Source organism: Musca vetustissima, unplaced genomic scaffold (assembly GCF_032173495.1).
Source record: "Musca vetustissima isolate MV318-11 ecotype Yass unplaced genomic scaffold, APGP_CSIRO_Mvet_v1 utg8326, whole genome shotgun sequence".
NCBI classification, from domain to species: Eukaryota; Metazoa; Arthropoda; class Insecta; order Diptera; family Muscidae; genus Musca; species Musca vetustissima.
Genome location: NW_026876651.1, coordinates 7,804 through 79,666, shown reverse-complemented (window position 1 = coordinate 79,666; position 71,863 = coordinate 7,804). Strand labels below are relative to the sequence as shown.

The window sequence follows — 71,863 nt, the reverse complement described above, 5'->3', positions numbered from 1 at the left end:
CATAAAATACTCGGGGAGTTTTGTTCGCGATGGCAAATCATTGGCTTTGTTGTACAGATTTTTTGCGTATTCTAGGTCTAAGTTTATGATTAAAACTAATTCATAAAATAAAAAATAAAACACAAAGGTATCTCCAATCGGAGATAATAGAATTACAAATATAATTTTTTTTTTTAGATCCAAAAAATGCTTAAACGGAATTAAAAAAAAACAGAATCCCAACAAAGAAGGGAATGTGTTGTGGATCAATGCATTACGGTACAACCAATTCCACAAATTTTCTGTGCCGCCATATTTTAAAAATGTGGCAAACACACCTTGCCGGCGAACAATTCCGATACCACTGTGATCCACAGGGCCAACACAAACAGGATATAAGATATACCAATCTTATAAGTATTCGGTAATTGATATGCCTGACCACCAATTTCTTCAATATGAAAGCCAAGAGGAAATACCACTGCGGCCAGACAAAACAATACCATTGCTGTAAATCCTACCCAACGGGCATAGGGTATAACATTACGATCCCATGTACTCGATGCCAGCAGGATAACCGTTGTGGTAATACAAATACAGCCAATAAAAATGCATACCAATGCAATTAGCCATTCGGGTTGTAGTTCGGGTGTGTAGCAAACTTGTGGCCGATTGTAGAGGGTCATACAGGTCCACATGAGACCCAAACGTATGTCACCTGGAAGAAAGGAGGGTTTAAATTTGAATTTAATATACTGAATAGGGGCTTTTACTCACCCGCCTCTTCCGTCACAATCCAATCGGGCATGGCCAAACTAACAATGGCAAAGACATCTGCGGCCATAAATAATGTGGCACTAATTGTGGTTAATTTGTCCATTTTTTAAACTGAAAAAAGTGAAAATTGGGGAAACAAATAAAAAATCGATGAAGGGTTTTATTCTCTGAATAAATAAATTTCAAATTAAAAAATATTTTTTGAAGTCTCCATAAGGCGTCGATTTGAAGAAAGGTATTTTTGACGTCTCCATAAGGCGTGGATTTAAAAATGTTTTTTTTGAAGTCTCCATAAGACGTGGATTTTAAAACAGATATTTTTTGGACGTCTCAATAATGCGTGGATTTAAAAAAAGGTATTTTTTGAAGTCTCCATAAGGAGTGGATTTAAAAAAATTAATTTTTGAGGTTTCCATAAGGCGTGGATTTAAAAAAGGTATTTTTTGAAGTCTCCAGAAGGCGTGGATTTAAAAAAAGGTATTTTTTTAGTCTCCATAAGGCGTGGATTTAAAAAAGGGTATTTTTTGAAGTCTCCATAAGGCGTGGATTTAAAAGAAGGTATTTTTTGAAGTCTCCATAAGGCGTGGATTTAAAAAAAGGTATTTTTTGAAGTCTCCATAAGGCGTGGATTTAAAAGAAGGTATTTTTTGAAGTCTCCATAAGGCGTGGATTTAAAAAAATGTATTTTTTGAAGTCTCCATAAGATGTGGATTAAAAAAAATTTTTTTAAAGTCTCCATAAGGCGTGGATTGAAAACAAATATTTTTTGAGACTCCATAAGGCGTGGATTTAAAAAAAGGTATTTTTTGAAGTCTCCATAAGGCGTGGATTTAAAAAAGGGATTTTTTTTAAGTCTCCATAAGGCGTGGATTTTTTTAAAAAATATATTTTTAAGTTTCACAACATTGGGCTTGACAATCGCATAGGAATCTCTAAACTCCAATTGCTTAGAAACAAGTATTTCTAAGGTTCCGGCCACAATCGGCAGTCTGTGGGGCAAACGAAGTGGCGGTTCCATCACAACCCAGTTTTCAGCTTTTGACTGAGTCAGAAATTTATCACTATTTTTACATCAATTTCTTTTTATGCCACTGTTAAATTTTCATATAATTGCTGTGTATCTCCATCCCACTTGCATAGGAATATTTTATTTTCATAAAATTTGGGTCATCACCATCTAATGTACAGATTTTTCAATTCTTCCGGACACTAACAAACAACTTCACTTTTTCAATCAAGATCATTCCCGATTCAATCCAATATTTGCTTTATATTCACTGAATTCCGCAGTCCAAAGCAAAGGAATCTTGTGTGACTACCCCGATGGGGGACCCAAACAACTGGAGAAACCATATATTTTACTCTTTGAGGCATTTACCGACCTATTTTTCCACTTTCTATTAAATTGAAATGTTTGATATTTAATAATATATTAATTTTCGATATAAATTGAATATTTACTTGTGTTTTTTCCAAATAAATTCCAATATAAACAACTTTTCTTTTCCAGCTTCACCCACAATACACAAACTCCAGCAATTTAGGGATCTACAGATCGAGTTTTGACCAAAAGCACATAATGCTTCTTCTTGCTGAAATTATTAATTAATAACTTTAAGGCATTTTGAAACAACTTTATAAATATATTTATGTTCAGGAAGAATCAGAGGGCATATTATAATGTATATTGTTCCCCTTAACCCTCCCTGTTGCTTGCACAGTCATGTTTTCTACAAGTTTCTTTAATATGTCAAGTGAATTGATAGCCCGTTGTATTGTTTAGGGATCTATAAATCGATTAATTTACTTTGATGTGTTCTAAGCCTAATGGAAATGATGTAACGCCGTCAAACATTGTTAATAGGTGAGTGGTAGCAATTCACCGCGAATTGATAACACATTTGATTGTGTTTTGTCAATTTAAGAAAAATGGACATGTTTGGCGCCTAAAAATATGCAACAAAGCGATTGGAATGTTAAAAAGGCTATATATATGTATGGATTAATGGGAAAGAGGGCTATTTACAGGAGAAATGCTTATAGGCAAATTTTGGTTATCTATAAATCTATTAATATACATTAGTACATTACTTTGATGTGTGTTCTAAGCCTAATAGAAATGACGCAACGGCGTTAACGTTGTTTATTGGTATTGCCAAGTTAAAGAAAAATTGGCGCCTAAAAGTATGCAACAACTCGAATGGAATAGGGAAAAAATCTAAAAATTGGTCTGTTCCCGTACTGCAAGAATCTACTACTTATTACTACGATAACATGGAAAAAAGGGCTATTTACAGCTGAAAAAGCTTATAGGCAAATTTTGAACATCGTCCCATAGGTTATTACTGAAATATGTGGGCCTTAAGGCCCTTTCAAACTTAAATCTAACAGCATTACCTCATGCTAGAGAGGGTATTTAAAGTTGAACCCAACCAAACTTAGCCACCATTTCATTATTTGCATTTAAATGCCATTAATTGAAAACAAAAAAACAATCTCGTTTAACGTTGTACGTTTTGCACTTGTTTTCTTGTTCTTCTTTATTTATTGATAATGCATATTTTTGTTAAAATTGTTATAATATATTTATTTGTTGTTGTTGTTCTTTTTTTTTAATTTTTCAAATTAAAAAAACCGATAATTTTTGAAATAAATTACAATAAAGAGAGAGAGGGGCGTTGAAGAGTAGTAGAACGATAGACAATGGATCGAGTTGTTATAGTTGATGTTGTTGGAGTTTCATTTTTTTCTATATATAACTTAAGGCGTTTGTTGTAAAAGTAGAGGGAGGAGGGAAGGGTTTTTGGTGGTAGGTGTTTTTGAGATGTTGAGAATTAGATCTAGAAGTTAATGGGTTTGCCAAAGGCAGCGGCAACATTGGCCTCACGCAAAGCTTCGGCGCAGGTCTAGAGGAAGAAAAAGAAGAAGCAAAGAAGTTAATAAAAATGATACTAAAAAATTTTAAAGTTTATGACTTACAGGATGGGCATGACAGACACGGGCAACATCTTCAGCGGAGGCACCATATTCCATGGCCAAGACAGCTTCGTTGATAAGTTCGCCGGCAGACTGGAAGAAATATTTAAAAAAAAATCAATTAAGTTCCTTTCAAAAAAACAATTCCATTTTTTTTACTCACGGGACCAATAATGTGTGTGCCCAGCACACGATCTGTGGCCTTATCGGCCAACACCTTCACAAAACCATCAGTTTCATTGTTGGTCTTGGCACGCGAATTGGCCAAGAAGGGGAATTTGCCAACCTTGTATTCAACACCCTCCTGTTTCAAAGCTTCCTCGGATTTGCCAACCCACGCAACTTCAGGATGTGTATAGACAACAGATGGCACACAATTGTAATCGATGTGAACATGGCCACCCAACATACCCTCTACACAAATGATACCCTCATCTTCAGCCTTATGGGCCAACATGGGACCATGAATACAATCACCAATGGCATAAATGTTAGGCACTGTGGTCTGGAAATGATCGTTGACAGGAATGCGGCCTCTATCATCCTTGACAATGCCAACATTCTCCAAACCCAAACCTTCAGTGTATGGACGACGACCGACGGACACCAACAAGGCATCACAACGGATCTCTTCCTTTTCGCCAGTCTTGGCATTTTCCACCAACACGGTGACAATGTTGCCATCACGGGTGGCGGACAACACCTTGGTACCGGTCTTGAATTGCAAACCCTGTTTGGCCAAGACCTTTTGGAAAGTTTTCGAAACCTCACCATCAATGCCGACACCACCAATCGTGTCCATGAATTCAACAGCAATCACTTCGGCGCCCAAACGAGACCACACCGAACCCAATTCCAAACCGATGACACCAGCACCAATGACAATCATCTTTTCGGGTACCTGTTTCAAGGCCAAGGCACCAGTGGACGAGACAATAACCTCCTCATCGATTTCAATGCCGGGGAATGGTGTCACTTCCGAACCGGTGGCAATCATGATATTTTTGGTTTGCACAGTCTCGACAGAACCATCATCTTTTTTCACTTGGACTTCGGTGGGTGAGGTAATGGTACCGAAACCAGTCAACTGGGTGACTTTGTTCTTTTTGAACAATTGGGCAATGCCACCGGTCAAAGCCTTAACGGCATTGCTCTTTTGGGTCATCAACTTATCCAAATCCAAGGAGACGTTACCGCAAACGATGCCGCGATTATCCAAATCACCCGAATGGGCCATGTGATAATAGTGGGAGTTGTTCAACAGCGCTTTGGAGGGAATGCAACCAACATTGAGGCAGGTACCACCCAAAGTGGGATTCTTTTCCACACTGACAGTCTGTGGAGAAACAAGATGAACATACAGATATATTTCTGATAGGTATGGGTGGAAATTTCGGGTTTACTTACCTTCATACCCATTTGGGCAGCTTTGATGGCAGCAACATAACCACCGGGACCCGAACCGATGACAACCAAATCAGCTTCATGTGTGGTGGAATAAAAGCGACCATTCAAGGCACCCAAAATGGCGCCATTGGTGCGCAATGGAGTCTGAAAAAACGAAGAGGAGGGTAGATATTAGTAAAAATTCCCACAAAAAAAAATATTTTTCGAAGTTGGTTTGTATACGGAATTAGTCAGATATTTATAGAGGCCAATTGTTTGGATAGAGACCTCAGGCCTGTTTAGAGGCGAATTAGTTTTGTCTGTATAGAGACCTTAGGTCTTTATAGAAACCAATTCGTTTGTATAGAGACCTCAGGTCTTTATATAGGTCAATTGGTCTGTATAGAGACCTCAGGCCTTTATAGAGGCCAATTCGTCTGTATAGCGACCTCAGGTCTATATCGAGGCCAATTGGTATAGAGACCTGAAGTCTTTATAGGGGCGAATTGATCTGTATAGAGACCTCAAGTCTTTCTAGAGGCCAATTGGTCGGTATAGACACCTCAAGTCTTTATGGCGGACAATTGGTCAGTACATGGACATCAGGTCTTTATAGCACCCAATTGGTCCGTCTGGGGACTTCAGACCTTTTATATGCCTATCGGTCTGTATGGAGTGCTCAGGACTTTATAGCGGCCAAATGGTCTGTATATAGACCAGAGGGGCTTGTAAAGCCCATGTTGGCTGAATTGAGACTATAAGTCCACATTGATAATTTTCTGCGAGGAGATATTTTTGCCTCTGAGAAACCGAAATCCCAAATCGCAGCCACACGTCTGAAGGAAAATCCCACGAGAACCCTAAAAATACCTAAAATTAGTCGAAACCCTTAAATTGGCCTAGGAGATTTTATATCCTTCTGCGATACAAAAATTAACAAATTACTGTCGCTTCGGTTCGAGGAACACTTATATGGGGGCTATGTAAAAATATGGACCTACATAGTTTATTTTCTGTCAAGAGGTTTTGAACCTCTGAGATACCGAAATGTCACATCGCAGCCACATTTCTGTGGGAGAGGTTGGACCCTAATATTGTCACTCAGACAAATGATGGACGTACTCAAAACATTTTTGAAAATATGTTTTTTAATACTCTGCGTTACTATAATTGACAAATTACAGACACTTCGTTTCGAAAAATGCAGCTGAGAACTTCAAAATACCTAAAACGAGGTGGAACACTTATATGGGGCCTACAGCAAAACAGTACCTTTTCTATTAATAGGTTTTTAAAGCTCTAAGACATCGAAATGTCAAATCGCATCCGCATTTCTGTAGGAAAATCCAGCCGGAACGTTCAAAATACTTAAAGAGAGGTTGGACCCTAAAAATTGAACTGGAAGAAAAGATGGAAAATTAGGTTTTTTAACACTTCGCGATACTAAAATGTCCAATTACAGTCTCTTCGGCTCGAAAAACACATCTGGAATCTCTAAAATAGCTAAAATGAGGCGGAACACTTATATGGGGCCAACACCAAAACTTGGACCTACATAGTCCTTTTTCTGTTGAGAGATTTTTAAATCTCTGAGATACCGAAATGTTCAATCACAGCCACACGTCGGTATGAAAATGCCATAAGAACCTTAAAAATACCTAAAAAAGCGAAAAAAGGGGCTATGTCAAAAGATGGACATACACAGAACATTTTCGGACAGATTTTGTATCCCTCTGCGATACAAAAATTGACATATTACCGCCACTTCGGCTCGAAAAATGCAGCTAAAATGAGATGGGACACTTATATGGGCCCTTACCAAAAAATGGACCTATATAGTATTTTCTGTCAAGAGGTTTTTGAAATTCTGAGAAACGATATGTCAAATTCCTGCCACACTTGCTGAACCCCTAAAAATACCTATAGCGTCGGTGAACCTATGCAGAACATTTTCGAAAAGAGGGGTTTGTGAGGTTCGCACCAAGGCAATTACTTGCACGAAATTCTATGCGATCGCGTTCCCCAAAAATGTTCTACAAAAGAAAAAAAGTAATTAAAAAACTACTTTACAATATTCCGTATCTATGGCAATTTAACCTACATTAACCCCTCTATTGTAATCAAAAGATTATTTGAAATTCAAATCATAAAAATCGTAATCAGAAACAAAAAGTTGTCTGCAAAACCAGCTGATCATCAGTCTACCATATGAATTATGAAACTCTTCTCTTTCTCTCTCTTTCATGTTAATGCTGTTGGTTGTCAGGCATTGGGCATGATTTGTGTTGTTGCTGTGGCGCGTAGAGATAACGTCGTATCTTTGCAAATATGATTGTCATATTTAACAAACGACGATTGTGATAAGAAAATCATGATTTGTTACGAATTTTTTTTGTAGTGGCTTTTTCATCATGCAGAGAACATTCCATTATCACTATAACAAAACTAATCTTGCACTATGTTGTCCATGTGTGTGTGTGTGTTAAATAATAATCCATTATGACCCCCCAGTGAGTGTTATACGCTGCTCATTATCTGGCCGCTAAAGTATAATCATACGATAAGTCGAAGGGGAGCTGAATGCAACAATCCAATTTCCAACAACAACAGGTCCATTCCAATACATTTGGATGAATCAGGGATTTCCCTTTGCAAAAAAAAAAAACTTCCCAGCAAAGACTTGACATTTAACGGCAACTCTGATTTGCATTAGAAAGTCTCTCTCTCTCCCAACACTCCTCTCTCTTGCTCTTCTTTCACTTTTTCCTTTTGTAACGAAGGGGGGGTCACTTAGATAAATGCCCTTCGGCCAAATTATGATTGTGCAAAATAAATCAAATTTTACAACACTTTCTTTGCCATCATGACAAATTTTTTTCTCGAACATGTCACAACATGCTGTTTAATTACTTTGCATTGCTGTCATAACACTTTTCTTTCTTTTTCGGCCAACATTCACACACATTCATTCACACAATTGCATAATCACACTGGCGGCTGACAGGTTTAGTCTTCGGCTTTTTTCCATTGACACTTCACTTTAATTTCCTTTTTTGTACTTTTTTCTCACCTTAAGGGCACCAACCAAAACATTACGAATGGTGCACTGCATTTTCTATTGTATTTTTTTCTTATTTAATTCCAATTAAAATCGGCAAAAAAAATATAACTAGTCTCGGTTTTTTTTCTTTCTTTCTTTTCGCGGCGCTACCGTCGTCGTTCGTCCACCTAGAACGTAGTCAATGCTAGTCTGTTGTAGACGGCGTCAACTGACAACCGTCAGATAAATCGCAAAGAGGGAGAGAGATATAAACAGGTGTACATAAGAGCGTAGTAGTTGGAGGAGAGTTGTATTTCTTTGGCGGGAATACCGGTTACTAAATGGGTGTTTTATTGCAGTTTTTAATGTTTTAGAAGATGATTTAATAAAAAATTTAATATTTAGTGGTTGATTTATGATAAAATTAAAAAATAGGTTAACATAATGGTATGTTTACATTACAGGAAGTTATTAGGAGGGAGCAGAGGGTCTTAAACGACATTTACACTAGAATTTTTTAGCGCATTAACCTACACTATGAGGATTTATTTTGGCAAGGAAGTCTTTCTACCTAGTGAGATAACAAAATACCAAATCACAGCTGATTGCAATAACAAATGCGACCATAAGCCTGAAAATATCCCATTTTGGGGAGGGGACTGTTATACGTATATGAATAATTCTTCGTAGGGAGATTTTCTACTCAAGGAGAATTCAAAATATAAAATTACAGACATACTTAACGTACTCAAAAGCTTAAAAAATACAAAATATTGGGGGTACCGTAAATACAAAATATTGAGGGTTACCACCAGCTGATGGTTCACGCAGAAGGGGGAAAGCCACGAATAAGATGGAAAGATCAAGTCGAAGACAACATTGACGAAAATGGTCCTTCAAATTGGAAAAGCTGCGCAAAAGACCGATGCGCCTAGAAATCTTTTTTAAGCTCGGCTTATGGAAAGAAAGTTCCGTCACAAGCCAGCTAAGTAAGTAAGTATCTGACATCTCTTCGACGGGATATATATTTAACTTAAAATATTTTTTTAAATTATTTTAATACATATTATAATATTAATATTTAATAAAATGGCTTTAATTTAACTTTGATATTTTTAATTTTTATCATTTATTTTGATTATTTATTTATTTGTAATTAATTTTCTGCTTTTATTTATTCCATTAAGCTACTCTGTCGCTCATCTCGCTGTCTTCCATTATCTTTTGTCCCTTGTAAACGTGCCATAAATCACTTGCTTTAATTTATCTCAGCAAATTATTTGACATCTCTTCAATGGGATATATGTAAAATGAATTATATATAATTTTATTTAATTATTAATTAATTAAATTATAAACTATTATGCTTTTATCATTAATTTATTTTAATTTTTATTTATAATTCATTCCCTCCTTTTATTTATTCCATTAAACCAATATGTCACCCATCTCTCTGTCTCCTTCTCGTTCCCTTTCTCATTTGTCACTCTCTCCCAATCATATGTGCAAGTAGTGTGGGTACTTATGAACTTAACATCACCGTTACTACCGCCGGCATACAACTGTGTGTGCCTGCGTTAAAAATGACATTTCGCCATATGCAGGGCTAGGGATATATAGTCGAGAGTAATTAATCGATTAGTCGATAGTCGATCTACATATCCCTAATACAGGGCAGCCAATATGTAGCACCACCACCACCAACAAAATAGATAATGCTAAAAAGTAAAAAGTCGTCGGAGATCACGGCAGAAATTTGTTAACGAATGTTGGAAGAAACAAAAAAACTCAACCATAAAACATAAACAAAACAATTCCAGCAACGGGAAATAACGAAAACAAATGGCCCGCGTGTAATAGCAACAATTGTGTGGCTTACAAACAAACCGTTTTCGAATTTCGTAACAATTCTGGCCAAATTGTTGTGTGTGGTGTGGAGAAAACACAGTTTTTGTCGTGTCTGCCCGAGAAGATACGTATAACAAAAAACCCATTAAAAACGCAAGTGAAGGCTACACAAAAAAAAATTGAAACGAAACGCGAAGCAAAAAAAAACTTAAGGCAGTGGTTTGCTTGGAATCGGTGCGGGGGGAAGAGAAGACAACAGGGAACACCAAATGAACAACACCACCACCATTATTGCTACGTTGTTGTAAAAACTCGCTTTAATTTGTTGTTTTAGTTTCTTTTTTTTGTTAAAAATATTGAATTTTATTTCTTGTTCATTGATTTTCGGGCAAAACCAAACGTGCACAAAAAGAAGCCCACAACAGGGCAGATTTTTAAAAACCGACCCCCTTAAAAAGGGGTTCCAGCCACAGAAAAAAAAATATTAATAAAAAAACCCCCAACAACAACAAAAAAGTCAAACGACAGACACACACACACCCAAGGGACCATCATCATGATGAACAATTACAGCAACATGATGATGGGCGAACAGTTTCGCAAAATGGACTCAAACTATTCGCCCAAATCATCACCACATGGTGGCCGATCACCGGTTGTCTCACGCCAGGATTCATCGGGCACCCTCAAGGCCACAATATCGCTGGGCAAGACACCAACGATAATCCAAACGGGACCATTCTATTCGATGAAGGAGCCACCGGGGAAGGGTGAACTGACGGGCGATAAAGATCTCATGACTGAATATGGTTTACATCATACACTAACAAAATTTAAGGATAAAAAAGTCAAAGAGTCCCTGTCGTCGTTTTTGCCGAATCTGCCCGGAATCTATGATGGCATGAATAATTTGGTAAGCCAATACAACATTTTTATTCTCTAAAAATCGTCTTATTAATAATTTATAAATATCTTTTCTTTGCTGACCTTGAAGAAGAAGAAAAAAAAATGAAAATGAATTTCTGGAAAATGATGGGTACATACACCTGTCACATAGAGAGAACAGAGTCAGACACAGTGATAAGAACAAAGGGCATGTGGAAGAGGTAGTAGAAGTGTGGGGACAGGCATTTTATGCAGCACGTGAATTTCGTGAATTTTTGTTCAGGATATTGTGAAATTATTTGCCAATGGAAATGTGGGTTTGCTACCCACTGAGAACCCAGAATATCAAATTACAGCAAAATCGATTAAAAACCTGGCCGAAATCTTAAAATATTGAATATTTTGAGGTAACGTTATATGGGGGCTACCCTAAAAATTGGACCAATATTAAAAATTTTTGGTACTAAGATTTACCACCGCATGAGAACCCATAATATTAAATTACAGTCAAATTGGTTAAAAAACGTGTTTAAAATCTGCAAATTTCGAATATTTTGAGGTAATCCTAAAAAGTGGACCAAAGCTCATAATTTTTGATAGTAAGATTTGCTGCCCTATGAGAACCCAGAATAGCAAATTACAAATCGATTAAAAAATCTGGCTGAAATCTTAAAATTTTGAATATTTTGTGGGTCCAATTTTTATAATTTTTGGTAGAAAGATTTACCACCCCATGATAACCCATAATACTAAATTACAGTCAAATCGGCCGAAAAAACATACCCGAAACCCCTACAAACGAACATTTGGGAGCAACGTTTTAAGCGGGCTACCCTAAAAAGTCGACTAATATTTTTCATTTTTGGTAGGATGGTTTGATACGGTATGAGAACCCAAAATATTAATTTACAGCCAAATCGGTTGAAAAAACATAACCGAAACCCCTACAAACGAACATTTGGGAGCAACGTTATGTGGGGGCTACCCTAAAAATTGGACCAATATTGATAATTTTTGGTACTAAGATTTACCATCGCATGAGAACCCATAATACTAAATTACAGCCAAATCGGTTAATAAACGAATCCGAAATCTCCAAATTCGGAATATTTGAGGGTCATATTATATGGGGGCTACCGTAAAAAGTGGACCAATTTTTATATATTTTTTTTTTTTTTGTAGGACGGTTTGCCTCTCTATGAGAACCCATAATACAAAATTACAGCCAATTCGATTGAATAACTTGCTCAAAATTCGGAATATTTGGGGGCAATGTTATATGGGGGCTATCTTAAAAGAGTCGACTAATATTTTTCATTTTTTGTAGGATGGTTTGCTAATCTATGAGAAATCAAAATATCAAATTACAGTGAAATCGGTTAAAACAACCTCCCGAAATCGCTTAATTCGGGAAATTTTTGGGCAACGTTGTGTGGGGAGTACCCTAAAAAGTAGACCAATTTCCATAATTTTTGCTAGGAACGTTTGCTACCCATTGAGCATCCAGAATATCAAATTTAAGCCAATTCGGTTAAAAAACGTATTCAAAATCTGCAGATTTCGTATATTTTGAGGTAACGTTATATGGGGGCTACCCTATAAAGTGGACCAATATTTATAATATTTTGTTGCAAGACAAGACAAGACAGAATACTAAATTACATCCAATTCGGTGGAATAACATGCCCAAAATCTTCAAATTTGGAATATTTAAGGACAATGTTATATGGGAGCTATACCGAAACATGGACCAATATTTATAATTTTTTGTAGAAAGACTTGCTACTCAATGAGAATCAAGAATATAAAATTACAGCCAAATCGGTTAAAAACATAGCCGAAATCTCAAAAATCGGAATATTTGAGGGCAACGTTGTATGGGGAGTACCCAAAAAAGTGGACCAATTTTCATAATTTTTTGTAGGAAGGTTTGCTGCCCATTGAGCATCCAGATGATCAAATTACAGCCAAATAGATTAAAAAATGTGGCCGAAATCTCCAAATTCGGAAAATTTTTAGGTAACGTTGTGCGGGGGGTACCCTAAAAAGTGGACAAATGTGGATAATTTTTGGTACGAAGTTTCTACACCCAATGAGAACCCAGAATATCAAATGACGGGAAATTTGGTTAAAAAACGAGACGAAAATCCGAAAGGTTGGAGGACTATAAAGTGGACCTATGTTGATAGTTATTCTCAAACTTCACTTTTGTTGAATAGTTTTTGTTGTTGTTTGCCTAATGCCCTCATTGTTTTTGTAATAATGGATTTTTTCCCAAGCTATATTCTTTCAGCTGCCCTTTTTTAAAAAAAGCAGAGGTATGACCTTTGAAAAAATGGCTGTCCGAAAGTCACGGAGATGTTTTTCTTTTTATGGCTAACATTGTATAAATAATGAAATTGAATTTTAATCCAAAACTTTTGCTAAAATGTCTCTTGAGATTTTTTTCTGTATTTTTTTTTTGATGTCATTGTTAAATTATTTGTGAACCCAATAAAAAATAGAGCTTGAGAATGGAGAGTTCTCATCAATTTCAAAACCAATTCAAAATTGTCGTTGTTTTTCTTTTTTATTTTAAACTAAATATGATGATTTCTTGCCAGTAGGTATTCCTAAGAGAAATAGTTTTGTATAGATGAGGTAGCCAGGCTTGGCCATTTTTCTTCCTAATTTGAAATTAGGGCAATATAAGAAATCCAACCCTTTATCCCAAAATATTTATATAAATACCATATTTAATATTGGTGTTCCTATTTCTCTTGGTTACCACGCACAAACACGTGCTGCTCCAATTGCTTAATAAAAAAAAACCAACCATTTTGAGGTCAAGGTCGATCAACCTGTTTTTGGGTGTGTGTTTTAGAAGGTATCTAATACAAATACATTATTTTATTATTGTCGTTGTTGTTGTGTTTTAATTTAATTTGTTCTAAAACAATATTGGGGAATGCACAGAACAGCCAACATCTTTATAAACCTGTTTTGAATTTCCAATTTTTTTTTATTCCTCAAAAATCGAAAAATTTAATGTACCGTTGTATGTGGGCTACCCCTAAATGTGGACCAATATTTATAATTTTTGGTAGGAAGATTTGACACCCCATGAGAACCCAAAATATCAAATTACAGACAATTCGGTTGGAAAATGTGTTCAAAATCCTCAAAATTCGAAAAAATGAGAGTACCTTTGTGTGGGAGGTACACCTAAATGTGGACCGATATTTATAATTTTTGATACAAAGATTTGACACTCCATGAGGACCCAAAATATCGAATTACAGGCTATTCGCTTGAAAAACGTGACAAAAAATTCTGAAACTTCGCAAAAATTAGGGTACTTTTGTGTGGGAGCTACACCTAAATGTGGACCGATATTGATAATTTTTGGTACGAAGATTTGACACCCCATGAGAACCCAAAATATCAAATTACAGACAATTCGGTTATAAAACGTGTTCAAAATCCTCAAATTTCGAAAAAATTAAGGTATTTTTAGGTGGGAGCTACACTTAAATATGGATCGATATTGATAATTTTTAGTACGAAGATTTGACACCCTATGAGAACCCAAAATATCAAATTACAGGCTATTCGGTTGGAAAACATGTTCAAAATTCAAAAAAACTGGGAATCTTTGTGTGGGAGGTACACCTAAATGTGGACCGATATTTATAATTTTTGATACAAAGATTTTACACTCCATGAGAACCCAAAATATCGAATTACAGACAATTCGGTGGAAAAATTTTAATAATTTTTCTGAAAATCATCTAAAGACCCCATCAAATACCACCTGCACAGAGAATTAAATTTTCTACCATGGCTATTTACTAAAAATAGATAAAAATGTTGTAATGCGTAGAATTTATGTCACGTTTACAAGATAATAGTTTTTTTGTTTAGACCAGTGTAAACATTTAGAAATTCTACCAGAAAATAAAAAAAATTTTTTTTTGTTTTGTTGTAAAGAAAAAAAGCAAAACAAAAAATTTTTTCCTCTCATGATTTTACTTTCACTTTCATGCTCTCTAGGTTTCTGCTTGCACGTGTCTCTTATTTTGTTGTTGTAATGCCGCAATACATTTCGCTGTGTTATTTTTGTTGACGTGTGTTATTTTTTCTTTTGGGACTATTTGCTGAGGAACTATTTTTTAATATACAATTTTAGTTCTTCTGATAAATAGGGGTGTGTCAGGAAAAGTGGTCTATAAATTCCAAAAAGGGAATTCCCATTTTCCAAAGAATCCAAAAGAAGATACTCCCTTTTATTTCGTCCTTGGATTTATTAATTGAGCTTTGAAACATTTTATCTCAATCGATTTTTTATTGGGTGCATTTTTGGGTACTTTCCATCTCGTATAGAAATCTTGAATAAAACTTGCTTATATTGGGTTAGTGTCAATGACGGAAATGTTCTACACAAAATTTCACTAGGGGTCACCGAACAAATCTAATCTGTAGATATAATATTTGGTATCATAAATTTAATTATAAATTCGATATTTACGAAATTCCTTATTTTTTGGGTAAAAATTACGGCTCATTCTCATTTAGGGCTAAAATCTCCCACAATACTTCATTTTAGCGGGTTGTGATCAAGGAAAAACATGTTCTATATAATATTTCACTATAGTTTAGCGATAATCAAAAATCACCATCAATAATTTATATCGGTATTTTTTTAATTTGTCCTTATTTTTGGGTTATTTCCCGTTTGGCCCCAACTTTTCAAGAAATCTATCTCAAAGGTGTCAATGGCGGAAATGATCCACACAAAATTTCACTAGGGGTCACTGAACAAATGAAATTCTTAGATGCAATATATATGGCCATAAAATTAATTTGAAATTAGATAATTTATTTTTTAATTAAAATGTCCATTAGTTTTCCATTTTGGGCCTGAAAACTCCCATAATCCTTTATTTTAGTGTATCACCAGGAAAGGGAAAAATATTCTACAACAAATTTCATTATAGGTCAGCGACCATACGAAATCGTTTGTCTGTAAATATATAATTTGTGTTCAAAATCCTTAAAATTCGGAAAATTCAGGGTACTTTTGTGTGGGGGCTATATCTAAATATGGCCCGATAATGATAATTTTTGGTATGAAGATTTGGCACCCCATGAGAACCCAAAATACCGAATTAAAAGCAATTCGGTTGGAAAATGTGTTCAAACTTTGTGAAATCCAAAAAAGTAGGGTACTTTTGTGTGGGGTCTACACCTAAATGTAGACCGATATTGATAATTTTTGGTACGAAGATTTGGCACCCCATGAGAACCCAAAATACCGAATTACAGTCACTTCGGTTGGAAAACGTGTTCAAAACCTTCAATATTCGAAATAATGGAGGTAGTTTTGTGTGGGAGCGACACCTAAATGTGGACCGATATTGGTAATTGTAAGTAGGAAGATTTGACACCCCATGTGAATCCAATATATCGAATTACAGGCTATTCGGTAGGAATGCGTATTCAAAATCCTCAAAATTCGAAAAAAATTAGGGAACTTTTGAGTGGGGGCTATATCAAAATGTGGGCCGATATAGATAATTTTTGGATGGATAATTTTACACCCCATGAGAACCCAAAAACTCCAATTACAAACAATTCGGTTGGAAAATGTGCCGAAAGTCCTCAAAAATCGAAAAAATGAGGGTATTTTTGTGTAGGAGCTACACCTAAATGTAGACCGATATTATTAATTTTTGGTACGAAGATTTAACACTCCTTGAGAACCCAAAATATCAAATTACAGGCAATTCGGTTATAAAACGTGTTCAAAATTCGAAAAATTAAAGGTACCGTTGTATGGTGGCACACCTAAATGTGGACCGATATTTATAATTTTTGCAAGTGAGATGTGCCATCTAATGAGAACTCAAAATATGAAATTACAGACAATTCGGTTGGAAAACGTGTTAAATATCCTCAAAATTCGAAAATATGAGGGTACTTTTGTATGGGGGCTACACCTAAACTTGGACCGATATTGATCATTTTTGGTACATAGATTTGACACCCCATGAAAACCTAAAATAGGAAATTACAGACAAATCGTTTGGAAAACGTGTTCAAAATTCGAAATAATGAGGGTACTTTTGTGTGGAGGCTACACCTAAATCTGGACCGATATTGATAATTTTTGGCATTTCATTTTTACACCCCATGAGAACCCAAGATATCAAATTACAGACAATTCGGTTGGAAAATGGGTTCAAAATGCACAAATGAGGGTACTTTTGTGTGAGGTCTACAGCTAAATGTGGACCGATTTTCATAATTTTTGGTAGGAAGATTTGACACCCCATGAGAACCAACATTATCGAATTACAAGCTATTCGGTTGAAAAACGTGCTCAAAATCCTGAAAATTCCTATATGTGGACCGATATTGATAATTTTTGGTAGGAAGATTTGATACCCAATGAGAACCTTAAATACATAATTACAGACAAATCGGTTGGAAAATGTGTTCAAAATCATCAAAAATCGAAAAATTAGGGTACTTTTGTGTGGGAGCTACACCTAAATTTTGACGGATATTGATAATTTTTGGTAGGAAGGTTTAACACCCCACGAGAACCAAAAAAAAATCCGAATTACAGTCAATTCGGTTGAAAAAACGCATCCAAAATTCGAAATATTTGCGATACCGTAATGTGGGCGCTATCCTGAAAAGTGGACCTATATTGATAATTTTAAGTAGGAAGGTTTTCTACTGTATTTTTCATTTTTAGGATCTGAAAAAATTGAATTTCCTTTAAAAAAATCCGAATTTTTATAATAACTGTTTTTAATCAAATCCTTTTTTAATTAGAAAATTTTCCAAAAAATATATTTTTTAGATTTTAATATTTAAAATTATTAACAATTTATGGATTTATTTTTATTTATTTTGATTCATTACAGGAAAACAGTACATTACGCAGTGTCATTGATAAACCCCCCATAGGAGGTAAAGAGCTATTGCCTTTAACCTCAGTACAATTAGCTGGTTTCAGATTACATCCCGGACCGGTAAGTTAAAAATACCAGATTTGATTTTTTTTTCAAAATATTTTAAATTTTCTAAAATTATTTTTTTCTTTTCATTTATCCTTGCAACAGTTACCGGAACAGTATAGAGCCTTCAATACAATACCCGCACGCAAACATAAAAACAAACATAAAAAACACAAACACAAAGATGGTCAACAGCCGCCCGAAACAAATCTAATGGGTGAGTTGGAAATTGAATTGAATTTTGATTTTCAAAATACTCATGGACATTTTTTTTTTCAAATTTTCCAGATTCTTCCGGTTTAGAGACTTATGAGAAAAAACACAAAAAACAAAAACGTCACGAAGACGAGAAAGAGCGAAAAAAGCGCAAAAAGGAAAAGAAACGCAAAAAGAAATCTCACAGTCCGGAGCCACCATCATCGGGCGGTGTATCGCCCATGCTGATTGGCGGTGGTGGTCAGTCCTCACAGTCGGGTATGGGCGGCGGTGGTGGCGGCATGATGATGGGCGGGCCCTCCTCATTGGCACAAATGCAGGGTGGTGCCGTCGGCATGGGTGGTGGTAGCCTTCAGGGCCTGGCGACGGGTCCAAATAATACACTGGGGCCTGGTTCAGGTGTCACAAATATGTCAGGCCCTGGTGGTATGATGATGCCTCAACATGCTTCATTATTTTAGTTTAAATTTATTATTATTTTTTTTTTAATTTTTTTTATTAAACAAATTAAGTCATGTTTTATGATTTGCTTTTAGGTTGAATTTTTTTTTGTTTACAAGGAAAAGAAAAATATGCAGAAGAAGAAGATACAGAAAAGCAAGAAGAAAAACTATTAAAAATTTGTCAAATATAATTTCCATACAAACCAACACACACACAATAACCTCAACACAAGAATAACATATATTTTTTGTTTTAGTTTTTTTTTACATCCCCACCACCTATCCCCCCACATCCCCTCTCTCACAGGTTACTGTGTATGTTGTTAATATGGTATTAAGCTGCTAAGAAGAAAAAAAAAACACAGTCAATTTTGTCATTCCCAAAAAAAAAGAAACGATTTTAGATAAATTCTAAATCCCCTGCCTCCCAACTCACTTCCAAAACCCCAACAGTTTCCTAAATTTTTAACTAAATCACTCTATGAAAAAAAATTAGAAAACATAAAAAAAGATCTTCCATCAGGTGTTGTTTTTTTAGGAGTTACACTGTCCCCCCTCTCCCCTCCCCTTTCCCCTTACATTCTCCCCCTCTTCCTCTTTAAACTTTCTACTTTACACACATTTAACCAACTGCCTAGTAGTTTTTGTTTTCATTTTTTATTATTACGATAATTATTATTTAGTTTTCATAGCCCCCACCACTCCTCCTCCTCCTCCTCCCCCAAAAAAAACCTTTTAAGCCTTTGCCAGCCTTCCTTGGCACAACAAGTTTTAGTTATTTCTTTCGTTTTTTTATTAAATAAAAATTGTAATATTTTTTCTTTTGCTTTCAAAAAAAATTATATAAAAAATTAAAAACAAAAAAACTTTAGCAATTAAGGTTTAATAAAAAAAACACTTTTTTATGAAAATTTATTATAAAAACAAAATAAAAACACAAACAAATATATTATTTAGTTATTTAAGAGTTGTATGCAAAAAAACAAAACAACAACAAAAAACAAGAAAATAATGATAATTAGAAATTTAACAGAAGGAAAAGAAAAAAACAACAACAAAAAAGAAAACAAACAAAAAAATCAAATAATAAATTAAATTTATAAAAAAATGCAAAAAATGCGAGATTTTCATTTTTTGATTTTTGGGAACAGGAAAAAATTTAAAAAAAAATTAAGTAGATTTGGGGGACAAAAACAAAAAAAAAAAAAAAAAAAAATAAAAAAAGCAAGAATTTGAGATTTTTATTTTACAAAATTACGGCGCTTGGGGGTGTACAATAAATAATTTTCAATTTCAGTTTATTTTTCTTGAATGGTAACCTAGCCACAAGGCCAAGATCAGTTCCAAAAACCACTATACATCTACCACTCCAAAATCTTAAACCTAGCAATAGATTTATCTTAACATAAAATCTTAAAAAAACATGAATAAATAATTAATTTAAATTTTAACATTAAATCACAGTAGGGTGTATAAATTTTTCTCTTTAGGAAAAGGGCCGCCAATTTTTTCTATAGTAAATATTAATTTTAAGTATCAATATTTTCTTTAAAAAATTTGAATGCACAGGCCCAAAATTTTTTACGGAAAATTTTAGATTTCTCGGCCCATAATTTCTCGGGCCAATTATTTTGCCCCCCAAAGATGCCGTAACTGTTCTATGGACAGGCTATTTTACATAGGAGTATGTCTTTTTTTGTATTTAAAGCTGTCCTCGAGTTTACTCCGAAGATTTTTTGGCCGCTATATCGCCGTGAACAAGGAGTATCTCTTTTATCCGATAGTCGGCCTGATCTGACGTTTGAACATTCCTTAAGTTTAAAATTCCATTTTGTAATCGTTTTTTCCGGTTTTTTGAGAGCAAAATTATATATTATATAAATGAACAATCCAATTATCTATATAATACATATTTTATAAATATTATTTTATTATTAATTTAGAAAGAAATTAACAACAATATTCTATGCTATAACCACCTTCAAAGTAATAAAAAAACAAACAGCTGCTTTGTCATGCTATCAATGCCTTATGAATGCCCAAGCCGTTGATCTCATTAAGAAGAAGAGGAAGCAATATTGTTTAGTTATAATTAATATTTTGCATTTCCAGTTCGTTTTTTATTTTATTATTACATTTAAGATGACTTTATTCATATTATTTTTTATTAGTATTATTTATTATAAATGCATTATTTATAATTAATTAATTTAATTAATCTTTCACACAGTAACATGATTATCAATAACCAACTAATAGCTGTCTTGTCAGCTATCAATGCCCTATGAATGTTATTCTTATTAAGAAGAAGATGTACCAAAGTTATTAAATTATTATAAATAATTTGCATTTCCAGTAAGGTGACTTTATTCATATTTATATTATTGTTTACCGAGGTATTAATATTAATTATTATAAATTTATATGTTATTAATAATTATTCTTTCATACAATAACATCAGAAAGCTCAAGCAACTAATAGCTGTTTTGTCTGTTATCAATGCCTTATGAATGCACAACCCGTTATCGCATTAAGAAGAAGACGAAGCAATATTATTATGTTATAATTAATAATTTGCGTTTTCAGCACGTTTTTTATAATTACATTTAAGATGACTTTATTCATATTAATATTTTTATTTTAAATGCATTATTTATGACATCATGGTTATCACTAACCACAACCAACCAATGGCTGTCTTGTTATGGTATCAATGCCCTATGAATGCACAGCCCGTTAATCTCATTAAGAAGAAGAGAAAGCAATGTTGTTTTGTTGTAATTAATATTTTGTACTTCCAGTGCTTATTAAATTTAAGTTGACTTAAATTCATATTATTTTTACTGTTATTTATTATAAATTTAGTATTTATTAATAATTAATCTTTCGCACAATAACATGATTATCACAACCAATAAATAGATTTATACACAAGCCGCTGCTGCCAGTAAGAAGAAGAGATAGCAATGTTCTTAAATTATAATTAATAATTTCCATTTCGATAACCTTTAAGATGTTATTATTCAATTTCCTTAATAAATTGTAATTTTGTAATTGTAATATTTATTATTTTTTATTTGTTAATCTATATTATTCATTTAAATAATATTAATAACTAATGTTTAACAGAATGACATGACTCACTAACCACAATGCTATCAATGCGTATTGAGTGCTATCAACGCAAGTTGAATGCACCGGCATTACGTACGTTCAGTGAGAAAAAAATTGTAATGATAATTTTATGCCATTTTTTAATAAGAAATGTTTTTATTTTAATAAGGAATATATTTTATTTCTGATACATTTATGTTATTTCAATTTAAAAAATGTTAGTTTTTAAAAGTTTCTTTAATAATAGATTATAATTGTTAGTAATTACACTTGATTATTATTTTTATATAGTATTATAAATAATTAGATTTATGATTACATATTTAATTTTTAATACATTTATTTTAGTTTAATTTAAAATTTATTAAATGGGAAACAAGTTTTTTTTTTAATAATAATATATAATAAGAAATAATAGATTATAAATTATCGTTAATATTAAATAAATTTGTTTATTAATCTTAAAATAATTATTATAAATTTATTATTTTTTTTAGGTACATAATTGTTTAATATAAGTTATTAATTTTGCGAATTTAATTAATTATATAATTTTACTGCAGTAATTATTACCCTATCATTTATTAATTATATTTTTATTGTTAATTATTTTATTTCACTATATTTTTATTAATTTTATTTCCATTATCTTGTAAATTGATTATTTTTTATTAAAAAATATTGTTTTTCCTACATACACAATTTTAATAAAAAAGGTTAATATTATTTATTTATAAAATACTATTTGTATTTTATAATTATTTTTATATTACATTTCTTTTATAGTAATTTAGTAATCTAATATATTTTTTTTAAGTTTTTTATTATATAGTTGTGCAAATATAATTAAAAAACAGCGTTTTATAAATATATATATAATTAGTAAAAATTGTAATATTAATTTTAAATTTTATTTTATTAGTTTTTATCAATTATATATATATATACATTTAAATTATTGTTATTTAATTTATTTTTAATTGTTTGTTAATTTTTTATTCAAATTTTTAAATAATAATTAAATACCTCATCATCATTATTATCTTCCTCCTAACACAGCTTTAACAGCTGTTTCATTCAATTTACTGGGCTATTAATTTCATGTGGATTGCCCAAAGGGGTTGTTTGCCTCGAGAAGAAGAAGCAGTGTTATTCTCTCTCGGCAAGAGAGTGTTATTCTTTAATCCCCTTCATAACACCAATAGAATTTCTACTACTATTTTCCCCACAAATAGAAAAGAAAAAACGAAATTAAATTCTATTAAACTCTTCCTTTAATTAATTAAGTTTTTAATTAAATAAATAAGCAAATTAACTAATATTAATTTCTAATACAATAACATCATCATGTCATTTAAACAAAGTGCCACAAAACTATTGGAACTGGACGATGACAAGGTGAAGCAATGGCTAGAATCATTCGATGCGGTTATAACAGATTGTGATGGTAATTATGATGAATTAAAAAAAACAAATATTTTTTTGTGGAATAATTATTATATTTCCATATTTATTTATTTGTAGTATTTATTATATTCTTTAGAAAATTGCATAAGGGACATTTTTTGCAAAAAATTTGTTATGTTTTTTTTTGCTTTTTGTGTACATGTGAAATTTTAGAAAACGTATGTGTGTGTGTGTGAATGTTGCGTAGCACGAGTATACAGTTGTAAATTTGTTTTTTTGTTTCATTGTTGCTATAGCTTTGATAATGACCTTTTAACGTCATTTACACTATACGTATATAGGAGGGTATGCTATAGAAGGCATGGTGGAATATATAGGGAATAATATAGAATTTTTTTGAATTAAAAAATATTTAAGAAATTGCAAATATTAAAAATAAATTAAAAAAAAAATTAATTAAATAAATTAAAAATATTTGTTAAATCAAAGAAATTTTTAATTAAAGAAAAAATTATTTTTTTAATAAAAGAAACAAATTTTAGTTTTTTACTTTAAGAAAAGAGTTAAATTTTTTTTAATTGAAGAAAACAATTTTAATTTTTTTTAATTAAAGAAAAAAAATAATTTTTTTTAATTAAAGAAACTAATTTAATTTTTTTAATTAAAAAAACAAACTTAATTTTTTTTGAATTTAATTTTTTAATTAAAGAAAAAAATATTTTTTTATAATTAAACAAAAATTTAATTTTTTCATTTTTAAATTATTTATAGATTTTTTTTTAAAAAAAAAATTGTCCTAAATATAGAAAAAAATATTTTTTTAATTAAAGAAAAAAAAATAATTTATTTAATTTAAAAAAAATTATTTTTTTATTAAAAAATTAAATTTAATTTTTTTAATTCATTTTTATAAAAATATTAGAATTTAAATAAATATTAGAATTACATTTTTTTTAAATCTGCTTAAAGAAAACAATTTAAATTTTTTTAATTAAAGAAAAAAATAATAATTTTTTTAATTAAAGAAAAAAAAATATTTTTTTAAAATTAAACAAAAAATTAATTTTTTCATTTTTAAATTATTTATAGATTTTTTTCAAACAATTTATTTTTAAAAAAATAAATTGTCCTATTGTCATTTTTTTAATTTAAAAATTTTATATTTTTTTAATTAAAGAAAAAATAATTTTATTTAATTAAAGAAAAAAAATTAATTTTTTTAATTAAAAAATTAATTTTTTTTAAATTTATTTTTATAAAAATAAATTGTCCAAAATATTTGAATTTAAATTTTTTAAATCTACTTAAATTTTGTATAACAAAAAATTTTAAAAATTTATTTTTTTCATTTATTTTTTTAATTAAAAAAAATAATTTATTTAAAAGGCTCTCTTAAAAATTCAAAATTTTAATTTTCTCAAAATTCCTCTTAAATTTTTTGTATAGACATTTTCATTAATTAATTTATTTTTTTACTTTTCCAGGTGTCCTCTGGGTCTATGGCGATGTGATACCCGGTTCGGTAGATGTTATGAATCGTTTCAAGGAAATTGGCAAAAAGATTTTCTTTTGCACCAATAACTCCACAAAGACCCGCAAGGAACTCCTAACCAAATCAAAAAATATGGGTTTCAATATTACCGAAGATGAAGTAATCTCCACAGCGAACTCTCTCGCTGCCTATTTGAAAGCCCGCAATTTCAATAAGAAGGCGTATGTTATAGGATCGGAGGGTATTACCAAAGAATTAGATGCTGTCGGCATTGCACATAATAAAGTGGGTCCGGAACATATGCCCGGTTCGTTGCTGCAATATTTATCAAATCATTTTGAATTGGAAGAGGATATTGGTGCCGTTTTGGTGGGGTTCGATGAATATTTTTCATTTCCCAAAATGACAAAGGCCGCTTCATATCTCAGTCGACAGGATTGTCTATTCATTGCCACAAATACTGATGAACGTTTCCCTATGCCAAATATGGTTGTACCCGGAACGGGTAGTTTTGTAAGGGCTATTGAGACATGTGCGGAGCGTAAGGCTACTGTGATTGGGAAACCCAATGTGGCAATGTGCGAACATCTTATCAAAGATGGTACAATTGTTCCGGAAAGGACTCTTATGATTGGTGATAGGTGAGTAGAGGAATTTGAGATTAAAATCGGAAATAAAAAATATCACATTTTTTTAAACCCCTTAGATGCAACACAGACATATTATTGGGTTATAATTGCGGTTTCCAAACCCTGCTGGTGGGCAGTGGTATTCATCAGCTCAACGATGTCGATTCATGGAAAGCCTCCAGTGATCCGGAATTACATAAACTAATACCAGATGTGTATTTACCCAAATTGGGAGATTTATTAGCCTATATGTAAACAAAAAACACAACCATTATCCTGAATTTATTGCATCTTAACCATAGACCCATCTATCTATCGATTTTTTTTGTCTCTAATTTTGTTTTTTTTTTATTGATTATCGTTTAAGTATCACATGACATGCCATATTTGCTGTAATGCCTGTTCGAAGCTTTTATTAATTTGTATTTTTTGTGTGTTTTCGTTACAATGAGATTTGAAAAAAAGAAGTTAAAAAAATAACAACAAAGAAACGAAAATATGTTAATAATAAAAAAATTGTAAAGGACATTTTTACAATGGAGAAAAAAGGTGGAGTTTATTGGATCGAATGAAAACATCGAATTTTAGAGATTCCTTAAAATGGGAGCTATACTAAAAAGTGGATTAATATTGACAATTTTTGGAACGAAGATTGGACACCCAATGAGAACCTCGAATATCAATTTATAGTCAAATCGGTTGAATAACGTTGCCAAAATCTCCAAATTCGGAATATTTGAGCTCAATGTTATATGGGGGCTATACCGAAACATAAACCGATATTCATAATTATTGGTAGGAAGATTGGCTACTCAATGAGAACCCCGAATATTAAATTACAGCCAAATCGGTTGAAAAATTTGATCGAAATTTCCGAAATTCGGAATTTTTGAGAGCAATTTTATATTGGGGCTATACCGAAACATGGGCCAATATTTATAATTTTTGGTAGGGAAATTTTATACTCATTAATAACCCAAAATATAAAATTACAGTCAATTCGGTTGAATAACGTGGCCAAAATCTCCGAAATTCAAAATTTTTGAGGGCAATTTTATATGGGGGCTACCCTTAATCGTGTACCGTTATTGATAATTTTTGGTAGGAAGATTAGCTACTCAATGAGAATCCAAAATATAAAACTACAGACAAATCGATTGGAAAAACGTGGCTGAAATTACAAAATTCTGAATATTTGGAGGAAATGTTATATGGGAGCTACCCTAAAAAATAGAGGAACACTTATAGTTTTTGGTAGGATAAGATTTGCTACACAATCAGAACCACAAATATCAAATTACAGCCATATCGGTTAAAACACATGGACGAAATCTCTAAATTCGGAATATAAGGGGACAATGTTATATGGGCGCTACCCTAAAAAGCAGAAAATCCATCAGCAATACCACTTATAATTTTTGGTGAGATAATATAAAGATCCTAATTTTGTTTGGGAATCGGGATGATTTTTATAATTCTCCAACTGTCGCACACAATGAGAACCCCGAATATCAAATTACAGTTAAATAGGTTGAAAAATTTGTAGCCAAAATCTTTTCAAAATGATCAAAGTCAAACATGATCCGCCCTCTCACATACATTCTCTTCGACAAGAATAACTGCAGGTATTCTTCTTCCTATGGAAGAGCTGGAGGCATTCTTCTTCCCATAGAAAAACTTGAGGTATTATTTTTGTGGAACAGCTGCTGGTATTCTTCTTTTTATGGAAGAACTGTAGGTATTCCACTTCCTATAGGAGACCTGCAGGCAATTTTCTTCCTAATGGAAAGCTGAAGGTCTTCTTTTTCCTATAGAACAGCAGGTATTCTTCTTCCTGTGAAAGAGCTGCATGTATTTTTCTTCCTATAGGAAAACTGGAGATCTCCCTCCTGTAGAAGAGCTGGATGCATTCTTCTTTCTGTGAAAATCTTTTCAAAATGATCAAAGTCAAACATGAGCTGCAGGTATTTTTCTTCCTATATGGAAGCTTGAGGTATTAATTTTGTGGAACTGCAGGTATTCTTCTTCCTATAGGAGAGCTGCAGGTCATTTTCTTCCTACTGGACTACTAATAGTCTTCTTTTTCCTATAAGATAACTGCATGTATTCTAAGAGTTGCAGGTATTCTTCTTCCTGTAGAAGTGCTGCATGTATTCTTCTTCCTACAGGAAAGCTGAATGTCTTCTTTTTAGGAGAACTGCAGGGATTCTTCTTCCTGTGGAGGAGCGCAGGTATTCTTCTTCCAATGGACGAGTTGGAGGCATTCTTCTTCCAATGGAAAAGCTGGAGGTATTCTTCTTCCTATAAGAAAGCTGTAGCTATTCTTCTTCCCACATTCTGCTCATCCTGAGGGGCACCATCTGGAACTTGACTTTTCAAAAATTTTAAAAACTCCTCACTGTTCTCTGGATTCCAGGGACTCTTCATCTCCTCATTCCTGTTTTTTATTATATTTTGTGACAAACCTCCATGCCTCATTCACATTGACATTTTTATTTACTTCCTCAATTTTTTGCTAAGATTGTGTAAATGAAAAAACAGGAAACCAAATCCTATTTGTTTCCTTTTTCAAATGGCATTGTAACGAATGAAGCTTAGGCACTCACGTTACATTGATAGCCCCCCACTATAGTAATGACAGTCTGTTCACAGAAATGATAGCAAATGGCGGCAGTCGGCGGCTGTTACCAGATGAGAATTGGCGGTAAAATTGAAAGCTTGCCTTTGACCATGACACTCTCAGAGAGAGAGCGACAGGGAGAGAGAGAAACACTTTTCGCAGATAATTTTGTTTATCAATGAGGCAAAAAAATAACATGAGCTGTTAAACAACAGGTGTCAAGCAAGGAAGAACAATCTTAAGCATTCACGTTGCATTGATAGTCCACCCCCATAGTAATGACAGTCTTCACAGAAATGATAGCAGATGGTGGCAGTCGCTGTTGCCAGATGAGAATTGGCGGCAAAATTGAAAGCTCATCTTGGATCATGACACTCACAGAGGGAGAGGGAGGGTGAGAAAGAGAGAGCGGGGGACAGATAATTTTGTTTATCAATGAGGCAAAAAATAACATGATCTATAGAGGAGGTGTTCAGCAACAATAGGTGTCAAAGGGAATTAAACAATTAATATTTAACAAAAAAATTAAAGAAAACAATAAATTAAATTATAAATAATTAATTAACTACACAAATTAACAATGCCGATAACAATAAATTTAAATGAAATAAATGATCAAGAACTAACTAAAAATTGGTTGGATTTATATGATACAATATTCACGGATTGTGATTGTAAGTTGAAGATTATTGGAGATGCCACATTATTTGAAAAAAAAAACAACAACAAATTAATGCATCTTTTCTCCCCTTCAGCTGTTCTCTGGCAGGATAACAGTGTAATTGCGGGAGCCCCGGAAACCATTAATGCCTTACAAAATCTCGGCAAGCGGGTGTATTTTGTAACCAACAATAGTACGAAAACCCGTTCGGAATTGTGTGTAAAAGCCCGTGGCATGGGTTTTCAGGTTACAGAAGAACAAATTATTGCACCCAGTTATACCATAGCCGAATATTTGAAATTGAATTTAAATTCCGAACAAAAAGTCTATCTTATTGGCAGCCCCGCCATGGCTAAAGAATTAGATTCTTTGGGTATTGAACATTTTGGTTTGGGTGAAGATATTGTTGAACCCAATTGGGCATCCATTTTACCCGATATAGATGAACAGACGAGAAGGGAAAATATTGGTGCCGTCCTAATCGGATTCGATGAACATTTCAGTTATAATAAAATGATAAAGGCTGCCAATTTTTTGGTACAAAATGACGAGTGTTTGTTTTTGGCTACCAATGTTGATGCGGTTTCGAAATTCCCAAAATATTCTGTGCCCGGAACGGGTGCTATTTTGCGGGGAATTGAGGCATGTGTGGGCCGAGAAGCTGTTGTCATGGGTAAACCAAATCCAGTGGTGTGTGAACAGTTGTTACGAGCGGAAAATATAAAACCGGAGAGATCGTTGATGATTGGGGATTGGTAAGGGGAAGGCATTGTTTTTTTACAAATTTTGAAATTAATTTTATTTGATTTTTTTTTATTTTTTAAATTTTTATTAATTTTTTTTAGTAAATTTTGAAATCATTATTTTAATTTTTCTTAATTTTTTTTGTAAATTTTGAAATTATTATTATACTTTATTATTATTTTTTTTTTAATTTTGAAAAATTTTTTGAAATATTTTTTTTTTTTCTTTTTAATTTTTTTATTACATTTTTTTAAATTTTGAAATTGATATTTTAATTTTTAATTAATTTTTTTTTTTTTTTGTGGCCATTTAAGGGTTGTTTTTTTTAAATAATTTTTTTTTTTTTCTAATTTTTTATTAATTTTTTGTAAGTTTTGCAATTAATATATTAATTTTTTATTACCCTTTTTTGTAAATTTTGAAATTTTTGAAATAATTTAATTAAAATATTTTTGATTTTTTTTAATTTTTTATAATTTTTTTTGTAAATTTTGAAATTATTATTTTAATTTTTTATTAATTTTATTTTTCCATTTTAGTCACAAAGCCGATGTGTTGTTTGGAAAAAATTGTGGCTTTGCCACTATGCTGGTGGGTACTGGGCGCTATAAATGGTCGGATGTTCTAGAATTGCAGAAAAATGATTCGAAGCAATATATACCCGATTTTTATGCTTCGTCGCTGGCGGATTTAAGAACTTACCTTTAATGGATACCAAAAATAGAAAAAAAAAACATTTTTTTTAAATTGTACAGTAGCTGATTTTATTGTTAAATCTTGATATTAACTTAAATTTGTAATTATGTATGTAATAATTATATCCCATAAGCATTTTTTGAAAAAAAAAAATTGTAAAAAAATTAAAAAATCCTTAAATCGGAAGATACCCTTATAAGAGAACTTCGATGAAATATGTAAAAATTTGGACCCACTTTGGCCAGGAGGACCTCAGGAGGCCTCTGAGAACCTTAAATTACAGTCTAAAATCGATTTAGTTGGATATTTTTGAAAAATCATAAAATCTAAAGATACCATTTTAAGGGAACTTCGATTAAATATGAAACAATTTGGACTTAGCTTGGTCGGGAGGTTCTCAGGAGGCCTCTAAGAACCTTAAATTACAGTCTAAAGCGGATTTAGTTGGAAATTTTTGAGGGACAAGGGGTTCTTAGGAGGCCTCTGAGAACCTTAAATTACAGTCTAAAAACGAATTCGGATGAAATACCCTTATAGGGAATTTCGATAAAATATGAAAAATGTGGACATTCTGTGGTCAGGAGGCCTCTGAGAACCTTAAATATCAGTATAAAGTCAATTTAGTTGGAAATTTTTGAAAAAATTTTAAAATCGGAAGATATTTTATAAGGGAACTTCGATGAAATATAGACCGATGTTGAATTTTCATAGGAATTTAATTTGAGGGATTACAAATACACATTTTTTATGCTTTTCAAAACCGAAATCCACCGAAACGCATAATTTCCTGTCTTGGGGATTTTTGGGTATTTTCCCCCATTTTGGGTATTTTCGATATTTTTCAAGAAATATTAAATTTTTTCGTTAAATATTGTAAAAAAATATCATAATGGACATGTGTAAAATTAAAAATGGACATATATCCGAATTTTCCTTTATTGGGGATTTTTTGGGTATTTTTTCTAATTTTGGTTATTTGTGGCATTTTTCAAAAAAATTAAAATTATTTCGTTAAAATGCATTGTAATAATCACAACACACTAAAAAAATAATATTTATTATGATGTTGATCACATTTCCCCGTTTCTAGAAATTTTGGTCATTTATCCAAATTTGGGGATTTTAGGTTTTTTTCTAAAAATTTTATAAGAATTTGATTTGAGTGATTACATATACACATGTGTTATCCTTTTCAAAACCAAAAATAAATCGAAACGTAAAATTTCCTATTTTAGGGATTTTTGGGTATTTTTTAATCATTTTGGGTATTTTTGTTATTTTTCAAATAATTTTCAAATTTTCGTTAAACAATAAACATTTTTAAAACTAAAAATGGGCAAAAATTCGAAGTTTATCTTTTGGGGATTTTTGGGTATTTTTTCTTATTTTGGGTATTTTTGATTTTTTTTTCGTAAAAATGGCTAATATTAATCATAATAAACATTTTCAAAACTTAAAATTATCAAAAATTCGAATTTTCCTTTATTGGGGATTTTTGGGCATTTTCCCCAGATAGGGTATTTTCGATGTTTATAAATTTTTTTTCGTTAAAATGGCTAATAATCATATTAAAAAACATTTTCAAAACTCAAATGGGCAAAAATTCGAAGTTTCTCTTTTGGGGATTTTTTTAGGGTACTTTTCCCCAATTTTGGGTATTTTTGATATTTTTTCAAAAAATTTTAAATTTTTTTGTTAAATATTGTAAATAATGATCATAAAAGACAATTTCAAAACTAAAAATGGGTAAAAATTCGACGTTTCTCTTTTGGGAAATTTTTGGGTATTTCTTCCCATTTTGGGTATTTTTGAGACTTTTCAAAAAAAAAAAAAAAAAATAATAATAATAATAATAATAAATAACAAAAAAATTTTCGTTAAATATGGTAAATAATGATTATAAAAGATAATTTCAAAACAAAAATTATTTCCATTTTTGTTATTTTTGAGATTTCTTCTAAAAAAAATTAATTTTTTCATTAAATAAGGAAATTATTAATCATAGAAGACATTTTCGAAACCTTAAATCGACACAAATCAATAATTTCCACGATTGGGAATTTTTCGGGTGTTTTCCCCATTTTGGGTATTATTGAGATTTTTCAAAAAATTTAATTTTTTCGTTAAATATGGTAAATATTAATAGCAATAGATATTTTAAAAAATAAAAATTGGCTCAAATCAATAATTTCCACGATTGGGGATTTTTTGGGTATTTTTCCCCCAGATTGCCTATTTTTGAGATTTTTCAAAAATTTTTAATTTGTTTGTTAAATGTGGTAAATAATGATCTCAAAAGACAATTTGAAAACAAAAATCGACACAAATCAATAATTTCCTCGTTTGGGATTTTTTGGTTTTGTTATTTTTTATATTTATGAAAAAATTTATTTTTTTTGTTAAAATGTCTAATAATTACCATAAAAAACACTTTCAAAACTAAAATTGGGCAAAAATTCGAAGTTTGGGAATTTTTGGGCATTTTTCCCCAATTTGGGTATTTTTGAGATTTTTAAAAAATTTTAATTTTTTTTCGTTAAATATGGTAAATAATGATCACAAAAGACTATTTTAAAACTAAAAATCGACACAAATCAATAATTTCCTCGATTGGGAATTTTTTCCCCATTTTGGGTATTTTTGATATTTTTTTAACAAAAATTATTTTATTTCATTAATATGGTTAATAATGTTCAAAATTGAAACTAAAAATTGACAAAAATCCGAATTTTCCCTTATTGGGAATTTTTTGGGCATTTTCCCCTTTTTCCACATTTTGGGTATTTTTGAAATTTTTTCAAAAACCTTAAAATTATTTCGTCAATTTGACTAATAATAATCATAATACACATTTTTAAAACTGAAAATGGTCAGAAAAAACATAATTTTCTTTATTGGGGATTTTTGTTTTTGGTATTATCCCCATTTTGGGTATTTTTGGAAAAAAATTATTTTATTTCATTAATATGGTTAATAATGTTAAAAATTGAAACTAAAAATGGAAAAAATCCGAATTTTCATTTATTGGGGATTTTTTGGGATTTTCCTCATTTTGGGTAATTTTGAGATTTTTTAAAAATTTTTAAATTTATTCGTTAAATATGGTACATAATGATCAAAAAAGCCAATTTCAAAACTAAAGGTCGACCCAATTCAATAATTTTATCGATTGGGGATTTTTTGGGTATTTTTCCCCAATTTTGGGTATTTTAATATTTTTTCAGAAAATTTAATATTAATTTTATTTTATTTAATAATAATATAGAATAGCAACTAAAAATCGATAGAAACTCATAATTTCCTTGATTGGGGAATTTTTCCCCATTATGGGGTATTTTTGGTATTTTCCAAAATTTTTAAAAATACTTCATTCAAATGGCTAATAATAATCATAAGAGACTAAAAACTTAATATTAATTATAAATTTAAAAATATTTCCCCATTTTGGGGATATATTTTTGTTTTACATATTTCCCCATTTTTTGGGGATTTTTGAGTACTTTTGCTATTTTTTCAAAAACTTTTAATTTTTTTGGTTAAATATGGTAAATAATGACCAAAAATACAATTTCAAAACAAAAAATCGTCATAAATCAATAATTTCCTCGATTGGGGATTTTTGGGTATTTTTCCCCATTTTGGGTATTTTTAATATTTTTTCAGAAAAAAGAATGTTATTTTAATTTTATTTAATAATAAATAAAATAGACACTAAAAATCGACAGAAATTCACAATTTCCTTGATTGGGGGATTTTTCCCCATTTTTGGGTATTTTTGATATTTTCCAAAAATCTTAAAATTACCTTATTGAAAGTGGCTAATAATAATCATAAGAGACTAAAAATTAATATTAATTATAAATTTAAAAATATTTCCCCATTTTGGGGTATTTTTTGTGTTTTATATATTTCCCCATTTTTTGGGGATTTTTGAGTACTTTTGATATTTTTTCAAAATTTTTTAAATTTTTTCGTTAAATATGGTAAATAATGACCAAAAAAGACAATTTCAAAACAAAAAATCGTCATAAATCAATAATTTCCTCGATTGGGGATTTTTTGGGTATTTTTCCCCATTTTGGGAATTATTAATATTTTTTCAGAAAAAAGAATGTTATTTTAATTTTATTTAAGAATAACAAAAATAGCCACTAAAAATCGACAGAAACTCACAATTTCCTTGATTGGGGGATTTTTCCCCATTTTTGGGTATTTTTTTGGTATTTTCCAAAAATCTTAAAATTACTTCATTAAAATGGCTAATAATAATCATAACAGATTAAAAAATTAATTTTATTTATAAATTTAAAAATATTTCCCCATTTTGGGTATTTTTGTTTGTTTTATTTATTTCCCCATTTTTGGGGATTTTGTTTATTTTTCGAGGGATATTTGTAATGGGCATTTAAAAACAGTCAAGAGATAATCTATTTTCTAAAGCAAAATCTAACTTTTTAATTAAAATAATTTTTACCCTTTAAACACACAAATCGTTTTTCCCCATTTTGGGGGATTTTTATATATAAATTTTTTTGGGGATTTTTTTAATGCTAAACTATTTTTAAAAATTATTTGTAAATTTATTCTCTTTTAGTTATCTCACCTAAAATTAAATTAAAAACTAATTCAATTTATTTCCCCATTTTGGGGATTTTTTCAAAATTCCCCGGGGGAGTTTTTTTTGTAAAAAAATATATATAAAATAAAGAGGATTATTTCGCACTATTTAATTCCATTGGAAATATTCTATCTTTTTTAAAATAAAATTTAAAATTACTTAAAACCCATTTCCCCATTTTGGGGATTTTTTCATAATTCCCCAGGGGAGATTTTTTTATAAAAAAAAATATAAAAATAAGAGAATTTTTGGCCCTAGCATTTTTCACTTGAAAATATTCCATCAACCCTAAAATATAGTCCAAAATCTAATGAAAATCAATTTTCCCCACTTGTGGGGATTTTTTATAATTTCCCAGGGGTAATTCCCCTTTCAATACAAATCTGGAATTTTTTGGCACTATCACCTACTTTTCCAAATATTCTAACTCCTCTAAAATAAAATAAAAAAAATTAATTAAAATCCATTTCCCCCACTTCGAGTGGGGATTTTTTCTCCCTTTACCCGTGGATAAATAAATATCCCCATATTTGGCCGTTTTTTTTTTGGTATAAAATTTTGCAAAAATTTGGCAATTTAGATAGAAGAAATCATAGCAACAGAAGCAGAAATTATTAGCAGAAGCGTAAAGCATTTTGATTTTATCGCAGCGTATTCTCCCTTTCCCCATTTCCCTTCCCCTTTTCATACTTTAAAACAACTCTGTTTTTCCCTTAAAATTCCCTCTTAAATGACTGAATTTCCCACCAAATATTTAATCCTGCTTCTGTGTGTGTGTGCTTGTGTGATTTCTTCCCCGGCCGTGGTGTCTAAATTGCCAAAAGGTAACATCAGGTGGTCGAATTACTGTGCGCCAATATTCGTGAGCTTCGTGACAAGTAGCCATACCAATAGAACACATTGATCAGGAGAAATAGAATGGGGAAAACTATGCGTGAGGCTCGATCAATTTTCGATACGGAATTATATTGTGGTGTACGTTTGCCTTTGCGTCGGGCATCCAATTCCTCACGACGATAGTAGGACATACGGCGGCGACCGGAATATTTTTTATTTGGTGTTACATCTGAAAGGAGGAAAGAGAAAAGGGGAAAAGTGAAAGGGAGAAATTAATTTGAGGGAATTAAAGTGTTGTAGAAGAAAATTAAAGTCTTATACAATAAATTTGTTGTGAAAAACGCTGATATGTTTTATATGGAAAAGTGTTATACAAATTTTAATTAATTAAAAAAAAACTGTTATACTGGATAATTTCTGCAGAAAAACTGTGTTATACAGTGCTGGGAAAATTGTTATGAAGGAAATTTTCGGCCGGGAAAAGTGTTATACAAAAATATTTTGTATGGAAAAGTGTTATACAAATTCTCAAACTGTTATAAAACATTAAAAAACTGTTATACAACATATCAGAAGTGTTATACAACTTCCAAAACGTCTTATACAGAACCTAAAAGTGTTATACAGTATTCAAGAAGTGTCATACAGTGCTGGGAAAATTGTTATGAAGGAAATTTTCGGCCCGGAAAAGTGTTATACAAAAATATTTTATATGGAAAAGTGTTATACAAATTCTCAAACTGTTATACTGCACACCAAAAGTGTTATACAACATTAAAAACAGTCGGAAGTTTTATACAACATTAAAAAAACTGTTATACAACACATCAGAAGTGTTATACAACTTCTAAAACGTCTTATACAGAACCTAAAAGTGTTATACAGTATTCAAGAAGCGTCATACAGAATCTGAAAGTGTTATACAGTAAAATTTTAATGCCGAAAAGTGTTATACAGTTTATATTTAAAGCAAAAAAGTCTTATACAACACATTTTCAAAATAGAAAAGTCTTATACAAACCTTGAAAAGGTACATATTTATGATCAGGAAAGTGTTGTAAAACTCATCAAAAGTGTTATACAACTATTCAAAAGTGTTATACAACACATAAAAAGTGTCATACATATCTTATAAAGTGTTATAAAACACTTATACAGTGTTATGCAACCCTTATAAAGGGTTATACTACACATATAAAGTGTTATACAACACTCCCAAAGTGTTATATAACACATATAAAGTGTTATGCAACACATATGAAGTGTTATACAACAATTATAAACTGTTATACAACACTTATAAAGTGTATAACACTTGTAAAGTGTTATACAACCCGTATAAAGTTATATACAACACTTAAAACGTCTTATACAACACTTATAAAGTGTTATAGTACACTTGTAAAGTGTTATACAACACTTGTAAAGTGTTATACAACACTTGTAATGTGTTATACAACACTTGTAAAGTGTTATACAACACTTCCAAAGTGTTATACAACACTTCCAAAGTGTTATACAACACTTCCAAAGTGTTATACAACACTTTAATATAGAAAACTGTTATACAATACTCAAAATATGTAATAAAACAGTTCCAAAGTGTTATACAACATATTTTAATATATAAAACTGTTATACAACACTCAAAAAGTGTTATACTACACTTCCAAACTGTTATACAAAATGTCAAAAGTGTTATACAATAATTTTTAATAGAGTAAACTGTTATACAACGCTTTAAAACTGTTGTATAACTCAATTTTTAATGTAGAAAACTGTTATACAACATTCAAAAAGTGTTATACAGCACTGCACAAGTGTTATACAACTCCCAAAAAGTGTTAAACACCAACTAAAAAGTGGTATACATATATTTTCAATATTGAAAACTGTTATACAACCTATTAAAAGTGTTACACAATTTTTAATACAGTAAACTGTTATACAACGCTTCAAAAGTGTTATACAACTCAATTTTTAATGTAGAAAACTGTAATACAACATTCAAAAAGTGTTATACAGCGCTGCACAAGTGTTATACAACTCCCAAAAAGTGTTATAAACCACCTCAAAAGTGTTATACAATTTTGTGTTATATATTTTTAATATAGAAAACTGTTATACAACCCATAAAAAGTGTTACACAATTCATCAAAACCATTATACAACTTCCAAAAAGTGTTATACAAACTATTTAATACAGAAACAGTGTTATACACCACCTCAAAACTGTTATACAGCTTATAGAAAACTGTTATACAACACCCAAAAAGTGGTATGCAACCATAAAAAAGTGTTATACAAAACTTAAAAATGTTATACTATTCCGAAAAATTGTTATACACCACATTTTCGCTACATAAAAGTGTTATACAACAATAATAAAGTGTTATACTGCATGGAAAACTGTTATAAAACACGTTTCCCATATCGAAAAGTGTTATACTACTCAATTCAAAAAAAAAAAACTGTTATAAAAAATTATTTTTCTATATGAAGAAAAAAACTCTTCTACACTTACCCTCATTCGCCCGCAAATGGATCTCCTCACCATCTTCATCCGACGAATCGAAATGGGCCCTATGCCTTCCTCTTTTTGGCCTGCAACCCAACCAAATCACCAACTGGCTCCAACAATTTTGCCATGCCGATGGACGGCCACGATATTTCCTTTCCCTTGAACATCGACGTTTTGCCGAACCTCCCTTAGGTATATTAATCGAACACATTGCCAGCGGAATTACTTCATAGATTTTCGTTTCGGTACTACTATTTGTGTCTTCATATTCTGGAGTCATACCCAATTTGTGGGTCTGCCTTACCGCACTCTCCGTTTCCGTGTCGGAATCTAGTTCCTCGATAATAAAATAACATTCACCCGAACCATATTTGGTGAAATAGTGGACAACGGCAAATTGTAGAATGGTGGCGAAAATGAAGGCGAAGGAGAGGAAAACGAAAAAGTCCAGGGCGGTGGGATATGGGACCTTGGGTAGGTCGGTGCGGGCCTCCAACCCCAAAAAGGTCATGGTGAGTACCGTGGTAATTCCTAAAGATACACGATCTGCTGTCGCTTCACGATTCAGCCAAAATGATACCCAAGAAAGGACGACCAGGAGGCAGCAAGGTCCATAGACTTGTATTAGGAAGTTGCCCATGTGCCGCTGCAGATGGAAGTTGACCATCAACATGGAATATTCCGCTGAAAGATAGGAAGGGTGAGGGAGGATTATTATTTTTTTTGTCATTTTTGAGAAATAAAATTTAAAAAAATAATTTTATAGGGTTTAAGGCGTTTAAATTTGAATTTTTCCTAATGAGCGCCTAAAAGTATGCACCACTTTTTGCTTTTTATTTTATTATAAGCCCCACACATTCCTAGGGACCAGATCTTAAAATTATGTTTTTTTTTTAAATAAAATGCCAATTTTTTAAAGTTTGTTTTAAATTTGTTTATAATGAGCGCCTAAAAGTATACACCACTTTTTGTTTTTTATTTTATTATAACCCTTACACCTTCCTAGGGACCAGGTCTTAAAATTATATATTTTTTTAAATAAAATTAAAATTTTTAATCCTCTAAAATTTAATTTTTTTCTTTCTGAGCGCCTAAAAGTATGCACCACTTTTTGTTTTTTAAAAATTATAATCCCCACACATTCCTATGGCATGAAGTCATCTTCGAATCAATTTTCCTAATTAACCAAATTGATTTCCATGCCATAATCACTTTAAAGCTGTCGAATATGAAGCTCTGGCCACCCCGGGTCCCAGTTCCGCTATTTATCCGAATGTCTGACAGACAGACTGCCTGTCAATCTTTCACCTTTATGTCCATGGCCCTCCTTATTATTGATTCAAGCATCCATGCATGGATGCCCTACCATGTCTCTGCATGTAAAGTAGCCAGACGACGACACCTTGTCGACGACGAACCACCATTCAACCGAACTTCGTTGCAGGTCAATTGAATGGTTTGGTCCGGTTGTCTTCATTCTCAGCATTCACATTTTAAAGTGGCCTTAATTGAGATATGGAAATCATAATTGTCGAGGCGGTTGGTGTTAATGATGAGGATGATAATGGCAAATAAAGAAACAGCACGGAGAATCGGGTAGGTCGGGACGGAAGGATGGACGTGTGTGTAAATAATTTCATGCAACATTTTCCTTTCCTCTGTCCTAATTATCATGTAAAAAAATGGTCAGGAGGTTAATGGAAAATAATTGATTGGGCAATTTTTGGACAGGTGTATAACAGTGTATAACAGTTCATGGGTGTGTGTGAAGCACACACACATAGATGTAAAAAATAATGGTCAGAGAATTTAAATGAGGTGTGATGAAGCTATGAGTTTATTTTTTAAGGAAATAATATTAAAAAAATTGATTTTCATAAAGTGTTATACAAAATTTTTTACTGAAAGAAAACTGTTATACAACAAAAAAACGATTAAAAATTTCATACAGAGTTTTTTGTTGTAGATAGAAATTAAAAATTAAAAAAAAAATTGATTTTTATAAAGTGTTATACAAAATTTTTTTGACAAAAAAACTGTTATACAAAAAAAAAATTAATAAAAAAATATTTTTTTCTATTGATACCAATTTCATAAACAATTTGGGGTTTTTTATAAAAAAATCCAATTTTGAAAAAGTGTTATAAAAATTTTTTTGACAAAAGAAAACTGTTATACAAAAAAAAATTTTTGAAAAAAATTAATTTTTTTTAACAGATACCAATTTTATAAAAAATAGGGCTTTTTTGGGTAAAAAATCCAATTAAAAAAACTGTTATACATATTGGCAAAGTGTTATACAATTTGTTTTAACTAACAAAATATCATACAACATTTTTTTCATTAGATGAAAAGGTTAATTATAATTTTTTTCTAACAAAAAATTGCAGTTTTTATGTTTTGGGAAACTGTTATACAAAAAATGTTGGTGTTATACAAAAAAAATTTCAATAAAAAATGCAATTTTTTCTATAGATATCAATTTTATAAAAAATAATGTTTTTTTTTTTATAAAAAAATCAAAATTTGAAAAACTGTTATACATATTACCAAAGTGTTATACCAAATTTTTTAACTAAAAAATGTCATACAACATTTTTTCTCTTGATAAAAAGAGGTAACAAAAATTTTTTATAACAAAAAATTGAATTTTTATATGTTTTTGAAAACTGTTATACAAAAAAATTAGTATTTGCATACTGTTATACACGTAACATATTACAAAAATTATCAAAAAACTCATTTTATGCCAATAAGTTGTTTTATACAAATAAATTTTGCTAATTTGTAGAACTGTTATACTAAGAGAAAACTGTTATACAAAAAAAAAATCGATTAAAAAAGAGTCATACGCAATTTTTTTCTATATTTGAGTGAAGAAGAGTTCCTTATATGTGGAATTTTCTTAATGAGAAAACTGTTGTACAACTTTTTTTCTGTGTAAAAAACTGTTATACGGCATATTTCACAAATTGAAAACTGTTATACAACTTATTTTTCATACAAAAAAAACATTTATGTACTTTTCTGATGTTTAAAGAAAACTGTTATACGGTATATTTTCAAAATTTTAAACTCTTATACAGCTTATTTTCTATATAGGAAACTGTTATACATCATATGTTCAATATATAAAACCGTTATACAGCATGTTTTTCAAATAGAAAACTGTTATACAGCATATTTACCTAGTAGAAAACTGTTATACATCATATTTTCCAAATAAAAAACTGTTATACAGCCTTTTCTACATAGAAAGCTGTAATATAACGTATTTTACTTATAATAAACTGTTATACAACTATATTTCTATATAGAAAACTGTTATACAGCATATATTTTATAACGAAAACTGTTATACAACATAATTTTTAAGTAGAAAACTGCTATACTGTATATTTTATATATAGAAAACTGTCATACTAGATATTTTCTAGATAAAAAAACTGTAATACTCTATATTTTCTATATAGAAAACTGTTATACAAAATCATTTTTACGTAGAAAATTGTTATACTGGATATTTTCTACATATAAAACTATTATACTCAATTTTTCCTACATAGACAACTGTTATACTCGATATTTTCTATATAGAAAACTGTTATACTCGATATTTTCAATATAGAATACTGTTATACAGCGTATTTTCTATATTTAAAACTGTTATACAATATAAGTTATACATAGAAAAATGTTATACAACATAATTTATGCATATACAACTGTTATACAGCCTATTTATTGTATAGAAAACGGTTATACAGCTCAGAAAACTGTTATATAACCTATTATACTTATAATAAACTGTTATTCAACGCCATTTCTATATAGAAAACTGTTATACTGGATATTTTCTATATAGAAAACTGTTATACTGGATACTTTCTATTTAGAAAACGGTTATACTGGTTATTTTCTATATAGAAAACTTTTATACAGTCTATTTTCTACATATAGAACTGTTATACAACATCATTTATGCTAAAAAAGCTGTTATACAGGTTATGTATTATATAGAAAACTGTTATACAGCATATTTTCTCACAAATAAAACAGTTATACAACAAATTTTTCACATAGAAAACTGTTATACAACATAATATATACCTAGAAAACTGTTATACAGCTTATTTTGTTAATAAAATAACTGTTATACAACATATTTCCTACATAGAAAACTGTTATAAGTATATTTTCCATTCCGATAACTGTTATACAACATATTTCCTACATAGAAAACTGTTATAATATACATTTTTTCCATTTCAATAACTGTTATACAAAAAATTGTGTATGCAAAAAACTGTTATACTACCAATTTTCTTTATTATTGTTGAGGTTTTCTGATTTTCTAATTATTTCAATTCTTGTTGTTTCCGAAAAAAAACTTCCATTTTTGTAGTCCTCCATCTCCCAATGGGTTAATGTTTTCGGATGATTGAATTTATTATGACTTGTTAAGACTCCAAAAACAATATTTGACAATGTATTGTTTGTTTATTCATTTTTTTCCGAGCATGAACTTACATGATTGATCCGATTCTAAGCGTATGTGACCACCACCGGCACCGCCACCCACACCAAAACCGCTACCCGTATCCAACTGGATGCCCGTACCACGAACATGTTGATTTTTTGCCCCTGGACCGGCAAAAGTTGTCAGGGTTTTGTTGTTGCGATTGGCAAATTGGCTGAAGTTGTTGTTGTTGCTGTTGTCGTAATTGTGGTGATGGTCATGGCCATGCTGATGCTGCTGCTGTTCATGTTCGCGTTGGTGTTGATGATGGTGTGTGGAGTGATGGACTTGATGCGTCGTTATCGTGGTGGCATCGCCGCTACTCCCCGCATAGTTCCGGGCATTCTCGTGATAGGGCGAAGATGCTTTGTAAACAACATCCGTTAAATTACCCGCCGGACAATCGACCAAATCGAATTGTGACAATTTCATATCCTCGGCAATGGCCACAGCCGGACGTTCTTTGTTCCAGCGGTAGATGACATCGGCGGTGGTGTAGCCAACTGCAGGGGGAGAGGGTTTGGAATGTAAACATAGAGGAGGAATAAATAAAAATTTGCAAGAGATTAGAATACAATAAGAGAGTGTTTAGCTGAGAGGGACATAAAATAACAATGACACAGCTGAGTGCAGAATAAAAAGATTATACAAAAGAAGGGTAAATATAGACGTTAAGGATATTAAGGAGATTTTTTTAACATCCACGCCTAAGGATATACCCCAGAAATGGTTTTTAAAAAATCCACGCCTAAGGATATACCCCAAAATCGTTTTTAAAAAATCCACGCCTAAAGCTAGACCCTAAAAATGGTTTTTAAAAAATCCACGCCTAAGGATATACCCCAAAAATCGTTTTTAAAAAATCCACGCCTTAGGGTATACCCTAAAAATCTTACTTACTTACTTAGCTGGCTTGTGACAGAACTTTTGTTCCATAAGTCCAGCTTAAAAAAGATTTCCAGGCGCGTCGGTCTTTTGCGCAGTTTTTCCAATTTGAAAAACCATATTCGACTTGATCTTCCCCTCGTATTTGTGGCCTTCGCCTTCTGCGTGAACCATCAGCATGGCATCTTCATCCATTCTCACAACATGACCTAGCCAACGTAGTCGCTGCAGCTCAATACGTCTAACAATGTCGATGTCCGAGAATAGCTGGTACAACTCATGGTTCATTCGACGGCGATATGCACCATCAACGCAGATCGGCCCATAGATCTTTCGGAGAATTGTTCTCTCAAACACTCCAAGAGCTACCTCATCTGCTTGCGCAAATACCCATGCTTCAGATCCATGTAACAGTACCGGTAGTGTCAGCGTCTTGTAAAGTGCGAGTTTGGTCTGGCGGGAGGTGGCCTTGCTTTTGAGTTCTTTGCTCCGACCATAGTAGCATCGGTTGGCCATCACAATCCTTCTCCGAATTTCAAAACTGATGTCATTCGTTCTGTTTATGGCGGTACCAAGGTATATAAAATCGTTAACTACCTCGAAGCTGTAGTTCTCAAGCTCCACAGTTAGTCCGAGTCTACTGGACGTCTTGCGCATTGATACCATCAGCTTGGTCTTCTCGCCGTTTACTGCCAGACCCACTTTGGCAGACTCCTTCTCAATTTGTTCAAAGGTGGCTGTTATCGCACGCAATGTTCCGACCCATTATATCGATGTCATCGGAGGAGTAGGCGAGTAACATGTAGTTTTTGGTGTGCAGAGTGCCATTTCTGTTCACCTTTGCCTCTCGTATGACCTTTTCCAGCTGGATGTTAAACAGGTCACACGACAAGCTGTCACTCTTGTCTGAATCCTCGTTCGGTATTAAAGGGCTTCGAGAGGTCCTTTCCGACTTCAAACTGCTGATATTGTGCCAGTTAAAGTTATCCTGCATAACCGTATTAATTTTGCAGGAATGTCGAACGTAGACATGGCTTTATACACCTCTGAACGGATAGGGCTCGAGTCGAATGCGGCTTTAGAGGCAACGAATAGGTGGTATGTGTCGATGTGTTTTTCGTGGGTCTTTTCCAGGATTTGGCGCAGATTGAAAATCTGGTCAATGGTGGATTTGCCAGGTTTGAAGCCACATTGGTATGGTCCAATAAAGTCATTGACCATTGTCTTCAATCGGTTAGCATTTTATATGGATAGCATTTTATATGCGATGGGAAGGAGACTTATTCCTCTATAGTTGGCACATATCGTCTTGTCTCCTTTTTTGGTACACGGGACACAGGATGCTGAGGTTCCAATCATTGGGCATGGATTCCTCTAGCCAAAATGTAATCAGCTGGTACATCCTCCTGACCAGTATCTGACCACCAGTCTTGAATAGTTCGGCTGGTAACCCATCGGCTCTTGTTGCTTTATTGTTCTTGAGCCGATTAATTGCTTTTATGACCTCATCTTGGCTAGGTCGTATACACTCTATATTATCATCTCTTATTGGTTCTGGGGTATCCGCCACTATTTGATACCAGAAGTTTTTCAAAATGCTCCTTCCAGATCCTCAACACGCTGTCTGTATCTGTCACAAGGTTTCCTGCTTCATCTCTACAGGAGGATGTTCCTGAACCAAACCTTCTGGTGGATGGGGAGAGTAGGCGGTACAGCACTATCCATCGGGAGTGTGTTGTAGATAGGTGGAGGACAAGGTGGACGAACAGTGGCAATGGGAGGGTGACGTATGAATTTATTCGTGACGCAACGTTCGTAGTGGACTGGCGAGACTTTCGCTTTGGCTTAAGTACTGGTTTCTTACTGACGGGGCATGGTTCTCTCAATGCGTATCTGCATAAAAGAGGCCTGTCCCAGACGGATTTATGTGGGTGCGGGATGACTGAGGACTGGAGGCATATACTAACGGAATGCTGTTACTATGATGACATTAGAGATTTAGCAAGTATAGGCATATCGAATGGAGGGGCGGGGTGGGATTTCGGCAGGGCTCTTGAAGACGATCGGACCTTTAGTTGTTTAAGTAGTTTTGCTCGTGAAGCGTTTAGGAGAAGGACAGCACTTAGTGGAGGTGATTCTCGTGCATAGCCCCCTTGCAGGTGGGCTCAGTCGGTTGCACCGGGTGGCTTTGTGTATATCGAGATACTTGAATCTGGTGCTGCTAACTACCATGTTTTTTGCTGCCGCGACAACCTCATGCATGTTTCTTCATAGAGGCTGAAATTTCCAATGGTGGGGCCAAAGATATTTTCCCTTCTGATTTTTGCATTAAAATCTTCTAGCAGAATGTTAATGTCATGGCCCGGGCAGCGATCATATGCTGTTTCGAGGCACTCGTAAAATATATCTTTGGTCTGTTCATCTTTGCCTTCGGTCGGAGCATGGGCGCAAATGAGACTGATGTAGATGAACTTCGCTTTTATGCGGATTATAGCAAATCGCTCATCATCTACTGGAGTGAATCTGGAGACGGGGACTTTTATTCTCCTGTCGACCATAAATCCGTAGCCAAATTCTCCGTAGCCTGGCCCTCCTTTCCATTGCATTTCCTGTAAGGAAATAATATCGGCTTTGTACTTCTTGAGTACATCCGCCAAAGCGAAAACTGCGCCTGTTCTGTACAAGGTATGCACATTCCATGTGCAGATTCGCAGATCGTGGTCCTTTATACGTTTACGGGGGGGTTTGTATCTTTTCTTCATTTTCCATATTAAATTCCAAATATTGTTCATTTAATTAATAATTCATAATTTCCAGTCACGTATCGATTTTCTTAGTGATTTTTACTTTTCGATGGCCACTTCTAAGGTTGACCATCCCCCAAGTGGCCCCATCGTTATTCTCTTTATTCAATAATTTTAACTGGCGATGAAATGACTCATCATTTGAGCTGCTAATAGCCAAGAACGTCACGAATACCAAGCTCAACCAACCTTCCACCACCACCATCCTCCATTAGGACCATTCTTCCTTCCTCCCTCCAAACCTCGATGATTTCCCTTTTCGTGACAAAATCGGTATGCCAATGTGCCATTAAGTCCTCATAAATAATAACAGTAGTTGTGTCTCTCTAATCAATGCGATTAGTTATTCGATTGTGTGGGGGTGTGCCTCCGCCTCCTACCCTGTCTCCCTCAAGGCAATTTCAAGAATTGTTTTTACCCCATCTTTAATAATTTTTCTTGTGGCTGGCCCTTGCTTAAAGGCATATCAATGTTAAGATTTTGATGATGTCTTGAGGAATTGTTGTTGTCGGATTTTTGCCGGCCCCTCCTCAAATTCATTGCAACGAAGAGGGGGACCTGGTTTTTGTCCTTTTACTGCCTTCTTTGTTTTTTATTTTCATTCGGAAGATTTGTTAATAAATTCAGTGCTAACCACAGAAGCCGCAAATTGTGTGTGTCCGCATATGTGTGTGTGTTTGTTTGAGTGTCTTTGTCTATTTCCTTTGCTGTTATCCCTTAATGACTTGCAATCTAAACTAAGGACCTTGATTGTGTGTAGACATTGCAAGCCGAACACACCCCAACCCCTAAAAATATACAACACTTTTCAGCATTGCCTAAAAGTAGGCAAAGGTTATTGCATTAAGTTGTTGAATGTGTTCTGTTAACAATTTCTGATGGCATTGCTCATCCGAATCATTGGGCCAATGTTAGATGGAAAGTTTTTCAATTACTTTGGCCCTTACTTAAAGCCTTAAAGTATGCTAAAGATTTTTATTAAATGCCGAACAAATTTAAAAATATATTTTAAGGCCTACCCACCAGGCGTGGATTTTTTAAAAATTATTTTAAGGGTCTCCCACAAGGCGTGGATTTTTTAAATATGATTTTAAGGGTCTACCATTAGGCGTGGATTTTTTAAATATGATTTTAAGGGTCTACCATTAGGCGTGGATTTTTTAAATATGATTTTAAGGGTCTACCATTAGGCGTGGATTTTTTAAATATGATTTTAAGGGTCTACCATTAGGCGTGGATTTTTTAAATATGATTTTAAGGGTCTACCATTAGGCGTGGATTTTTTAAATATGATTTTAAGGGTCTACCATTAGGCGTGGATTTTTTAAATATGATTTTAAGGGTCTACCATTAGGCGTGGATTTTTTAAATATGATTTTTGGGGTCTAGCCTTAGGCGTGGATTTTTTAAATATGATTTTCGGGGTCTAGCCTTAGGCGTGGATTTTTTAAATATGATTTTAAGGGTCTACCATTAGGCGTGGATTTTTTAAATATGATTTTAAGGGTCTACCATTAGGCGTGGATTTTTTAAATATGATTTTAAGGGTCTACCATTAGGCGTGGATTTTTTAAATATGATTTTAAGGGTCTACCATTAGGCGTGGATTTTTTAAATATGATTTTAAGGGTCTACCATTAGGCGTGGATTTATTAAATAGGATTTTTGGGGTCTAGCCTTAGGCGTGGATTTTTTAAATATGATTTTAAGGGTCTACCATTAGGCGTGGATTTATTAAATAGGATTTTTGGGGTCTACCATTAGGCGTGGATTTTTTAAATACTATTTTTGGGGTCTACACTGAGGCGTGGATTTTTTAAATACTATTTTTGGGGTCTACACTGAGGCGTGGATTTTTTAAATACTATTTTTGGGGTCTACACTGAGGCGTGGATTTTTTAAATACTATTTTTGGGGTCTACACTGAGGCGTGGATTTTTTTTATTTTAAGGGTCTACCATTAGGCGTGGATTTTTTAAATACTATTTTTGGGGTCTACACTGAGGCGTGGATTTTTTAAATACTATTTTTGGGGTCTACACTGAGGCGTGGATTTTTAGGTAGATTTTAAGGGTCTACCATTAGGCGTGGATTTTTTAAATACTATTTTTGGGGTCTACACTGAGGCGTGGATTTTTTAGGTAGATTTTAAGGGTCTACCATTAGGCGTGGATTTTTTAAATATGATTTTAAGGGTCAGGTAGATTTTAAGGGTCTACCATTAGGCGTGGATTTTTTAAATATGATTTTAAGGATCAGGTAGATTTTAAGGGTCTACCATTAGGTGTGGATTTTTTAAATGTGATTTTTGGGGTCTAGCCTCAGGCGTGGATTTTTTAAATACTATTTTTAGGCGTGGATTTTTTAAATATGATTTTAAGGGTCAGGTAGATTTTAAGGGTCAGGTAGATTTTAAGGGTCTACCATTAGGTGTGGATTTTTTAAATATTATTTTTGGGGTCTAGCCTCAGGCGTGGATTTTTTAAATATGATTTTTGGGGTCTAGCCTCAGGCGTGGACTTGTTAAATACTATTTTTGGTGTCTACACTGAGGCGTGGATTTTTTAAATACTATTTTTAGGCGTGGATTTTTTAAATATGATTTTAAGGGCCAGGTAGATTTTAAGGGTCAGATAGATTTTAAGGGTCTACCATTAGGCGTGGATTTTTTAAATATGATTTTAAGGGCCAGGTAGATTTTAAGGAGAGATTTTGAGGAGATTTTGAGGAGACAGCCTACCCTCCTCGGCAATAATTAAATGCAAATTATTCAAAAACTGACATAGATATCCTCGACATCTTTGGGAACAAGACCAGACCCTAGGTTTTTTTTGCCGCCTCGTCCCCCTTGCCCTCCTCCTCCTCCTCTTCTTGGTAAGTACTTCTCCATGTTAACATGACATCGAAGTGATGTTAATTTCACGAGAGTGTGTGTGTGCACTCCCACTACTCATTAATGCGATTATTCACGAGCCAACTCATAATTGTACTTAATGTGTCAGTCAATAGGAATGAAAGAGCGAGGAGGATCTGAACGGAGGAAGAGTGGAGAGGGGGTAGGCAAACATCTTATTTTTGCAAAATAGACAGAAATGTAAATGAACGTTTTGGGGAGACGAATTTTTATTCCATGCCAATATCTAAAAATTGTGGCGGAAATTGCGAGGGGGAAGTGCGGGGAGGGAGGCTTGAGGTTGTGATGAGGAAATGAAGCGCTGTTACATTTTTTGAGTGGTAACCCATAATGAGTTCCCAATGGTGATTAATGGGAAATGTGAATATTTTTGAATGGCCCGTATGACGGGTGATGGAGGAGGATGGTGTGGGAAATTGGTGATTTTCCCCCCTTTCCCCTCGTTGGGAAAAAAGCAATTTGTTTGAACGGTTTTTTCCTGCTCGGATATGTTGTTGTTAACTTCAAATTGTCGCGATGTGTCACAAAACTCTATTTATTTTTATCTATGGCAATCGCAACATTTACACCTGCGATGTGCGAGAATTTTTTCCTCAGGGGATTTTTTTTTGTCCAGGAAAAAATTGGTGTTTTTACCCCTCCATCGGAATGCTTGACAATGCGCCAAATGGAAATTGACTTGTAGTTGATGTCATAAATGTATACAAATATTTTTTCTACTGGGAAAACCCGCCCAACCTCTAACCACCACCCTGTGGGACAATGGCGCCCAACCTCCACTCTGTAAAAATTGCATGCATTTTTTTTAGAGGACATGTAGAGTCATTGAGTCATCATAGGGTATACAAGAAAAAAAGAAATTGTTGTGACATTCATTGGCATGATCATTCATGCAGTGCTTGATTATTGGCAATTTCCCTTTAACAGCAAATTTATGGCATTAATATACACACAGAACGATATACAAAAATACATACATATGAATTTGTATGTGTATGTATGTGTGTGTGTTCGATGCCAGGCATTTTGACATCCACTATCTGACGAGTGTGGTACATAGGTACAAATAAATATATCGTGCATTTTTTGACGTCTTGATTGCAGTTGTTGTTAAATGCAATTGGCAGGACATTGTGCAGCAGTTACATGTCAAAACAGAGGCATTTATGACTTCGCCTAATGGTAGACCCTTAAAATCATATTTAAAAAATCCACGCCTAATGGTAGACCCCAAAAATCATATTTAAAAAATCCACGCCTAGGGCTAGACCCCTAAAATCATATTTAAAAAATCCACGCATAATGGTAGACCCTTAATATTTAAAAAATCCACGCCTAATGGTAGACCCTTAAAATCATATTTAAAAAATCCACGCCTAATGGTAGACCCTTAAAATCATATTTAAAAAATCCACGCCTAAGGCTAGACCCTTAAAAACATATTTAAAAAATCCACGCCTAATGGTAGACCCTTAAAATGATATTTAAAAAATCCACGCCTAATGGTGGACCCTTAAAATGATATTTAAAAAATCCACGCCTAATGGTAGACCCTTAAAATCATATTTAAACCAGTAAGGAAAGTAGTAAAGTCGGACGGGGCCGACTATATGATACCCTTCACCACTATGGGTATATTAAACAGGACTATTAACATGAAATTCGATGAAATAATATATGTGATATTTATCCAAATGTGAATCGACCTAGATGTGAATCTGACTAACATGAGGAGTTTGATGCGAAAATATATATGGAAGCTCCATCCAAATATTAAGCGATTTCAAGCAAACTTGTCACAGGTTAGGTTATACCAATTTCAGAACGTTTTGTTCCTATTGGTTCCTTGGTGCGTCAATTACTTAAAATATGTGAGCTATATATGTGCGAGCTATATAGAAATCTGGACCAATTTTCTCGAAACTTGGCACATATCACTCTAGGCCCAATTCAGTACGTTATGCCAAATTTCGTGCACATCAAAAGATATATAGGGACTTTGGGGCACCATTACATTAAATCGGACAAAACTATATATGGAAGCAATATCTAAATCTGGACCGATTTTCTCGAAACTGGGCAGACATTACTCTAGGCTTAATTCAGTACGTTATGCAAAGTTTCGTGCAAATCAAAAGATATATAGGGACTTTGGTGTACCATTTACATGAAATCGGACGAAACTATATATGGGAGCTATATCTAAATCTGGACCGAATTTCTCGAAACTTGGCAGACATCACTCTAGGCTTAATTCAGTACGTTATGCCAAATTTCGTGCACATCAAAAGATATATAGGGACTTTGGGGCACCATTACATTAAATCGGACGAAACTATATATGGGAGCTATATCTAAATCTGGACCGATTTTCTCGAAACTTGGCAGACATCATTCTAGGCTCAATTCAGTACGTTATGCCAAATTTCGTGCAAATCGAGAGATATATAGGGACTTTGGGGCACCATTTACATGAAATCGGACGAAACTATATATGGGAGCTCTATCTAAATCTGGACCGATTTTCTCGAAACTTGGCAGACATCACTCTAGGCTTAATTCAGTACGTTATGCCAAATTTCGTGCAAATCGAAAGATATATAGGGACTTTGGGCACCATTTACATGAAATCGGACGAAACTATATATGGGAGCTATATCTAAATCTGGACCGATTTTCACGAAACTTGGCAGACATCATTCTAGACCTAAATGATTAGGCTGTACCAACTGGGTACTGGGCAGACATCACTCTAGGCTTAATTTAGTACGTTATGCCAAATTTCGTGCAAATCAGAAGATATATAGGGACTTTGGGGCACCATTACATTAAATCGGACGAAACTATATATGGGAGCTATATCTAAATCTGGACCGATTTTCTCGAAACTGGACAGACATTATTCTAGGCTTAATTCAGTACGTTATGCCAAATTTCGTGCAAATCGAGAGATATATAGGGACTTTGGTGTACCATTTACATGAAATCGGACGAAACTATATATGGGAGCTATATCTAAATCTGGACCGATTTTCTCGAAACTTGGCATACAGCATTCTAGGCTCAATTCAGTACGTTATGCCAAATTTTGTGCAAATCGAAAGATATATAGGGACTTTGGTGCACCATTTACATGAAATCGGACGAAACTATATATGGGAGCTATATCTAAATCTGGACCGATTTTCTCGAAACTTGGCAGACATCACTCTAGGCTTAATTCAGTACGTTATGCCAAATTTCGTGCAAATCAAAAGATATATAGGGACTTTGGGGCACCATTACATGAAATCGGACGAAACTATATATGGGAGCTATATCTAAATCTGGACCGATTTTCTCGAAACTTGGCAGACATCATTCTAGGCTCAATTCAGTACGTTATGCCAAATTTTGTGCAAATCGAAACATATATAGGGACTTTGGGGCACCATTTACATGAAATCGGGCGAAACTATATATGGGAGCTATATCTAAATCTGGACCGATTTTCTCGAAACTTGGCAGACATCACTCTAGGCTTAATTCAGTACGTTATGCCAAATTTCGTGCAAATCGAAAGATATATAGGGACTTTGGGGCACCATTTACATGAAATCGGACGAAACTATATATGGGAGCTATATCTAAATCAGAACCGATTTTCACGAAACTTGGCAGACATCATTCTAGATCTAAATGATTAGGCTGTACCAAATTTCGTGCAAATCGAAAGATATATAGGGGCCATTTACATTAAATCGGTTAAATATATATATGGGAGCTATATCTAAATCTGAACCGATTTTTCCCAATTTCAATAGGGTTCGTCCTTGGGCCGAATAAGTGACCTATGCCAAATTTCATCCCATTCGGATCATAAATGCGACCTGTACTTTGTTTACAATTTAACATCTACAGACGGACAGACGGACAGACGGACGGACGGACATGCATAAATCGATTTAGAAAGTGATTCTATGCATATTCTCAAAAGGAACCATGTGTCTATCTCGTTTCCTTTTGCCTGTTACAAACATATGCACAAAGACATAATACCCTGTACCACAGAGTGAAGGGTATAAAAATCCACGCCTAATGGTAGACCCTTAAAATGATATTTAAAAAATCCACGCCTAATGGTAGACCCTTAAAATCATATTTAAAAAATCCACGCCTAATGGTAGATCCTTAAAATCATATTTAAAAAATCCACGCCTAATGGTAGATCCTTAAAATCATATTTAAAAAATCCACGCCTAAGGCTAGACCCTTAAAAACATATTTAAAAAATCCACGCCTAAGGCTAGACCCTTAAAATGATATTTAAAAAATCCACGCCTAATGGTAGACCCTTAAAATGATATTTAAAAAATCCACGCCTAATGGTAGACCCTTAAAATGATATTTAAAAAATCCACGCCTAATGGTAGACCCTTAAAATCATATTTAAAAAATCCACGCCTAATGGTAGACCCTTAAAATGATATTTAAAAAATCCACGCCTAATGGTAGACCCTTAAAATCATATTTAAAAAATCCACGCCTAATGGTAGATCCTTAAAATCATATTTAAAAAATCCACCACGCCTAATGTTAGCCCTTAAAAAATATTTAAAAAATCCACGCCTAATGGTAGACCCTTAAAAATGATATTTAAAAAATCCACGCCTAATGGTAGACCCTTAAAATGATATTTAAAAAATCCACGCCTAATGGTAGACCCTTAAAATCATATTTAAAAAATCCACGCCTAATGGTAGACCCTTAAAATCATATTTAAAAAATCCACGCCTAATGGTAGACCCTTAAAATCATATTTAAAAAATCCACGCCTAATGGTAGACCCTTAAAATGATATTTAAAAAATCCACGCCTAATGGTAGACCCTTAAAATCATATTTAAAAAATCCACGCCTAATGGTAGACCCTTAAAATCATATTTAAAAAATCCACGCCTAAGGCTAGACCCTTAAAAACATATTTAAAAAATCCACGCCTAAGGCTAGACCTTAAAAACATATTTAAAAAATCCACGCCTAATGGTAGACCCTTAAAATGATATTTAAAAAATCCACGCCTAATGGTAGACCCTTAAAATGATATTTAAAAAATCCACGCCTAATGGTAGACCCTTAAAATCATATTTAAAAAATCCACGCCTAATGGTAGAACCTTAAAATCATATTTAAAAAATCCACGCCTAATGGTAGAACCTTAAAATCATATTTAAAAAATCCACGCCTAATGGTAGACCCTTGAAATCATATTTAAAAAATCCACTCGTAATTGTAGACCCTTAAAATCATATTTAAAAAATCCACGCCTAATGGTAGACCCTTAAAATCATATTTAAAAAATCCACGCCTAATGGTAGACCCTTAAAATCATATTTAAAAAATCCACGCCTAATGGTAGACCCTTAAAATCATATTTAAAAAATCCAAGCCTAATGGTAGACCCTTAAAATCATATTTAAAAAATCCACGCCTAATGGTAGACCCTTAAAATCATATTTAAAAAATCCACGCCTAAGGCTAGACCCCAAAAAATAATTTTTAAATTGGTATTTAAATTTTCGATGCTTCAATACTTACACGAACCAAATTTCAATGGACATTTCTGTATGTCCATGGGAAAATCCTCCAAATTCATTGGACATCCCGCCTTTATGGTCAACCTGAAGAGAGACAAAAGATGAAAAAAAAATCAGATAACAAATTACCGATAATCTGTAATGAGAATTTGTTCTGCAAATATTTGCAGGATTTTAAAAATTGAAGGTAAACACATTTAAGAGCCTGTGGAGGACGATGGTCGAAGTAAAAAAAATCGCTATCTCACCTGCTCGAATACAACACCCTGCCATTCTGATGGATACGCACGAATTTATTCGGTGTCGTTATGGTGTGTAAATAGCTCTGTTTACCATTATAGAAATAAGTATCCGGTTTCCAGATACGTGCCAGCATTGATACACTCAGCGCCAGGGTGGCTTGGGCTCCTTTGAATGCCAGACGTTTGTCCACCCACGATTGGCGGAAATAACAATCCATGGAGTAGGTCTATGAAGGGGAGGGAGAGAAGGAAATTATTACAAATTATCACAGATTATTTGTCAAAGTTTGTGATTCGGAATTTTGGTTTTGGATGACTAGCAGTAGGAAAATTAATTACCATATCCACTTCAGAAATTGGACCCATACTGCGTACCATAATATCCACTTCAACGGTGGCAGGGGGACCTGTAAAGAGAGGACAACACTTATTTAATGAATTAAAATAAATTTTAAAGAAATATTTACTAGAAAAATCGATACGAATTAAATACAAAGGGAACAGGTGGCGTATTAGTATTATTAATAGGAAAAAATCATAGCATACTTTGGGGAGTCCGAAATAGAAAATAAAATTATAATCTTTAAGATGTGGAATTAAAATTAAAAAGGGATGGACCCCAAAAATAATTTTTAAAAAATCTACCAAAAATAGTAAAGTCGGTTGGGGCCGACTATATGATACCCTCCACCACTATGGGTATACTCAACAGATGAATCCTAACAGACGTCGTCGCATTTTTAAAGGGCCAGTGAAATGAAATTGGATCCATGTCACATGTCATTCTGCAACCGATACTAAATTTTACATTTGGTCCAATAATTTGGTTATCTAGATCTGAACCGATTTTCAGGAAACTTATCACACTTCATTCTAGACCTAATTCATTACGCTGTGCCAAATTTCGTGCAAATCGAAAGATATATAGGGACTTTGGTGGACCATTTACATTAAATCGGACGAAAATATATATGGAAGCTATATCGAAATCTGAACCGATTTTCAGAAAACTTAACATACATAGTTCTAGACTTAATTTAGTACGCTATGCCAAATTTCCTGAAAATCGAAAGATATATAGGGACTTTGATGGACCATTTACTTTAAATCGGACGAAAATATATATGGGAGCTATATCTAAATCTTTTAAAAAACATCACGCCTAAGGATAGGCCTCTAAAAATGCCTTTTAAAAAATCCACCCCTGTAAATAGACCCCAATTTTTTTTTTAAAATCCACGCCTAAAATCCACCCCTGTAAATATACCCCAATTTTTTTTTAAAAAATCCACGCCTAAGGATAGGCCCCTAAAAATGCCTTTTAAAAAATCCACGCCTAAGGATAGGCCCTTAAAAATGCCTTTTAAAAAATCCACGCCTAAGGATAGGCCCCTAAAAATGCCTTTTAAAAAATCCACGCCTAAGGATAGACCCCTAAAAATGCCTTTTAAAAAATCCACGCCTAAGGAAGGGCCCCTAAAAATGCCTTTTAAAAAATCCACGCCTAAGGAAGGGCCCCTAAAAATGCCTTTTAAAAAATCCACGCCTAAGGAAGGGCCCCTAAAAATGCCTTTTAAAAAATCCACGCCTAAGGATAGGCCTCTAAAAATGCTTTTTAAAAATTCCACGCCTAAGGATAGGCCCCTAAAAATGACTTCTAAAAAATCCACGCCTAAGGATAGGCCTCTAAAATGCTTTTTAAAAATTCCACGCCTTAGGATAGGCCTCTAAAAATCCACGCATAAGGATAGGCCCCTAAAAATGCCTTTTAAAAAATCCACGCCTAAGGATAGACCTCTAAAAATGCCTTTTAAAAAATCCACGCCTAAGGATAGACCCGGAAAATAATTTTTAATTTTTTTTTAAGTCGTATCCTTAAGAAATATTTTTTTTAAATCCATAATCTTTGTATATCCACCCAATTTACTTAATTCATCTCGGAGCCTAAAAGTATGCTTTGAACATATGCTAATATCCGTTTTTATCACTTTGAACGGAAATAGTCAAACACTGGGATAATAAAAACTAATTTTTTATACAACAAAAAACCTCAACTAATACCCCCAACACCAACCTCCTTCATCCCGCTATCTTGCCATTAGGCTGCCTTTCAGTTCCGCTGCCTGGCTTATTTTGTAATCTTCGGTCTTTTCGCCTTCGCTGTTTTTCTGTTCGTTCCGCTGATAGGCAATTGCATTGAAAGTCTCTCTGCATTAATGGCGTAATGAAGTGTTTAACAACGTCATGTAATTTATGTGCGTATGTTTGTCTGGCTGTCTGTCTGTTGGTCGGATTGCCTATCTGTCTGTCTGTCTGCCTCTCTGAGGACTGGAAACTAAACGACGCCAAAGAAGACCTCCAATATGAATGAATGCTTGGATCAAAAAATATAAGTTGAGAACAGAGAACGGAATTACTAATAGCTTGTTAGTGTGTGAGAATATGTGTGTGTGTGTTTGCATTCAAGTACATTCATGTTTTTTTCTGAAATCAGTCCCACCGCTACAATTACCCCCGCCATTAAAAGGGAAATGATTCCTTTTGAAAGTGGCAGAAGAGCAGCACACAAGAAAAAAATTATCATTTCAAAAGCGAACACAAAAAAAAAAATTGCAGGCAAGTCAAGTGAGACGAGAAAAAAAATCGGAAAATGAATTTCAAAAATTAAATTAATTTCAGTTCAGGCAGAGAAAGAGAAGAAGAAGAATACAACTTTTATAATGGCCTATCAAATAAATGCATTTATTTTTAATATTTACTGAGATTAAAAGGATTTCCCGATTCAAAAAGGCAAAGCAAAGGCCTAAAAGTATGCAACATAAAAGAAAAAAATCAAAATAAAGTTTTAGTGGTCTATTCTTAGGCGCACATTTTTTAAAAATGATTTTTAAAGGTCTATCCTCATGTGCGGATTTTTTAAACATTATTTTAGGGGTCTATCCTGAGGCGTGGATTTTTTAAAAATTATTTTTAGGGGTCTATCCTTAGGCGTGGATTTTTTAAATATGATTTTTGGGGTCTATCCTAAGGCTTGGATTTTTTAAACATTATTTTAGGGTCTATCCATAGGCGTGGATTTTTTAAATATGATTTTTGGGGTCTATTCTTAGGCGTGGATTTTTTAAACATTATTTTTAGGGTCTATCCTTAGGCGTGGATTTTTAAGAATGATTTTTAAGGGTCTATCCTCAGGTGGGGATTTCTTAAACATTATTTTTAGAGTCTATCCTTAGGCGTGGATTTTTAAGAATGATTTTTAAGGGTCTATCCTCAGCTGGGGATTTCTTAAACATTATTTTTAGAGTCTATCCTTAGGCGTGGATTTTTAAGAATGATTTTTAAGGGTCTATCCTCAGGTGGGGATTTTTTAAACATTATTTTTAGGGTCTATCCTTAGGCGTGGATTTTTTAAAAGGCATTTTCAGGGGCCTATCCTTAGGCGTGGATTTTTTAAATATTATTTTAGGGGTCTATCCTAAGGCGTGGATTTTTTAAAAGGCATTTTTTGGGGTCTAGCCTTAGGCGTGGATTTTTTAAATATTAATTTTGGGGTCTACCATTAGGCGTGGATTTTTTAAATATTAATTTTGGGGTCTACCATTAGGCGTGGATTTTTTAAATATTAATTTTGGTGTCTACCATTAGGCGTGGATTTTTTAAATATTAATTTTGGGATTTTTTAAAAGGCATTTTTAGGGGCCTATCCTTAGGCGTGGATTTTTTAAAAGGCATTTTAGGGGCCTATCCTTAGGCGTGGATTTTTTAAAAGGCATTTTTAGGGGCCTATCCTTAGGCGTGGATTTTTTAAAAGCCATTTTTAGGGGCCTATCCTTAGGCGTGGATTTTTTAAAAGGCATTTTTAGGGGCCTATCCTTAGGCGTGGATTTTTTAAAAGGCATTTTTAGGGGCCTATCCTTAGGCGTGGATTTTTTAAAAGCCATTTTTAGGGGCCTATCCTTAGGCGTGGATTTTTTAAAAGCCATTTTTAGGGGCCTATCCTTAGGCGTGGATTTTTTAAAAGCCATTTTTAGGGGCCTATCCTTAGGCGTGGATTTTTTAAAAGGCATTTTTAGGGGCCTATCCTTAGGCGTGGATTTTTTAAAAGGCATTTTTAGGGGCCTATCCTTAGGCGTGGATTTTTTAAAAATTATTTTGCGGTCTATTTACAGGGGGTCTATCTTTGCACATATGTTTGTAACACGCAAAGGGAAACAAGATAGTTTCTTTTGAGTATATGCATAGAATCACTTTCTAAGTCGATTTACGCATGTCCGTCTGTCCGTCCATGTATTTTTGTGTACAAAGAACAGGTCGCATTTATGATCCGATTTGGATGAAATTTGGCATAGGTCACTTATTTGGCCCAAGGACGAACCCTATTTAAATTGGGAAAAATCGGTTCAGATTTCGATATAGCTTCCATATATATTTTCGTCCGATTTAAGGTAAATGGTGTACCAAAGTCCCTATATATCATTCGATTTGCACGAAATTTGGCACAGCGTAATGAATTAGGCCCAGAATGATGTGTGTTAAGTTTCCTGAAAATCGGTTAAGATTTAGATATAGCTCTTATATATATTTCCGACCGATTTAGGGTAAGTGGTCAACCAAAGTCCCTATATATCTTTCGATTTGCATGAAATTTGGCACAGTGTACTGAATAAAGTCTATAATGATGTGTGTTAAGTATCCTGAAAATCGTTTCAGATTTTGATATAGCTTCTATATCGGACCAAATGAAAAATTTAGTATCGGTTGCAGAATGACATGTTTATGTTTATTTTTGGGAATTTTTAAAATCTTTCAAGTTTTCTTACCTCCAAAATCCGGTCGTATACTGTTGTCATAACCCCTCAATAGATTATCCAATAATTCCGATATGTTAGCATGATTGTTACGCTGTGTTAGTCGGATGTGTGAACCGGCTTCCACCAAGGTTAATTTTGTGGTCGTTAGGCCATACCACAACAAGCCGTACAGCGCTATGAGCCATGTTAACTTTAGAGGACCAAATGACCTGCCACAGCAAATGTTTTTGATCGTAACATGGAGCGACGATGATGATGATGACGACGAAGTTAACATTCGTTTCAGATTTATCAGCGACACTATTGTCGGTGGCATCATTGCCAACAACATCAGCAGTAGCATCATCGTTGACGATGGCATGGCCAGGACGAGTAGTAACAGCAGCATCAACATTATGGTCATTATTATGGCTGAGGACATGTGGTGGTGCGGGTGGTGAAGGGTGTAGAAGCGTCCTGGAGGTGGAGGTGTTGTTTGTCAAACAGCCAGTAATGTTGATGGTGGCGGAGTTGTTGTTGTTGTTTTTGGAGTCAGCTTAAGTTTCCGTTGCTGGCGTTTATTAGTTTTTCGCTTGCAGTGCCTGGCCTCACCCTTCCCTAACTTTGTCCTGGCTTAGAAGGATTCCAGAGTGTTTGGCTAAAAGGAAGAATCTGTTGTTGACAAGTTTTAGGCTTTAGTTGTTGACTTTGTTTTTAGTTTTTTCACTTCACATTGTTTTTGTTGTTGTTGTTTTGCACATTGAATTTACACTTGGTTTGTTAACCGTCTGTTGTGTGGGTTCCGATTCGGTTGGTTGTCATGGATTTTTATGCAGATTTTGTTTTACTTAAAATCTTTTATCGGCTTGGTTTGTTGGATCCAAAGGAGATAAGAAGAGAGGATAAAGAAAGCAAAAATTAAAAAAAAATAAATTTTTAAGCCAATCCGCAAGGCGTGGATATAGCTCCCATATATAGTTTCGTCCGATTTTCGGTAAATAGGCTACTAAAGTCCCTATACATCTTTCGATTTGCACGAAATTTGGCATAGCGTAATGAATTGAGCCTAGAATAATGTCTACTAAGTTTTGTGAAAATCGGTCCACATTTAGATATAGCTCCCATATATATTTTCGTTCGATTTTAGGTAAATGGTGCACCAAAGTCCCTATATATCTTTCGATTAGCACGAAATTTGGCACAGCCTAATGAATTGGGTCTAGAACGATGTGTGTTAAGTTTCCTGAAAATCGGTTCAGATTTAGATATAGTTGCCATATATAGTTTCGTCCGATTTTTTGTAAATGGTGCACCAAAGTCCCTAAATATCTTTCGATTTGCACGAAATTTGGCACAGCCTAATGAATTGGGTCTAGAACGATGTGTGTTAAATTTCGTCAAAATCGGTTCAGATTTAGATATAGCTCCCATATATATATTCGTCCGATTTTATGTAAATGGTGCACCAAAGTCCCTAAATATCTTTCGATTTGCACGAAATTTGGCATAACGTACTGAATTGAGCATAGAATGATGTCTGCCAAGTTTCGTGAAAATCGGTTCAGACTTAGACATAGCTCCCATATATAGTTTTGTCCGATTTTATGTAAATGGTGCACCAAAGACAGTATATATCTTTCGATTTGCACGAAATTTGGCAACATGTGCTAAATTGAGGCTACAATGATGTCTGCCAAGTTTCATGAAAATCGGTTCAGATTTAGATATAGCTCCCATATATAGTTTCGTCCGATTTAAGATAAATGATGTACCAAAGCCCCTAAATATCTTTCGATTTGCATGAAATTTGGCATAGTGTAGTGAATGGAGCCTGGAATAATGTCTACTAAGTTTTGTGAAAATCGGTCCACATTTAGATATAGGTCCCATATATAGTTTCGTCCGATTTTATGTAAATGGTCCACCAATGTCCCTATATATCTATCGATTTGCACGAAATTTGGCACAGAGTAATGAATTCAGCCAATAGTGATCTCTGCCAATTTTCGTGAAAATCGGTCGAGATTTAGATATAGCTCCCATATATATTTTCGTCCGATTTAAGGTAAATGGTGTACCAAAGTCCCTATATATCTTTCGACTTGCACGAAATTTGGCATAGCGTACTGAATTAAGTCTAGAACGATGTGTATTAAATTTTGTGAAAATCGGTTCAGATTTGGATATAGCTCCCATATATATTTTCGTCCGATTTTATGCAAATGGTGCGCCAAAGTCCCTATATATCTTTCGATTTAAACGAAATTTGGCATCATGTGCTGAATTGGGGCTATAGTGATGCCTGCCATGTTTCGTGAAAATCGGTCCAGATTTAGATATAGCTCCCATATATATTTTCGTCCGATTTTATCACCAAAAATTGCACCAAAAGGCGTTCGGTGAGGTAAGATGGGTGCAATGAGAGAAGTGGCATAGGGTGGTAGTTCACATAGACTAAAACAAATCGATTACTATTGCTCAACTGCAATGCATTGAAATTTAATAAAAATGCACTTCGTACAGCAGTCAGACACCTCACATTTTTTCCCATCCTCTGTTTTTCCTTCATATCTATCCTACCACATTCCCTCTCACCTGTTGTCCATATAACCCACCTCCACAATCATCCACTAGTACTCTATCATCTCTACTGTCTAAGTAAAGACGCGTTAACTGATATCCCTATTACCAAAATTACTTCGGGGATTTGAGACTAACTTATGGACCTGGGAGGAGGGAAGGAGTCCGAGTAATTTCCACCAAAAGAGAAAGCGAATCGAATTGGAAAATAAAATAGAAATCTAATTAAATTTGATGGCATAATTTCTTTTTTGGGGGCGGGACAGTTAATATTCGATAAATGTGTGTGCTATAGTAAATAATCGAAATAATGAGGTAATGTGAGATCATTTAATTTTTTGTGGGTAAACAAATTTGCTTGGAATCCTCATTCCTTACCAGCTGACAGTCTGAACTGCACCCTGCAACATATGCTATAATTTTATTACATTACAAAAAAAAGTAGAGGAACTTATGTGCAGGGTGCACATATGTTATGGTTTGTAGGCCTTTTTGTGTGTAAGTGGCAAATTTAAAGCATACTATTAGGCATAGATATGTTAATAGGGGAGGCAAGATAGGGTGTTTTTATCGGCCGTCGTCGTTAAGTAGGGATAAAGGTAGGCAGCCAAATGATGTGTCAGTGAGCCAACCATAGGTGGACTGAACTCAAGGACCAGCTAAAAAGCCGAGGAGGTTTTATAGAGTAGCTTAGGGCCAAGGTTGGATTTTTTAGACTAACTGAAGGCTAGAGATAGAGTCTTTGAAGGCAATCTGAGAGCCAGGCAGTCTTTAGAGACAAACTGAATGCAAGTAAGAATTTCCAGGCCAGCAAGTCTTTAGGGACGATCTGAGACCAGGTGGTATTTATAGATGACCCAACTAGTTTATTATAGGAATAGGGTCTCTGTGGACCTCGCAGCTTTTAAAGACCTACCACCGAAGTCCAGTGTGGTGGCCGAGACCAGTCGAAAGATTAGAGCCAAGGAAGGCCATAAGGACCAGGTTAAGATCAGATGACATTTAAACTAGTTTATTATAGGAATAGGGTATCTGTGGACCTGACAGCTTATAGAATATCAGAAGCCAACGGAGACTTTAGACCAGCTGAAGGCAGAGAGTCTTTGAAAGGACCAGTGAGTCTATCATAGACAGGCTGAAGACCAAGGATTATTTATAGACGAAGAACAGGATTCTTAATAGACCTATAGAAGGCCCTGTGAACCTATCATGTGGAAGTTGAAGGCCAGGGAGTCTGTATAGACCAACTGAAGCCACGAGAGAGTCTTATGGGCCCACTGAAGGCCATGGTGTCTTTATAAAAATAGTTTCCTATAGACCGGCTAAAGGACCAAAGCGTTTTAACTGAAGAACTGAGGACTAAGGAGACTTTATAGACTAGCTGAAGGCCAGGGCGTCATAAAGAACCTGCTAGATGCTAGGCCTGAAGTCTTAATTAACGAACTTAAGTTCCGGTAGTATTTATAGGGAGCCTTTAGAGATCAGTTCGAGGACAGAGAGTCTTTAAATAACCAGTAAGTCTATCATAAATAACCCGAAGGACCAGTGGGTTTATCACATACAAGCCGAGGGCCAAGGAGTCTTTATAGACGAGCTGGAGGGATAGTGTGTATAGCATAAGCGAGCTGTGGGGCCAGTGATCCTTCTGTAGACGACCTGAATGCTAGGATTCCTTTAAGGACCAGCTGAAAGTCTGGGAGTCTGAATAGACGAGCGAGAGTCTTTGTAGACGATCTAAAATTCTGGGAGTGTTTATAGTTGACCTGCATGCCCAGTGAGTTAATTATAGACGTAGGTCTGAAGGTCAGCCGAAGTAACGGGAAACGACATAGACCCACCAATTGAGGGGTAGTGAGTTTATCATAGAAAAATAAAGGCAATGTAGATTTTATAGACAGCTGAAGGACAGAGGGTCTTTTAAGGGTCACTGAGTCTTTCATAGATAACTTGATGTAACAATGGGTCTATCAAAGACCAGCTGAAGGCCTAAATAAAGGCCATGGAGATTTTATAGACCAGCTGAAAGACAGAGGGTATTTAAAGGGCCACTAAGTCTATCATAGATAAACCGAAGTACCAATGGGTCTATCAAAGGCGAGCTGAAGGCAGGAGATATTTTATAAACCAGGTGAAGGCCTAGCCTAGTATTATAAGCGAGCTCAGTGCCAGTGATTCTCCCGTAGACGATAGGGAATGCTAGGGGTGTCTTTGTAGATCTGATCTGATGGCCGAGAATCTTTATAGACTAACTGGAGTTCTGAGAGTATTTATAGGCGACCGGACTTGTAGACCAGTCGAAAGATAAGAGCCACGGAAGTCTATAAGGACCAGCTGAAGATCAGATGGTCTTTAAAGTACCAGTAGGACCAGCCGAAGAAATATCAGCCTTTATAGAACTGTTGATTGTCAGTGAGCCTATCATATCAAAGTTGAAGGCCAGGGACACTTTATTGACCTGCAAAATTTTTTTAAAAATTAAAAATCTACGCCTTGGATGTCCTTTAAAAATATTCTTTTAAAAATTAACGCCTTGGAGGTCCTTTAAAAATATTCTTTTAAAAATCAACGCCTTGGAGGTCCTTTAAAAATATTCTTTTAAAAATCCACGCCTTGGAGGTCCTTTAAAAATATTCTTTTAAAAATTAACGCCTTGGAGGTCCTTTAAAAATATTCTTTTAAAAATCAACGCCTTGGAGGTCCTTTAAAAATATTCTTTTAAAAATTAACGCCTTGGAGGTCCTTTAAAAATATTCTTTTAAAAATCCACGCCTTGGAGGTCCTTTAAAAATATTCTTTTAAAAATCCACGCCTTGGAGGTCCTTTAAAAAGTATTCTTTTAAAAATCCACGCCTTGGAGGTCCTTTAAAAACTATTCTTTTAAAAATCCGCGCCTTGGAGGTCTCTTTAAAAATATATTCTTTTAAAAATCCACGCCTTGGAGGTCCTTTAAAAAGATATTCTTTTAAAAATCCACGCCTTGGAGGTCCTTTAAAAAGTATTCTTTTAAAAATCCGCGCCTTGGAGGTCCCTTTAAAAATATATTCTTTTAAAAATCCACGCCTTGGAGGTCCTTTAAAAAGTATTCTTTTAAAAATCCACGCCTTGGAGGTCCTTTAAAAATCTACGCCTTGGAGGTCCTTTAAAAATATTCTTTTAAAAATTCTCGCCTTGGCGGTCCTTTAAAAAAAGCTGAAAAAAATCTTAAAAAAATCAACACCTTGGAGGGGATCTCAGGATTGTTTTCCTATAGAAAAAATTCTCTTTATATTTTTTCCACTGACCTCATATGACCTCCTTTGGAATTTCTCGTTAATAAAATGTTACACCTCTCTTCTTCATTTTCCCCCTCTCCCATTCTCTTTATATATCACTAATGAAGTATCATTGCAATTTATTGAAAACGTGGCAAACAATGACAATAAAAACCACACCGATATTCGAAGTGACAAAAAATACAGGTTTTGAGTTGCATAGTATGCATATGGGCCCTCTTAAGTGTCATTCCATTTTCCAATATTTACTAAACACGCATCTACTTGAGAGATAGAGAGAGTGTGAGAGGAAAAAAACGAGAAATTAATTGAATTATCCTTAAACAGGGCCACAGGGTATGCGGATCAAATTTTTCTAACAAAATTATTGTGACAAAAAATTCGACCAAAAAAAAAATTCCAAAGGATCTCTAGGCGTGCTTGGGATAAATAACATTTTGAAAAATATACAAGGCGAAATTTTTAAAAGGAATATTTTTAAAGGACCTCCAAGGCGTGGATTTTTAAAAGAATATTTTTAAAGGACCTCCAAGGCGTGGATTTTTAAAATAATATTTTTAAAGGACCTCCAAGGCATGGATTTTTAAAAGAATATTTTTAAAGGACCTCCAAGGCGTGGATTTTTAAAGGACCTCCATGGCCTGGATTTTTAAAAGAATATATTTAAAGGACCTCCATGGCCTGGATTTTTAAAAGAATATTTTTAAAGGACCTCCAAGGCGTGGATTTTTAAAGGAATATTTTTAAAGGACCTCCAAGGCGTGGATTTTTAAAGGAATATTTTTAAAGGACCTCCAAGGCGTGGATTTTTAAAAGAATATTTTTAAAGGACCTCCAAGGCGTGGATTTTTTAAAAGAATATTTTTAAAGGACCTCCAAGGCGTGGATTTTTAAAAGAATATTTTTAAAGGACCTCCAAGGCGTGGATTTTTAAAGGACCTCCAAGGCGTGGATTTTTAAAAGAATATTTTTAAATGACCTCCAAGGCGTGGATTTTTAAAGGACCTCCAAGGCGTGGATTTTTAAAAGAATATTTTTAAATGACCTCCAAGGCGTGGATTTTTAAAGGACCTCCAAGGCGTGGATTTTTAAAAGAATATTTTTAAAGGACCTCCAAGGCGTGGATTTTTAAAAGAATATTTTTAAAGGACCTCCAAGGCGTGGATTTTTAAAGGACCTCCAAGGCGTGGATTTTTAAAGGAATATTTTTAAAGGACCTCCAAGGCGTGGATTTTTAAAAGAATATTTTTAAAGGACCTCCAAGGCGTGGATTTTTAAAAGAATATTTTTAAAGGACCTCCAAGGCGTGGATTTTTAAAAGAATATTTTTAAAGGACCTCCAAGGCGTGGATTTTTAAAGGACCTCCAAGGCGTGGATTTTTAAAGGAATATTTTTAAAGGACCTCCAAGGCGTGGATTTTTAAAAGAATATTTTTAAAGGACCTCCAAGGCGTGGATTTTTAAAGGACCTCCAAGGCGTGGATTTTTAAAAGAATATTTTTAAAGGACCTCCAAGGCGTGGATTTTTAAAAGAATATTTTTAAAGGACCTCCAAGGCGTGGATTTTTAAAAGAATATTTTTAAAGGACCTCCAAGGCGTGGATTTTTAAAAGAATATTTTTAAAGGACCTCCAAGGCGTGGATTTTTAAAAGAATATTTTTAAAGGACCTCCAAGGCGTGGATTTTTAAAGGACCTCCAAGGCGTGGATTTTTAAAGGAATATTTTTAAAGGACCTCCAAGGCGTGGATTTTTAAAAGAATATTTTTAAAGGACCTCCAAGGCGTGGATTTTTAAAAGAATATTTTTAAAGGACCTCCAAGGCGTGGATTTTTAAAAGAATATTTTTAAAGGACCTCCAAGGCGTGGATTTTTAAAGGACCTCCAAGGCGTGGATTTTTAAAGGAATATTTTTAAAGGACCTCCAAGGCGTGGATTTTTAAAAGAATATTTTTAAAGGACCTCCAAGGCGTGGATTTTTAAAGGACCTCCAAGGCGTGGATTTTTAAAAGAATATTTTTAAAGGACCTCCAAGGCGTGGATTTTTAAAAGAATATTTTTAAAGGACCTCCAAGGCGTGGATTTTTAAAAGAATATTTTTAAAGGACCTCCAAGGCGTGGATTTTTAAAAGAATATTTTTAAAGGACCTCCAAGGCGTGGATTTTTAAAAGAATATTTTTAAAGGACCTCCAAGGCGTGGATTTTTAAAAGAATATTTTTAAAGGACCTCCAAGGCGTGGATTTTTAAAAGAATATTTTTAAAGGACCTCCAAGGCGTGGATTTTTAAAAGAATATTTTTAAAGGACCTCCAAGGCGTGGATTTTTAAAAGAATATTTTTAAAGGACCTCCAAGGCGTGGATTTTTAAAAGAATATTTTTAAAGGACCTCCAAGGCGTGGATTTTTAAAAGAATATTTTTAAAGGACCTCCAAGGCGTGGATTTTTAAAAGAATATTTTTAAAGGACCTCCAAGGCGTGGATTTTTAAAAGAATATTTTTAAAGGACCTCCAAGGCGTGGATTTTTAAAGGACCTCCAAGGCGTGGATTTTTAAAGGAATATTTTTAAAGGACCTCCAAGGCGTGGATTTTTAAAAGAATATTTTTAAAGGACCTCCAAGGCGTGGATTTTTAAAGGACCTCCAAGGCGTGGATTTTTAAAGGAATATTTTTAAAGGACCTCCAAGGCGTGGATTTTTAAAAGAATATTTTTAAAGGACCTCCAAGGCGTGGATTTTTAAAAGAATATTTTTAAAGGACCTCCAAGGCGTGGATTTTTAAAAGAATATTTTTAAAGGACCTCCAAGGCGTGGATTTTTAAAAGAATATTTTTAAAGGACCTCCAAGGCGTGGATTTTTAAAGGACCTCCAAGGCGTGGATTTTTAAAAGAATATTTTTAAAGGACCTCCAAGGCGTGGATTTTTAAAAGAATATTTTTAAAGGACCTCCAAGGCGTGGATTTTTAAAAGAATATTTTTAAAGGACCTCCAAGGCGTGGATTTTTAAAGGACCTCCAAGGCGTGGATTTTTAAAAGAATATTTTTAAAGGACCTCCAAGGCGTGGATTTTTAAAGGACCTCCAAGGCGTGGATTTTTAAAAGAATATTTTTAAAGGACCTCCAAGGCGTGGATTTTTAAAAGAATATTTTTAAAGGACCTCCAAGGCGTGGATTTTTAAAAGAATATTTTTAAAGGACCTCCAAGGCGTGGATTTTTAAAAGAATATTTTTAAAGGACCTCCAAGGCGTGGATTTTTAAAAGAATATTTTTAAAGGACCTCCAAGGCGTGGATTTTTAAAGGACCTCCAAGGCGTGGATTTTTAAAGGAATATTTTTAAAGGACCTCCAAGGCGTGGATTTTTAAAAGAATATTTTTAAAGGACCTCCAAGGCGTGGATTTTTAAAGGACCTCCAAGGCGTGGATTTTTAAAAGAATATTTTTAAAGGACCTCCAAGGCGTGGATTTTTAAAAGAATATTTTTAAAGGACCTCCAAGGCGTGGATTTTTAAAAGAATATTTTTAAAGGACCTCCAAGGCGTGGATTTTTAAAAGAATATTTTTAAAGGACCTCCAAGGCGTGGATTTTTAAAAGAATATTTTTAAAGGACCTCCAAGGCGTGGATTTTTAAAAGAATATTTTTAAAGGACCTCCAAGGCGTGGATTTTTAAAGGAATATTTTTAAAGGACCTCCAAGGCGTGGATTTTTAAAAGAATATTTTTAAAGGACCTCCAAGGCGTGGATTTTTAAAGGACCTCCAAGGCGTGGATTTTTAAAAGAATATTTTTAAAGGACCTCCAAGGCGTGGATTTTTAAAGGACCTCCAAGGCGTGGATTTTTAAAAGAATATTTTTAAAGGACCTCCAAGGCGTGGATTTTTAAAGGACCTCCAAGGCGTGGATTTTTAAAAGAATATTTTTAAAGGACCTCCAAGGCGTGGATTTTTAAAAGAATATTTTTAAAGGACCTCCAAGGCGTGGATTTTTAAAAGAATATTTTTAAAGGACCTCCAAGGCGTGGATTTTTAAAAGAATATTTTTAAAGGACCTCCAAGGCGTGGATTTTTAAAAGAATATTTTTAAAGGACCTCCAAGGCGTGGATTTTTAAAAAAAAAATTTTAAAGGACCTCCAAGGCGTGGATTTTTAAAAAAAAAATTTTAAAGGACCTCCAAGGCGTGGATTTTTAAAAAAAAATTTTAAAGGACCTCCAAGGCGTGGATTTTTAAAAAAAAAATTTTAAAGGACCTCCAAGGCGTGGATTTTTAAAGGACCTCCAAGGTGTGGATTTTTAATAGAATATTTTTAAAGGACCTCCAAGGCGTGGATTTTTAAAGGACCTCCAAGGTGTGGATTTTTAATAGAATATTTTTAAAGGACCTCCAAGGCGTGGATTTTTAAAAGAATATTTTTAAAGGACCTCCAAGGCGTGGATTTTTAAAATAATATTTTTAAAGGACCTCCAAAGGAGGTCCATACTCATTGGAGGTCCTTTGAAATAAATCCTTATAAGAGGGTATTTGTGGTATTCCCTAACTTTCCTTCCTTGTAACAAATGATGATGTTGATGGTAATGATGAGTCTTTAGAGCCTTTGGATAAGGGAGTGAGTTGAGTAGGAAGAAAAAAGCACACACACGCACACACTCACTGAGAACCTGAGTAAAGAGTTTTTTCTTTTGTGCTGAGGAAAACTACAACTTGAGCACGTTCCGTCAGTAATATCAGTGTGTCATCGGAGGTTCCTCCATTAACTAACAACAATGCGGATGGATGGAAACGAAACCGCTTAGCATTGTGGGAGGCCACAACAAAACATTTATGGTGGCTGTTAGGAAAATATTACTTGCAGGATGCTCTTGAAGGATGCATTCGAACACACATATGTCTTTCATGAAAGAGGTCTTCAAACAAAAAAAAAAAAAAAAAAAAAATAAAATAAATAAATAAAATAAAAAAATAGAACATAGTTGGCGGAATATGAAAAATTGAATCCCCAAAATTTGTTGGTAAATTTGTCTATTTTTCTGTTTCATCTATTTCCGAATTTTTTCAAAGGCATGCTGAGATTTGTTTTTCATTTCACAACAAAATTTGAAGGCGAATGTCTCATGGTTTGCCATCATGTGAAGGTTTATTAAGGTACCACTTCACCTTATATCCAACTTTCTTCCTTCCTTCCTTCCCTCCCTCCTACCTTCCTTCCTCCGGCTTCTGCACCTGCTCTTCTTTGCCTGTTAATCTCCAAGCACTTGTCGAGACCGTCAAGAATGGAAATCAACGTGACAAATGAGCCGAACGTTTTGTCGTCTATTTATGATGATTTGTGGCCTCTGTGGAGTGCGACATTTAAGTGCGGCAGACAGACAGATAGACAGACAATCCTTTCTAAGTGATAATGCGAACACAAAATGTTTATTCTTATGAACCATAAAACAACAAAAACGACAATTGTGGTAATGATTTTTCTATTTTCTGTCATTACCTTGAAAGACCCTCTCACACACATACGCAAAAAAAATCGATTACCTTGAAAAGGTAAGGAATTTTTCTGAAACGATTATCTTGGGAACCTGACCTCCAAGCATTCATTAACTGGGTTAAATTATGAGGAGGATTTAAAAAAAATTTAAAAAAAATTAAAGGATCTCCAGGTCTTGGTTTGTGTAAGGACAATTTTTTTTAAAGGGATCGAAGATGTGGATTTTTAATAGAATATTTTTATTGGATCTCCAAAGCGTAGATACTTAAATAAATATTTTTTAAAGGGCTTTCAAAGCTTGGATTTTCAAAATATATTTTTAATTTACCTACAAGGCGTGCATTTGTAAAAGAATATTTTAAAGGACCTCTAAGGCGTGATTTTGTACTGGAATATTTTTTGAAGGACCTCCAGGGTGTGGATTTTTAAAAGAATATTTTTAAGGGACCTTCAAGGATCTCCAAGGTGTGTTTTTTATAATAGATTTTTTGGGACCTCCAAGGCGAGGATTTTTGGATAGTGTATCTTTAAAGGACCTCCAAAGCGTGTATTTTTGGAAAGTATACTTTAAAGGACCTGTAAGGCGTGAAGTTGTACTGGAATATTTTTTTGAAGGACCTCTAGGGTGTGGATTTTTAAGAGTATATATTTAAGGACCTCCAATGCGTGGGTTTTCTAAAAGAATATTCTTTATTCCAGGATGTGTTTTTTTAAAAAAATATATTTTTAAAGAACCTACAAGGCGTGGATTTTTAAAAGAATATTTTTTACAGGACCTCTAAGGCGTGAATTTGTGCTGAGATATTTTCTAATGGACCTCCAAGTCATAGATTTTTAAAAGAATATTTTTTTAAAGGAGGCGTGGATTTTTTAAATAATTTTTGAAGGCCATGGAGGCGTGGATTT

General features: G+C 33.7%; 6 protein-coding genes across 6 annotated transcripts; 3 read left to right on the top strand and 3 right to left on the bottom strand.

Moving 5' to 3' along the window:
- Nucleotides 1–296: 296 nt before the first annotated feature.
- On the bottom strand, nt 297–859 carry LOC133321210 (uncharacterized protein C16orf52 homolog A). Its single transcript, XM_061530298.1, has 2 exons — nt 757–859; nt 297–697 (listed from the first exon to the last, which is right to left on the bottom strand). The coding sequence occupies exons 1-2, from the start codon at nt 857–859 to the stop codon at nt 297–299; spliced, it is 504 nt and encodes a 167-aa protein (XP_061386282.1).
- A 2,726-nt stretch (nt 860–3,585) lies between these two features.
- On the bottom strand, nt 3,586–8,281 carry LOC133321211 (dihydrolipoyl dehydrogenase, mitochondrial). Its single transcript, XM_061530299.1, has 5 exons — nt 8,189–8,281; nt 5,140–5,283; nt 3,896–5,068; nt 3,736–3,825; nt 3,586–3,662 (listed from the first exon to the last, which is right to left on the bottom strand). Exons 1-5 carry the CDS (start codon nt 8,228–8,230, stop codon nt 3,597–3,599), a joined length of 1,515 nt encoding a protein of 504 aa, XP_061386283.1. The 5' UTR covers nt 8,231–8,281; the 3' UTR covers nt 3,586–3,596.
- A 2,265-nt stretch (nt 8,282–10,546) lies between these two features.
- LOC133321208 (mediator of RNA polymerase II transcription subunit 19) lies at nt 10,547–18,575 on the top strand. Its single transcript, XM_061530296.1, has 4 exons — nt 10,547–10,919; nt 17,806–17,913; nt 18,004–18,115; nt 18,187–18,575. The coding sequence occupies exons 1-4, from the start codon at nt 10,563–10,565 to the stop codon at nt 18,573–18,575; spliced, it is 966 nt and encodes a 321-aa protein (XP_061386280.1). The 5' UTR covers nt 10,547–10,562.
- Nucleotides 18,576–23,019: 4,444 nt separating this feature from the next.
- Nucleotides 23,020–25,455, top strand: LOC133321207 (glycerol-3-phosphate phosphatase-like). The gene is made up of 3 exons (XM_061530295.1): nt 23,020–23,119; nt 24,564–25,212; nt 25,278–25,455. The coding sequence occupies exons 1-3, from the start codon at nt 23,020–23,022 to the stop codon at nt 25,453–25,455; spliced, it is 927 nt and encodes a 308-aa protein (XP_061386279.1).
- A 2,945-nt stretch (nt 25,456–28,400) lies between these two features.
- LOC133321206 (glycerol-3-phosphate phosphatase) lies at nt 28,401–29,933 on the top strand. The gene is made up of 3 exons (XM_061530294.1): nt 28,401–28,494; nt 28,576–29,236; nt 29,765–29,933. The coding sequence occupies exons 1-3, from the start codon at nt 28,401–28,403 to the stop codon at nt 29,931–29,933; spliced, it is 924 nt and encodes a 307-aa protein (XP_061386278.1).
- Nucleotides 29,934–35,324: 5,391 nt separating this feature from the next.
- On the bottom strand, nt 35,325–60,050 carry LOC133321205 (gamma-aminobutyric acid receptor alpha-like). Its single transcript, XM_061530292.1, has 8 exons — nt 59,657–60,050; nt 55,176–55,243; nt 54,843–55,063; nt 54,596–54,678; nt 42,759–42,919; nt 42,428–42,644; nt 37,901–38,581; nt 35,325–35,605 (listed from the first exon to the last, which is right to left on the bottom strand). The coding sequence occupies exons 1-8, from the start codon at nt 60,048–60,050 to the stop codon at nt 35,370–35,372; spliced, it is 2,061 nt and encodes a 686-aa protein (XP_061386276.1). The 3' UTR covers nt 35,325–35,369.
- Between the last annotated feature and the right edge of the window lie 11,813 nt (nt 60,051–71,863).

Excerpts from the sequence above, each read along its gene's own strand:
- LOC133321210 (XM_061530298.1), bottom strand. The coding sequence starts at position 859 with ATGGACAAATTAACCACAATTAGTGCCACATTATTTATGGCCGCAGAT. Across the intron at positions 698-756 it reads GATTGTGACGGAAGAGGCGG|GTGACATACGTTTGGGTCTC; the intron begins GTGAGTAAAAGC and ends CCTTTCTTCCAG.
- LOC133321211 (XM_061530299.1), bottom strand. The coding sequence starts at position 8,230 with ATGCAGTGCACCATTCGTAATGTTTTGGTTGGTGCCCTTAAG. Across the intron at positions 5,284-8,188 it reads TTTTGGTTGGTGCCCTTAAG|ACTCCATTGCGCACCAATGG; the intron begins GTGAGAAAAAAG and ends TCGTTTTTTCAG. Across the intron at positions 3,663-3,735 it reads GTGTCTGTCATGCCCATCCT|ACCTGCGCCGAAGCTTTGCG; the intron begins GTAAGTCATAAA and ends TTCTTCCTCTAG.
- LOC133321208 (XM_061530296.1), top strand. The coding sequence starts at position 10,563 with ATGATGAACAATTACAGCAACATGATGATGGGCGAACAGTTTCGCAAA. Across the intron at positions 10,920-17,805 it reads ATGATGGCATGAATAATTTG|GAAAACAGTACATTACGCAG; the intron begins GTAAGCCAATAC and ends GATTCATTACAG. Across the intron at positions 17,914-18,003 it reads TCAGATTACATCCCGGACCG|TTACCGGAACAGTATAGAGC; the intron begins GTAAGTTAAAAA and ends TCCTTGCAACAG.
- LOC133321207 (XM_061530295.1), top strand. The coding sequence starts at position 23,020 with ATGTCATTTAAACAAAGTGCCACAAAACTATTGGAACTGGACGATGAC. Across the intron at positions 23,120-24,563 it reads GGTTATAACAGATTGTGATG|GTGTCCTCTGGGTCTATGGC; the intron begins GTAATTATGATG and ends TTACTTTTCCAG. Across the intron at positions 25,213-25,277 it reads ACTCTTATGATTGGTGATAG|ATGCAACACAGACATATTAT; the intron begins GTGAGTAGAGGA and ends TAAACCCCTTAG.
- LOC133321206 (XM_061530294.1), top strand. The coding sequence starts at position 28,401 with ATGCCGATAACAATAAATTTAAATGAAATAAATGATCAAGAACTAACT. Across the intron at positions 28,495-28,575 it reads AATATTCACGGATTGTGATT|CTGTTCTCTGGCAGGATAAC; the intron begins GTAAGTTGAAGA and ends TCTCCCCTTCAG. Across the intron at positions 29,237-29,764 it reads TCGTTGATGATTGGGGATTG|TCACAAAGCCGATGTGTTGT; the intron begins GTAAGGGGAAGG and ends TTTCCATTTTAG.
- LOC133321205 (XM_061530292.1), bottom strand. The coding sequence starts at position 60,050 with ATGACCATAATGTTGATGCTGCTGTTACTACTCGTCCTGGCCATGCCA. Across the intron at positions 42,920-54,595 it reads TCCATTGAAATTTGGTTCGT|TTGGCTACACCACCGCCGAT; the intron begins GTAAGTATTGAA and ends CTCCCCCTGCAG. Across the intron at positions 35,606-37,900 it reads CCATTTGCGGGCGAATGAGG|ATGTAACACCAAATAAAAAA; the intron begins GTAAGTGTAGAA and ends TCCTCCTTTCAG.